At 46.9% G+C, this 72,089-nt stretch overlaps 2 long non-coding RNA genes across 2 annotated transcripts; one reads left to right on the top strand and one right to left on the bottom strand.

The window, feature by feature from the left end:
• Positions 1 to 17,078: 17,078 nt before the first annotated feature.
• LOC139357459 (uncharacterized) lies at positions 17,079 to 39,609 on the top strand. The gene is made up of 3 exons (XR_011610609.1): positions 17,079 to 17,199; positions 20,170 to 20,472; positions 38,549 to 39,609. It is a non-coding gene; the product is annotated as an uncharacterized lncRNA (long non-coding RNA).
• Positions 35,335 to 64,540, bottom strand: LOC139357460 (uncharacterized). Its single transcript, XR_011610610.1, has 2 exons — positions 56,589 to 64,540; positions 35,335 to 45,527 (listed from the first exon to the last, which is right to left on the bottom strand). It is a non-coding gene; the product is annotated as an uncharacterized lncRNA (long non-coding RNA).
• Between the last annotated feature and the right edge of the window lie 7,549 nt (positions 64,541 to 72,089).

Here is a 72,089-nt window from a genome sequence, read left to right as displayed (position 1 = left end):
AATGGGGGAAACAGCACCTAGCCCACAATGCCTGAGATAATGTGGGTGGCATGCCCAGCATGGTTTCTGGCATATGATGGGGCTCAGGAAATGGGAAACATTATAAAAAGGAACAAGGGGAACTGAGCATATGTCCTAAACCCAGGACAGCCCCATAGAAGCCGGGACCTGGGAGCTTCTTTCAACCGCAATCAAAGTAATTGGAGTGGGGGCCCTCCCTCTCCCCACCCCCACTCAGAACCCCACAGAAGAGTCCTAGCAGTAAGGATGGAGGATGCAGACCTGGGAATCCGCCCACCCTGGCTTCCACTTCGGCTCCTTTACTTAACAAGCTACAGGTCCTTGGGCAATCACTCCCATCCGTAGCCTCACTTTTCTCATCTGTGCAAAGGGGCAGCCACTGCCACTTCGCAGGTGTGGCGAGGAGCAGATGAGACCATTTAGCTCACATTTATAAAGCCCTTGCCAAGTGCCAGCCACTCTTCTCTACATGTCACACGCATCTAATCCTCCTAACATCCCTGTGGAGTAGGTACTGTCATTGTCCCCTTTTACAGAAGCAGAAACTAAGGCTCACTGAGGTCAAGGGAGCAGGGTGAGGTCACACAGCATCTGAGGGGTAGATAAACACCGTCAGCCCAGGCAGGGCCACACAGCCCATGGCCCATGGCCAAAGTCAATTGCTCCTAGAGGTCCCTCTCCAGCCCCCTGGATTTGAAAGCAGGAAAACATGGGCTGTGTCATGATCCATGCTCTGAGCTGAGATGTCCCTGGCAATTTGTGATGGGCCCCTAACTAGGTGTGGGGCTCCAGAGCACTCCAGAGTGGTCAATGCCATTCCCTGCCTCTTCTTACATTATGGTCATCCCAGGCTGCTCGCACTTCCTGCCTCAGCTTTCTTCCCAGTGTGGAGGTGAACATGATTTCCCCCTGGCCAAGTCCTTTTCCCCAGAGCACCTTCTTTCTGTTGTTCCAGTTTTGTGTCTCTCCTCAAGCTAAGAACAAATCGCCATCTCCGCTCTGCTTACAGGCGGAAGCGGAAACACGCTGCTGCAGGAAACTCTTTTGCCCCCAAGTGGCCCCTTGTTCACATTCCTGTGGCTCCAGAAGAGGGCTGGCCTGGCCTGAAGTCATCTATCAAGGCTGGTCAGGCTGGAGGGGCTGTTGGAATCAGCTTGTCCCACCTCCTCCATTTCACAGACCCAGAAATGGAGGGGCAGACAGGAGCAGGGCTCTGCTCAAATACGCAGGAGCTCAAAGCAGGGGTAGGACAGCTACCACGGAAGAGCCTTACGACATGCAAAGAGTTTGGCTTCCATCCAATACTCAGTCCGGTCCCGCAAGGTAGGTGTTATGGTTCCATTTTATAGATGAGGAAACAGAGCCACAGAGAGGTTCAGTTGCTAACTTAAGGTCACATAGAAAACTATGGTCAGGGACTTTAAGCCAAGGTCTGTCTTGACTACTAAGTCAATGTTATTTTCTTACTCTTACACCATTAGTGACCATATATTGAGGTTGGGGGCCCAGATAGGGCCTACCAACCAAAATGGTTGGATTCCTCTCACCACTGTCATCACCAAGAAAAGCTGGCAGGTAGGGGCCAGGATTTCCTTTTTTTCTTTTTTCAGACAGAGTCTCGTTCTGTCACGAGTACAGAATACAGAACTCTGTAGGAGGCTGGAGTACAGTAGCATGATCTCAGCTCACTGCAAACTCCACCTCCAGGGTTCAAGCGATTCTCCTGCCTCAGCCTCCCTAGTAGTTGAGATTACAGGTGCACACCACCACACCTGGATAATTTTTGTATTTTTAGTACAGACGGGGTTTCACCATGTTGGCCAGGCCGGTCTTGAACTCCTGACCTCAGGTGATCCACCCTCCTTGGCCTCCCAAAGTGCTGGGATTACAGGAGTAAGCCACCGTGCCCAGCCAGGATTTTCTTTTTAACCTGTCAATCTGGGCTTTCTCTCCCAGGCTCCACCCCTCACCTTGTCTTTTTCCAGAAGGGTCCACGAGCATTTCAAGCTGGCAGTGATGCTGAGAGAAAGGCACCCTCCAGTAAGCCCAGATCCCTTCCTCATTTTCTCCCTCTCCTGACTTGCTGTTTCTAATGGGTGCCACATTGGTCCCTTTACCCGCTTGCTGTGTCTCTGAGCCCAGATGCTGCCACTCCTGTTCCCATGTGTCAGAACCCTGCTATTTGCAGGTAGATACAAGTTCAAATTCCTCGACACTCACTATGGACTGTGTGACTTTGAGCAAGTTACCCATGTTTACTCCTTTGCAAATGGAGTGATAATACCAGTTTTGAGGGGATATGTGGAGGATTGGATGAGCTCTTGTAGGACAAACAGTGTAGTGTCTGCCCTGCAGTAGGCCCCAGGGATGGAAGCTGCTGTGTTAAGGTGGTTTGGGTGACATAGGTGGAACAGGGGTTGATTGCTGATAAGACAGAGGGGAGCGTGGGGCCAGAGCAGCACAGAATTAGGAAGGTGTGGCTTAGATGCTAGGGAGAGGCTCCTGTGGTGACCAGGACCACGTCTAAGTGATACCAAACAGCAGAACATTCCAGCCAGTAGTAGGAGTCCCAGAGGAAGTGGCCGGGTGCCACTCTGGGTGTATGGGGCCCATGGCAGGTAGGCAGTGGGCACCACACCGGGCCTGGCCATCAAGCTGAAGTTCGAGGAAAAGACTCAGAACAGCCCTCTGAGGAGCATATCTGTGTCCTCACTTTACAGATGAAGAAAGCAAGGCACAGAAACGGTAAGTCACTTTCCCAAGATCACCCAGAGAGTCAGTAGCCAAGCCAGGACTAGAACCTATACAGCCTGGCTCCAAATTCTGACCTGTTAACCAAATATTCTGTATGCCAGCTCACCATGGGTTTGAGCTGAAATGCTGCCACATCATCATTTGCCCTGCCTTGGACCCCAGCAAAGCCAGAATGTGGACAGATTCCCAAGAGAGGCAGGAAAGCTAGGCCAAGTGCCAAGCCAGGCTTCCTTCACCCCAGGAAGATGAATTCTTCCTCCCTCTTCCCCTGACCCAAAGCTACCAGAAAAAAAGTCCGGGCCCCAAAGACAATTTTTAACAGTTAAAAATTAAATGACAGGAAACCACTAAATGAAAGCAGGCGGAGGCCGTGTGCCCTTGAACTTGCGGAGGTGGGGCTGGCTGCTGGCCCCAGCTGCCTCCGTGCTCAAGCTGCCTTGTGAGAAAATAGACTGTGTTGTGGCAGGCCTTGGGTGGTCTCTAAAGGGATTTGGGGCCAAATCAGCACCATCAGCCAGGAATGTGCTGCAGGAGGTCCCAGAGCACTGCCCAGGACAGTGACTCTGGACACAGTGACCCTCATTGGCTGGTGGGAGCAGCCCTGCCATAGAAGGGAAAAGGAGGGGGCACAGGAACCAAAAGGCCTTCCAGAATCCAGAGACTTCTTCTTGGGAGCTGGCCGGATGCCTTCTCCTCCCCCTCTTTGCACAACAGACCACGGCCTTCCTCTCATGCCACGCTGGTCTTGGTAATTCTGCTCACTCTGCCATCCTCACAAGAGACCTCGAGGCTGCCCATGCCTCCTCCTAGGGTGGCTCCCAAGCCCCTTCCTCTCTGAATTACTCATTAAGCCCCCAGCTCCAGGCTCCTTTCTCAAGAGGAAAAATGCTGCTGCCTCCAAAGTGTGCCTGAGGACCCATGGTGGGAAAATCTCATGGGCATGGCTTCCTCACTACCCTGTGGCATCACGCAGGCCCCGTACCCCTCTCCAGCCCTGCACACATTGTGTGATTCACATTCTGCAGGATAGGAATGATGCCCCCTGCAGTTGTGCAAGGCAGTGGTCCTGTCTCCTGAGAGCTAGAAGCCTGAGTTGTCCAAAAGAGCATGGGAAGAATGGAAAGGTCAACAGGGGCAGGTAGGATGGCTCCAGGTACCACCAGACACACTTAGGCAGCCCTTGGATGAAGGACTTTCATTTTCTTGGGCTGGGGCAGGGTAGTGGGTAGACCACCTTCTCTTCTTCCCCCCACCAGGCATTGACGCCCACGGGTCCTGGGCTTTGTCAAGGGAACCAAGCAGCCCTGCTTCCTGGTAACCCTTTCCCCGTCTGCCTGGCATGGCTGCTTGATTGGACCGAGCCCCTCAGGTGGCAAGCATGAATCCCTCACAGGAAGCCCCAGGGATGCCTGGGGAGGACTTTGCTTCAGAGCTGGGCCCCATCTCCACTTCAGCCCTTACAGGCCTTGTGGCCTAAGGCAAGGTGATTGGATCTCTGGCTCCAGTTTATCTATCTGTAAATGGGGGTGACAGCTGCTATGGAAAACAGTATGGAGGTTCTTCAAAACATTAAAAATAGAACTACCATATGATCCCGCAATCCCGTGTCTGGGTATATATCTGGAAGAATTGAAACCAGGATCTCTAAAAGATACCTGTACCCCATGTTCACGGCAGCACTATTCACAGTAGACAAGATACTGAAACAGCCTCAATGCCTTATGACAGATGAATGGATAAAGATAACGTGCTGGGGCGGGCGCGATGGCTCACGCCTATAATCCCAGCACTTTTGGAGGCCGAGGTGGGTGGATCACTTGAGGTCAGGAGTTCAAGACAAGCCGGGCCAACATGGTGAAACCCCATCTCTACTAAAAGTACAAAAATTAGCCGGGCATGGTGGCAGGCACCTATAATCCCAGCTACTCAGGAGGCTGAGGCAGGAGAATTGCTTGAACCCGGGAGGTAGAGGTTTCAGTGAGCTGATATCACGCCACTGTACTCCAGCCTGGGCAACAAGGTGAGACTCCATCTCAAAAAAAAAAAAAAAAAGATAATGTGACATGTATACACAACAGAATATTATTCAGTCTTAAAAAAGAAGGGAATCCTGCCATATGCAACACATAGATGAGCCCAGGGGACATTATGTTCGATGAAATCAGCCGGTCCCAGAAGGGCAAATACTGCAGGTTCCATTTGTGTGAAGGATGTAGAAGTTAGATTCATAGAGGTGTAGAACGATGGCTGCTAGAAGCTAGGAGAGGGGAATATGGGGGGTTATTCAATGTATAACTTGAGTGTCAGTGATGCAAGATGAACCATTCCTAAAGATCTGTGCTCTAGTGCCTGGAATTAACAGTGTCATAGTGTGTACTTAAAAACCTGTTCAGAGGGTAGACCTCATGTTAAGTGTTCTCACCACAAAAGCAAACCAAAAGCAGGGGACACAAGTAAACTTCTGGACGTGATGGATACGTGTGTTACTTTGATCGTGGTGATTTCTGGCATGTCTGCCTATGTCTAAACTCATCAAATTGTGTACATTAACTATGCTGTTTAGCGGTATATCAATTATCCCTCGATAAAGCTGTAAAAAACAAAAAGAGGTGGGGAGGGTGAGGCTGACTAGAAATTGCGGAGAGGAAAGAGCTTGGTGCTGGCAGGAAGAACAAAAGCTGCATTTAACGGGCACCTGCCTAGCGCCCCCCCTTCTAAGTGCCGCGTATGCATGATCTCATTTCTCATTTCGTTGTCACACACACCTGTAGTGGGGGAGTAATTTTCTCTGCTCCACACATACCTCTGACTCTTGCCTCTCGCTAATCAAGGCTGATGGGCTCTTGCTCTTTCCAGACACTACACTGGCCAATGTGGAGAGAGACAGTTGAACTAACACGGCTTCCACCCCTCCACCCAAACCGTGCCGGCCACCAACAGTCTCCCTCTGTGGCCCAGCCTAACACTTAGGGAACAGGAAGGCATGGCCAGTGGGGTCTGTTGCCCCCAGGGAAGCAAGCCTTTTGTGCGGGGGAGGGAGTGGACAATCCACGTCCTTGGCCTCTCCACCCACTTCTGTGCCTCGCCCCCCAGCCCATCCCTTCAAAGGAAGCTCTGTCTGCTCCATCTGCGTTCCTTTTGGCCCCTTTCTGGCCTCTCCCGCGGAGGATTTATGGTTTTAATAATGCTGTCCTTCTCCACCAGCCTCACTTGCTGTTTAGTCCCCTCTAAAGATCCTTAAAATTAAAACACTAATCAGGAATTTATTTTCTCATCAATTCTGCCCTTCAGGTTATGAGGCCCGGGTGTTTTCACAGCCCACTGGCGGGTCATGGGGAGGGCCCCACAGAGGGAAAATGGGCGCTGGGAATGGAGAATTCTGGCTCCAGTCTCTTGAGAGAGAAAGGAGAGGAGAGCGGGAGAGACTACAAGAGACAGAGACAGTCAGGCCTGAGGTCAGGGAGAAACAGCAACAAGTGGAGACAGTGTAAACAGTAACCAAGGGAGACAGAGAGAGCACAACCTGCTGTTGCAGGGGAGGAGAGAGAGACAGAAAGAGGGCTGGGGACAGAGACCAAGGCAGAGAGACACACAGACGGCAGGAGGTGCAGCCAACGGGGATAGAAACCAGAGAGACGCAGAGACGGAGTGGAGGAAAGGGGCAGGGAGTAGAAAAGAGGTAACAGAGAAATGGCAAGAGAGGCAGGGATGAGCCAAAAGGCCAAGCGCACACACTGGGGTACGGAGGAACTCGCCCCTCTCCTCAGAGGGGCCTGCACTCCTGCAAGTTGACATCTTTAGCGGGGATCGTGTAGCACATCTGCCTCCCCGCTCCAGACCACAAGCTCCAGGAGTGCGGCGCCTCTAGGTTTTTCCCCTTTTGTGTCTGCAGCAATGAACGGGGCAGGCTGATTTCTGCCCCTGGGCTCCTTTTAGCTCTGAGATCCTACAAGGTACCTAGTGAAGCCGCTAGGAGGCCTTCTCTTTCCCCTCCCTCTAAGCCACGGAAAAGCTTGTTGAATCCTAGGCCTGCCTCCCCTGCCACCCCCCACCTCCTTTCAATACAGGCAGCTCTGAGAAGGCATCATCTCTTTCCACCAGCCTCCTGCCTACCCAGAGGAACTGTTTGCAAAGTGCATTTCTCCTGACCCAGCATTTCTGTTCCCTACATGGGAAACTTTTGAGATCCATTAGGTCACTCTGAGCACTGAATGAGGAGTCTAGGCTGTGTGATCACGGGCAGGTCACTGGCCCTCCAACCCCTTCATGTGTAGAATGAGGGGCTGGGTTTCTCTCTGACAGGCCCTTCTGGCCCTGATCATCTAACAGTCTTTGACCTGACCATTTCAGAAGACCCAAACTAAATAGAGGAATGGAAAAATCTATCCCCATGCATGTATTCACTTGACAAAAGATATTAAAGAACTGCTCATACGGAAGACGCTAGGCCAGACACTGGAGAAGTCACTCTCAGGAGCCTGGCCTGACCTTAGTTCATCATAAAGTCATAACCTCCATTTGCTCCTCTGTAAAATAGGAAGGTGTGGTGTTCAGGGCATTATGGTTCAGGAAAGGGCTTTGTAAACAGAAGTCAGGTATTAGAAGGGGTTGTTTAGCAACGGAAGTGTGCAGAAACCTCATCAGAATAACTCATACTGACACCTCCAAAGTCTCCCAGGACCTATACGGGCTTTCACTCCAGTTCAGGTTCTGCTGGTGCCAGGTCAGGCCTTAATCTCATGAATATTCCCATCCTGGAAGGCCTAAAAAAACATCTGAGTTTGAGTCTCAGTTCCAGCACTCACAAGGCCAATAGCCTTGGGTAAGTCACTTCCCCTCTGGTGGCTTCAGTGTCTTTCATAGGAAGAGAAGTAATCCTGTCTCAGCTAAAGGGGGATGTAAAGCTTAAACTGAGGTCGAAATACCAGGCATACAGTAGGTGTCTGAAAAAATGCTTGCTTGAGGCATGATTTAAGCCAAAAAACACCAGTAGGTAAGAGTACCAGTGTGTCATGTTACCCACACAAGGATGTCCTGGGATTGTGGCACAGCCAACCCCAGAGAGGCAGGGAGATCCAGCCTCCCTGCTCAATACGGCATTTGTTGGGCCAGCATTAGCATTTTGCAAGATGATTCAGCATCTTGCAAAACCAGGGGGCTTAGCCGCCCCCCACTTCATGCTGAGAGGCTTGTTCCTGCCACAGCCCAGCTTGTCTACCTGATAGGAAATCAATGTGTTTATGATCCGAGGCCACTTGCACAAAAAGAGGAGGGAAGAATTGCTCTTCCCAGGGCCAAATAGCAGCAGGCCCAACCTGACTGATTTAACTCACTGGGCACCTTTCTAACCTCAAATCTTTTATCTCTTCAAGTCAGAGTATCTAAGAGCTATAGAACCCGGAATCACAATCAAAGGACTTTTCATACCCCTATCCCGAGGGATAGATGAGTCCTCTTGTGGGGTTCCTCTCGTTGGGAATCAGTACCTGTCAAATTATATGAACTGGAAAGGAATTTGGCTGTATCCTCAAGAGGTTTGGAATCCTGGAATAATAGAGTCATGGTCTGTAACTTAGACTCCTATGAGAGAATATATGGCTTATGGGAAAAGGTAGATTTTGTTGAAAGGGACAAAACAATCACAGTATAATTATGTCTTGTTTATGCTGTAACCACAGATCTAGAGTTGCACATGATGCTGCTGGTGGTATACTCCAGGATTCAGAGGCAAATTTAATAGTACAGAAGCTAATAGAATTTATGATGATGCTGATACTTATGATCAAATGTATCGGGAGAGCAAATCAAAACCCCTTTAGAATGTTCTACCTGTGAAGGAGAATTGGCCTGAAGAAGATTTAGATTTGATTCTTCATAGATTGATTATGGTTCTGTCACTCAACAAATGTATACCATTAAGTGCAGATAGCTATAGATCAAGGTAGCAAAAGAATTGTGCAGTTAGTACAAAAATATGAGAAAGTTTGTGCTAGTATTATTGGATGGTCCAGTTGTCTGTTTAAATCAGGACCAAGCTATTATAAAATGCTTGGAATCTGTGTGGGCATTTTAATTACAGACGGTCCCTGACTTAGGATGGTTCAACTTACGATTTTTTGACTCTGTGATGGTGTGAAAGCAATATGCAGTCAGTGGAAACTGTACTTCAAATTTTGAAGTTTGATCTTTCGCCAGGCTGGAGATATGCAGTATGATACTCTCTGCCAACGCGGGGCAGCAGCGGTGAGCCTTTCTGTTTTTCACTTTCAGTACAGTATTCAATAAATTCCATGAGATATTCAACACTTTATTATACAACAGGCTTTGTGTAAGATGACATTATTCAACTATAGGCTACCGCAAGTGTTCTGAGCATGTTTAATGTAGGCTAGGCTAAGCTATGACATTTGGAAGGTTAGGTGTATTAAATGCACTTTCGACGTAAATGCATTTTCAGCTTAGGGAGGGTTTTCGGGATGCAGCTTCGTCGTGAGTTGAGGAGTATCTGTACTGTCCAAGTAAGGATGATGGTTTTGTTATGAAAAAGCCTTGCCCATGGGACACGGGATGTGGATGGTGCCGTGAGCTGCCTTGCTAACATGGCACTGACACGTAGGCATTTCCCTACCCAGCACTGACCCCTGGTCAGGTCAAGAAACATACTGAATCATAGTGTTGCTCTGTAATCAGCGGTCGGAGGAGTTTTGGGGCAGCTTGGACCAGCTTGTCAGCATTGATTTTGGATGACAGTGAGATTGATGGTTTGCACTTGGTCTTGGTGAGATCCTTGAAAGGCATTGTTTAAGCTGGTTATGTAGCAGATATCTGCCCATGTGACCAGCAAAATATGAATATGTTCAAGCTGAGAGTCTACCCTCATTCTGAAGTGTTCCATGTAATGATAAGCACTTGCACCTGTTGTCTCCAGCCCCCTGACTGCAAGGCGTATCCTTACCCCAACACTGCTGCTACCTGTATCCTTTTCCTGTAATCAATTCCAGATTTGTAAGCATTGTCATTTTGGGTCCAGTGAATTTTCTTTAGTGACTGAGCCTAGCTTAACCACTACTATTAAGGTTAAGCATCTATCTTCCATGTTTTATAGGCGAGCAATGAAAACCCAGAGAGGGGAAATGACTTATCCACAGCCACAAGCATGTTAGTGGTAAAGCCCAGACTGAAACCAAAGGCTCAATTCTCAGCCCAGAGCTATGATTCTGTTTCTTCCTCCTTACCTTGTGGTTTGGAGGTGAGTGGCCACTTCCCAGGATGCCCAGAAGAACCAGGAAGGAGCATCGACCACAAGATAGGCATCAGAGTAACAGGATAATTAACCCAAGATGAGGTGAGTTTGGAAACCAGAAAACGGATGGTAAAACCCAAGGCTCAGTGAGAACAGATTGAGAAAGAGGCTCAGGACTGCATCTGTGAATGGTGAATGTATCTGTCAGGGTAGGATAAGTGCTGTAACAAACAACCCCCAAACCTCAGGCACTGAACACAAGTAAAGTCTTTCTTGTTCATGTCATAAATCCAAGGCAGGTCGGTGGCAGAGGGGAGTGCTGCTCCACACAGTCACTCAGGGACCCAGGCTCCTTCCATCTCATGGTTCTGCTCCCTTCCAGGTCCCTTTAGGCCCTCTCCATCTAGAGAAAATGTGGGGCAAGATAGAACATTGATGTTCCAGCAGGCCAACCCAGGGGGCACCTCTGTTATGAACACTCTTGGTCTGCATGTGAGTGTTAAGGGGTCAGGGAAGAGGAGGTTGACTTCCTTTCTTGCTGTTGGGTGGTGGAGAAGGAGCCTGAACCAGTCCACAGCTTTGTGCTTCTATGTCCCCAGGAGCTCTTTGGACATCTTGACTCCAACACATGAGCTTTGACATGAGCTGTCTCAAATCCCAAACATGCTGTCAACCCAGGGTGGCCAGGCCTCTCTGGGTTCCTCCAGTGTCTGAACCCCACATCCCAAGCTCATCTAATTATACCTGGAGGAGCATTTCACTGGTCTTGCAGATCACTTTTCATCCATCATAGCCTTGGAACAAATCATAGTCGGATATGAATTATGAGTTGTTCTTCCCCAGGATGGGTTGTTCTCCTGCTTCAAAACACATGTATTAATGGAAAAGACCCTGTTGGAAGTTGATTCCCATAGCTTAAAAGCAGCAAGAAATGGGCATTTGTATATAACTCAAGAGAGAACCTTTACTGGAATTTTCCACCGGGGCTATCAGTGGGACTCAGTGGGGCAGAGAGTAAAGGCTCAGAGTCAGCCTGCAAACAGTTCCTGGATGAGACATCTCAGAACACAGTATCTCTGGTATGGGAGGAGCACAGGACTTGGGGCAAGACATCCCTGGTTTCTACTTCATGTGACAATGCTGTGTGACCTTTTGGGCAAGTCAGCCTACCTCTCATCTGTAAAATGGGTCTAATCACAGTACCTTTCTCAGGGATGCTGTGAGTGTTCGTGACATAATGCACTAAGGCACCATGCCTGGCACCCATGAGGCATCAGTAACTGGTCCCTCCCCTGCCCTCCCTCCCCTGCTCTTGAACTCTTTGTGATAAGGGAAGCCCAGAGCCCTAAAATCATTAGAAGGAGTCCTGCAGGAACATGCTACTCTTCTGGGAGCTGAGGTTGTTATCTGTCTGTACGAGAGTGGGAGATGAAGCTTCCACACCTGGTTCTGGAGATCGGAGGCCAGGAAGTGGCAGGGTTTGGAAGCTTGATTTTGCAATGAGCTCCTCCATTTCTTAACTATTTTTTCACCCAGCCTGGGAAAGCCTGGGCTTGTAAAATGCACTTATTAGTCGAAATGATCTAAATCTAATCTAATTCTCCCATGGAAACGATGTAATGATGCTCCTCACTAAAGACTTGATGCTCAACATTTTATAAAATGACCACAAACATCTTTGTTAATCACCTTTAAACGGCATACCTGTGCTTTGGGCAGCAGCAAGCTTTCAGAAGTGCTTCTAAATCAATTAAACAGGGCGACGTTAGTAAGCACTCACATAAAATACTGTTTAATATGAAACAGAGTACAAAAAGGTCCTCATCAAAATTCTTGTTAATTTCCCTTCATTTTCTCCGCAGTGAATAATAACACCTAACGTTTATTGGGTGCTTACCACGTGCCAGGCACTGCTCCAAGCCCCTTACAGACATCATGTCATTAAACCCAGCCCAACCACACAATGAAGACTGGGGCCCAGAGAGGTAAAAGGTCCTTCCTATAGTCACACAGGTAGGAAGTGACAGAGCCAAGCTTTGAACTCAGATGATAACAGTATAGAGTATATCAGAAGGGTCATCTTTGAGAAAGACTTCTCTGGCCAGATTTGGCAGATGGCTTGAGGAGCTATTTGGAGACAAGGGCTCCAGCTGGTTGGCTTTGAAAAATATCATTCAATCATATTTGCTTAATGCTTTTCTGTTCATTTCTACATTTGATCAGCCCCATCCTAGGTACCAAGGGCATTTGAGAGCTGGTGCCTTTCCTGTAGGGGAGATAAATGAATGATCCATTCCAAACAAGGAGAAAAAGCGCAGTAGAAATACACCCCATGTTTGACATGGTATGGGGAGGAAATGATTGGTCTAGGGAAATCTGAGGAAAAGAAAGTAATTTCTGGGAATGATTTTGGAAAATCTAAGAGGAATTTTCCAGGCAAGGAGAAAAATGCATCCTAGCCAGAGGTATTCATTGAGGCACAAGAACTAGGTGGAATGAGTGTAGGCCCAGAAGAGTTTTGGTGTGGCTGAAGCACAAAGCATGAATTGTCAGGGGTGGAGAAGGGGTATACCAAGAAGTTGTCCTGAAACCCGCAGAGCTTTGCAGACCATTTAAAGACACTGGGACTCTGTCTCCCAGGGAAGGATATTGTATCCGTCAGGACTCATAGTTACCAATAACAGAAATCCAATTCAAAGGGTCTTGGTCTTGAAAAGTTTTGACTCATGTAACTAAAACCATCTATGTTAACTGCATTCAGGCATGGCTGGCTCCAGGTGCTCAAATGATGTCATCCAAAGTCTATCTCCCTTTATCCCTTAACTATGGGTCCTCTGGCTTAATCCTCAGGCAGGCTCTTTCAAGCGGTGACAAAAATGAGCTCCAGCAGCTCTAGGATTACATCCAACCAACTGGGCAATCCCAGAGAAAGAAAGTGCATTGTTCCTGGCAGTTCCAACTAAAGTCCTGGGGCAGATGTCACTTAGCTCTAACTGCCTACCTAAGTGTCTTATACTGCACTGAGGAACAAGCTCCCGATGTCCAGAGACCCTAGGGTCCAGGTCTACCCCTGACACAACTGAGTGGTCTTGGGTGAGTTCCTCTACTCTGTGGGTCTCGCTCTCCTCATGTGGGGACAGGTAGACTTGAGGATCTCTAAGACTTTTTCTGGGTCTAACCTTCCATTCTGCCCAGAGCCTGCCAGCTCCAACTGCTACCTGTGGGGCACGATGGTGTCTGCATAAGCATCAGAAACCTAGTCACTGAAAACCCACAGCTGTCCCCAGGGGAGGTGGTGGGCTTACCTGGCACCCTCCACACCTCCTTGCTCTTTCTCTTTGTGACCCAGTAACACAGGATGATTGCAGGGTGGCTTGACTGGTTGGGGGAGGGGAAACAGGTATAGCCACTCCTTTCCCAAGGCCCTCAGAGAATGGGCTTTAAGTCCAAAGGCACCATGTATCAGCCCACTATGCTGCCAGCTGCCAGCTGCCAGCTTGGGGGTTGCAGGTGAGACAGCCTGCCCCAGTGCAGGGCAATTTAATAATTACAGGAAGATGGTTTCACCAGGAAGTATGACTGTTTAATCCTTAAATTGAATTTTATGTGATTTTTTTTTCTCCTTAAATTCCCATGGTACTTAATTCTAGTGCTAATCTCCAACCCTGACTCTAATTTATGATCCGGGTCACAGTCGCATTTTATCAGGCAGCGGAAAGGCTGCTCACACGTGACTTCACGGTCGTAGGCAGCCATTCTCCGCCCCAACAGGCATGTCCTTCCTGGAGGCGGCTCTGTCCCTGGCTCACTAGGCCTCCTCTCTTCCCTGACTCTCATCTTTCTTGTTCTCCATTCCGCCTCTGGTCAGGACAGTGTCTGATGCTCATTTGTATTATCTGGCCCTTCCCAGTGCCCTTTACCTCCAGGGGGTACCTGTCCTCATTTGTCACCCTTGTTCTCAGGGTGGGGAGCGGAGAGAGATTCTCAGTTGGAGAACAACTGCTAATGTTGGGCCTCACCTAGATGCTGCATTTGGAGAAAAAAGAAAGACATCTATCCCTCACAGTCCTCCTCCTCTCCTCTCATACACACCTTGTGCTAGGGACAAGACGCTTGCCTGTTGTCAAGGGCGGTCTGGCACCATCAAGACCTTTCCTGTGCCAAGAACTGGGCACTCTCTTATTTTTCCTTTCTTCCCTCCCTCTCCTCCCTTCCTTCCTTCCTCCCTCCTTCCTTTCATTCCTCCCTCCCCTCCTCTCTCTTCCTTCCTCCCTTCTTCTTTTCCTCTCTTCCTCTCTTCCTTCATTCCTTCCTTTCTCTGGCTCTCTTTTCCTACCCCACTTCCTTGTATTTACCCAAATATTTATTGAGCATCTACTTTGTTCTGGGCCTTGTGTCAGGTGCTGGGGAATCCCACAAGCAAGACTGGTAAGGCCTCTGCCCTCCTATGACTGGAATGCAGGAGAGATGGGCAACAAACTTGTGAACCAGCCCTCACCTCCATGAAGGTGCCAACGGGGGATTTGTTACCCCTGAAATAGTGACATTTGAGCCATAACCTGAAGGATAGAAAGGCTCAAGAGCAGTGGGAGGGATGCTAGGCAGAGGAGTGGCCAGTGCAGGAGACCTGAGGCAGGACAGGACTTGACTTGTGTGAGGAGTAGAGGGAAGTCGGTGCAGCTCAGGCAGAGTGGGCAAGGGGGAAGGTGGCCTGAGCAGAAGTCAGAGGAGTGGGCAGGAGACAGAGAAGGAGGTCAGAGTTCACAACAAGTCAAATGACATATGTGCTGCCCTCCTTGTCCCTTCTCCTTTCTCCCAATGTCATCATCTGGGACCCTATGAAGTGCCCCCACCCTGGCACTTTGAGAAACCGGAAACCATGTCCTGGCTAAGGCTGGATTTCTCTCTGGAAAGCCCAGGTGAGGGCTCCACACCTCGCCTGGTGAGCAGAGAAACCTTCTGCCCAGTGAGACTCTTGAGCTTCCTCTAGAAGGACAGGACAGAGTTCCGGAGTGAGGATGGGCTGTGGGAGGCTTTATGCACAGACACAGGGAACAGCACATGTGAAGGCCTCAAGGCGTGGGGCCTGTAAGGAGAAATTCCAGTCACTCATTCTACTTTGGGGTGGTGCCACCAAGGAAAAGCTGTTTTCTGGGTCTTTCCATTAGAAGACAGCGGCAGCAGAGGGAGGGGGAGTGAGACAGAGGTGGGGAGAAAGGGGGAAGTGTTGCTGGTGGGGCTGGAGCTAGGGAGTAGGCAATGAGCCCAAGCTACTGAGAACCAAGGAGGAAACTGCCCCAGAAGCTGCCACCTGGCCCTGACCCTAAGAACACCCTTGGGGCTCATTGGACCGGGGTGCAGAGCCCTGGATCACTCCTGCTCTGAGCCTGTCAGCATCACAGGTGGGCCCTGGGACTCCAGATCCAAGCTGGGTCCTGACATGGCTGCCTACAGGCTGAGTGACCTTGGCATGCCACTGGACCATGCCGTGCCTCAGTTCCTCCATATGAACACATAGGGGCATCTCTCTGCTTCAGGGGACTATTGAATCCATGAGCAAATCCAGGCAAAGGGCTTAGCAAATTCTATTATCATTAGGCCCACAGGTGAAAAAGGCAACTATGGGCACTCAGGCAAGAACACAAAGCAGTATGTGCCTGGATAGGGGGATGAACAGAGTGGTGAGGGAGAGGAGCTGCCCTTAGCTGACCTGAAGACCCCAGAGTGGGAGTTGGGAGTTAAAAAGGCTTCTTGGAGGGAGTAATGTGGAGTGGGCCTTGAAGGCTGAGCAGAATTTCATTTGCAAAAGGGAGTGGTATGTGCCAGCCAGAGGAACAGGCACAGCTTTGTGTTTGGGGAAGAGCAAATAGTCCCACAGAATGCACAAGACAGACTGGAAGGCAGGGTAGGACAGAGTGACAGCATGAGTTGGGATAGGTAGGTGGGGGCCACATAGCGCCAGCCCAGAGTGTCATCCTAAGGAGGCTGACTTTACGCTTAGACTAGGAAAAATGTTCTTTCCTCTCAAAGCTGGGAAGTGAGTGACATAATGAGATCAGATATAAATTTGCAAGGCTCCCTTTGGCAAATGAGTTGGGGGCGGGAATGAAGCTGCCGGGAGGAGGCTGGGGCTGTGGGAAGCAGGCTGGGGCTGCCTTGGGACCGCAAAGAAGGGAAACCCGGAAACCCCAGTGTTCAGGCCTTGGTGAGGAGCAGATGCTTCCCTGAGAGTGGACATCCTGGTGCTAGCTCGTAATGTGCAGTTACCTTTCTGGGTGACTTTGGGCAAGTCACTTTCCCTCACTGGGTCTCCACACACACTCATCTGTATCATGAGCACACTGGACTAAGTCCGCGCTGCCAGTTACTGCAGCAGCATGCGGCTCTCAAACTCAGATGCCCCCAGGGAACCAGCAGGAAACATAACTAAGAAAAGAGAGGCATTGGGAAAGGTGGGAGGTGTAGGTCCCTGGAGAAAACTCCAAAGAGGGGGCTATTGCCATGGAGCAGGGTAGGATGAGTGTTAGAGTTGCTGACAATTCTTCAAATAGTTTTAAAGAGAAGCTGAAAATTCAATTTTTTTCCATAAGACATATCTGACTTTTAAACATTAGTTCAATTCTTTCAAAGAAAAAAATCACCACTTGGGTCATCCCAGACTCATCTACTGGCCAGGGGCTACTCACAGCCTACCAGTTTGAGACCCTGTGTTGTAACGTTTCGGGAAAGGTGAGACAGCAGATAAAGAGGAGGGAGCTCTTGCAGGGGAGTCGTGGGCGCCCAAGATTATGGACAGGCTGGTGCCTCCTTGCAGCAAACCGTCTCTGCCTGCTCTCAGTGTCTTCTGAGCTCACTCAGGAACCGGGAGTCTGTTTTCATTAGAAGCAGAGCACTGAACCAGGCCCGAAGGCATGTAAACCAGCTCCCTTGTCCAGGAGGCTTTTAGATATACCTTGTAAACTTGCCTTTCAGACCTGACAAGAGGCAGCCTTGTCAGGAGAGAGGATGGGGAGCAGAAGGCTTCGGTCCTGCCTTTATCAATCAGGTGCGGGCGGCAGGAGGAAGCGGAGGGTAGGAGAAAGATTCCAGGAGGCAGGATTCAGCAGCCCCGAGGTGGTGTCAAGGGCGGAGACCTGAGCTCATAGTCACTTTTCTGGCCGCTGCTGGCTGTGTCACTCTGAGTAAGTCACTTAACCCTCTGAACCTCTGCTGCTTCCACCGAAATGCAAGGATAATAAAACCACCTCGCATGGCTGGTTACACAATCACCTAGGGCTGGGTACTACCATTATTTCCACTTTATACAAGAGGGGGCTGGATTCCGGAACTTGCTCGGGGTCAATAGAGTCAGTAAAGGCAGAGGTGAGACTTGAACCCAGGCGCTCTGACTCCAGGGCCCACACCCTCAACCAATACACTGAGAGGCTAGAGGAGAAATGAGGACCTTTGGACCAGGAACCATGGCTGCCTAGGAACTTGCTGGGTGGCCTTGAACAGCCCTTTCCCCCCTCCAGGCTTCAAAATGGAAGTGGCTGTTCAACCTCTGAAATCCTCCAGCTCTGAGGATCTTACTCAACACATACTCATTTATCACTTTTTCTACATCAAGTCCTTGGAGAGAGAGAGCAGGAAACAGACAGACGAGGTCCCTGAGCTCTTGGAGTTTACATTCTGGGTCTCGATGTAGGGGTGAGGAGAGAAGTGTGAAGATGAGGGATGCTTCCCAGATAGTGATGTGTTTCAAAGCAAACAAAACAGGGTGGTATAGGAGTGATGGAAGGTGGACATGGCAGAGCAGAGCAGACAACTTTAGATTGGGCGGTCATAGGAAGCGTGCTCAGGAGGGGACATTTAAGCCCCTACGTGGATGGTGAGGATGACTCAGCCGCTTACAGACTATCAAGGGAATCATTCTAGGCAGGGGAACAGCAGGGGCAAGCTCAATGTTTTCAAGGACGGGAGAGAAGCTGATGCAACATTAGGAGTCTGTGAAGCCTTACTGTCCTCCCCTATCCCCTGCCCTGGAGGCCAAGGGGCAGGCAGCCGAAGAAAGAGAGAGAATTTGTGCCAGCCTTGAGTTCTCCCATAAACTTGGAGGACTGGCCCTTTAATAATCCCAGGTGGGCACTCAGCGCAATTGCAGTTTGAAGATCCCAGCTTGCTTAGCACAAGTGGAAAATTACCTTAGCATCTATTCTGTATTGCCTTTTGATTCCGATTTCATCATTCAGATGTACAGCAGTGCGTTTTCAACGGGTACAATTTAATTAGGCTCAATTTGTATAACTAAATTATTAAAGACTCATTTAGAAAGAGCTTCATGTCCAAGGTTCACTGGGCTCCACCGTTTGCTTGAAAACACATTTGGAATAGAGCCGCTGACGACCATGGATTCTGGAGTTTTCCCCTCCTCCGCCTCCAGCAGCCTGGGCCTGGCTTGTCATTTAATTTCCATCTCATTTAATAGGATGTCTTTTGCATATCTCTGGGTCCTGGAGCCTCTGACAGGTGTCTCCTGTAATTACATAGAGGTTCTTTGTATACTCCTTCAGTCGGTCATCAAACATTCATAGGAGGCTTGGCGTGGTGGCTCATGCCTGTAATCCCAGCACTTTGGGAGGCCAAAGTGGGCAGATCCCTTGAGGTCAGGAGTTTGAGACCAGCTTGGCCAACATGGTGAAACCCTGTCTGTAATAAAAATACACAAATTGGCTGGGTGTGGTGGCATATGCCAGTAACCTCAGCTACTTGAGAGGCTGAGGCAGGAGAATCACTTGAACCTGGGAGACAGAGGTTGCAGTAAGCCAAGATTGTGCCACTGCACTCTAGCCTGGGTAACAGACTGATGCTCTGTCTCAAAAAAAAAAAAAAAAAAAAAAAAAAAAAAAAAAAAAATTCACAGGGAGCAGTAGGGTAGTAAGGTCCTGTACCAGGAGCTTGGGATGGGAATGAAAAGGTAGCCAAGATGCAGGCCCTGAAGGCACACACCTTATAGCCTAGAAGGGAGTGGAGAGGGAGCAAATTCAGGATCCCATTTTCATCCTCATTAAATCCTGTGAGGTGGACAAGGAGTGGCCTTTAGCCCCATTAGCAGATGAGGACTTCAAGGGTTTGAATTCAGAATTCTGGGCTAGTTCTGCTTCATCAAGACCTTTCTTCCTTTGTGGATGGGATGTGAGCATACTTGCCAAGGCAGAAGTTGAGGCCAGAAAGGACTGGGTAGGGCCAGGGGTTCTGAGAAGAATAGCTGGGAATAGACTGCTTGCAGATATCAGACCTGGAGGCCCAAAGCCTCCAAATGATGAACTGGGGGTGGGGTAGGTATTAGTCAGAGTTCTCCAGAGAAACTGAACCAAGAGCCAACACACATATACACACATTTGGAGAGAGAGAGGAAATTTCATTATAAGGAACCGGCTCACACAATTATAGAGGCTGAGAAGTCCCAAGATTCACTGCAGTCAGCAAGCTGAAGACCTAAGAAATCCGATGGTGTAGTTCAAAGCCAGTAGGCTCAAGACTAAAGAAGAGCTGATGTTTCCGTTCAAGTCCAAAGGCAGGAAAAGACAGATGTCCCCGTTCAAGGCCATCAGGCAGCAAGAGTTCCCTCTTACTCAGCCCTTTTGTTCTATTCAGGTCTTCAATTGATTGGATGAGTCCCATTCGCATTGGGGAGGACAATCTTCTCTATTCAGTCTGCCCATTCAAATGTTAATCTCCTCCTGAACCACCCTCGCACACATACCCAGAATAATGTCTGACCAAATGCCTGGGCACCTCATGGTCCAGTCAAGTTGACACATAAAATTAACCATCACGAGGAGAGAGAGAGGCAGAGGGAAAGGAAGATAAAGAGAAAGAGAAAGGCATTGCTAGCTATAGACAAAATGGTGGTCGAGGAGAGAAGGAAGCTCACATTTCATTTCATTTCAGAGTCATACCATGAAATAGGGATCACTATCCCCATTTTAGATTTGAGAAAACTAAGGCTAAGTGATTTACCCAGGGGGGACCCACAGCTGTGACCCCATGCCATCTTGTGCCTGGGTAAGATTTGCATCCATGGAGAAAGGGTGAGGATGCTGCCCACAGGCCTATCCCCTAGGTTCTAACTCTTATTTTCAGTGGTATCTTATGTACTTCCAGTGCAGATCAGAATCTGACCGAACGGCTGCTAGCCTGCCTGGTACTGCAGTTGTTGAAGGAAGATGACGTTGCTGTCAGCACCATGCATAATGGAGTCTTCAAGGCCTCCCATAATCCTCTGCTTCAAAGCTGCTGAGAGCCCTGGAGTAAGGTGCAGGAAACCAGCTCTGCCTCTGAGTCCCTGTGTGGACTTCAATAACATCCCTTCCCTTCTCTGGACTCAAGTTCCTCATCAATAGAACAGGAAGGGAGGACCAGAAGATGCCTAAGATCCAGCAGAACCTTTGGAGAGGCTCCATGACTCCAAGGTGGGTCTGTTGTTTGCCAGGGCTCCCTGCAGACTCTGGGATCCCCAAGTCTATCAGGGCTGCTCGGGCAAAGCCTCCAACTGGGAGGTTTCACTGGCCTCTCTGAAGGAAATGGACATTGGAGAACCTGGGCCACACCAGGGCCACAACAGAGCCATGGACAAGGAGGTATTGGCTCAGACACTGGTAAGGAGGTGACTCACTCATATCCTGCTCTGCTTCCCACACCACCAACAGCCTGGGGGATGTGCCTGGCTGTGGCAGCACCCATTCAAACATAAGGCTTCTACTCTCTTGCCTCCCCACTGAAGAACATTCCCCAGTGAGCCACATCCAAGTCAGTGCCTTCAGTGCTGAGGGTTGTGGAAGAGAAGTCAGATATATCACTTGTGATCCAAGAAAGAAATTGGGAGAAGCTTGGAATTGGTAGGCCTGATGGAACCAGAGAAAGAGCTAGAAGACAGGGAATGGCCCCCAGGATCAATCTCAGTCCTGTTCCTCATTCTCTATGTGACCTTGAACAAGTCACTGCCCTCAGATTTTTCATCTAGGAAGTAGGGAAGATGGTAGGTCAAGACAATCTTTGAGATCTCCCCAGGTTTGCCTTCCTGCCACTGGGCCTTTGCACAGTCCTTTCAGCCTGGAACCATCACCTCCCCATCTCGCATGCCATCTGGCCAGTTCCTGCTCATATTTCCAATCTCAATGTAAATGTCAGCTCCACCAGGAAGTTTTCTTAAAATGCCCAGACTAAATTAGGTTCTCTTATGATATCCTCCTTCTGCTCCCTAGTTTCTCTTCCCTTGCCCTTGTCTTGAGTGAAGGTAGGATGACACATGTCAGGGTATTCCTTTCATCTCCTCTTCCAACTGTAAACTCAGCGGGAGCAGAAGCCACATCTGATCTCTTCTCCTCTGAGTCCCCAGTGCCTAGCATACGGAAAAGACTGGAAGCACAAATACTTGAATGGCATGGGACGTTGGAGATAAAAAAGAAAAGAATAAATAATGCAGAAACCACCCATGTTCTCTGAGTGTTATAAGTGCCCGGCCATTGTGCAGACTGCATCACAAAAACTTCCAATCCTGATACTGAGAAAAGGGGAGAAAAAGTGGGGCTGTTGCCCAGAACATCGAGACACACACCCTCCCTGCCTCTCTGCCTCCCTCCCACCTGGTTCCCGATGAAGGGGGAGCTGGGGAAGGGCTCAATCTGAGAAGGGCTCCTGTCCTACTAATCTCCCCAGTTCCCTCCCCCATACCATGCCATCCCCCGTGGTTGCTCTGGAAACCATCATGGCATCATTGATGGGGGATGGGAATTTCAGGTGGGCTTTCAACCCTGGAATTGGCTTGCAGAGGTAAAAGCCTCTGTGTCATTCCTGTGTAAATACTCTTAGTGTAAAGAGCGGAAGATAAGACAATTAGTCCAGGCTGTCAGGAAATCCGCATGAGCAGCTTCGCTCCTGAAGAGGGCCTCTTTTTCCCGAGATCTCCTCTGGCTGTGGCGCATCTCACACACTGTGGGAAGCTGTCAGCTCTGTGGAGCAACTGGAAGAATTAAAAATAAAAATTGACTTTCAGAGAACAAAATCAGACCTGACAACTCAAGTCATTCAAACCAGGCACAGTTAGCAGATTGCAAATGTGTTTGTCAAAAGCAGGTGGCAGGGATGGTGGAGGGGACATTATCTCAGAAAGGAGCTTTGGGAAAGCCAGGTCTTCCTCTAAGCCTGAGGTCTGACCTTGCCTCCTTTAGAGATGAGGTTTCCAGCCACAGCCCCACTCCACCCTGTCTATCGCATCTCTCTTTCAACTTCTATGCTGCTCTGGGATCGTGGCCAGCAAATTGCAGATGCCCCATTAAGCAGAGTCGATCCTCATTACAGTAGGTTGAATGTTCCCTATCCAAAATGCTTGGGACCAGATGTGTCTTGGATTTCAGATTTTTTAAGACTTGGGAGTATTTGCATTATATTTACTGTTTGAGCATCCCAAATCCAAAAATCTGAAATCAGAAATGCTCCAATCAGCATTTCCTTCAAGCATCATGTTGGCACTCAAGAAGTTTCCAATTTTGGAGCATTTTGGATTTCAGATGTTTGGATTAGGGATACTCAACCTGTATTAGCAGATTCCATGTTTGTGAATTCATCTACTCACTAAAACTTATTTGTAACCCCTAAATCAATACTCAAATCATTCACAAAAATGTGTAAAAAATTTGAGTTATTCCATGCACACTTTATCAGCTGAGGTTCCACAAGGCGCTCTGTCTTCTTGCTTCTGCCTCATACTGCAAACAAATATCCTTCCATGGTCCAGTTAGTGCCATGGTTTTTCACATTTTTGTGCATTTTGTTGATTTTGCTGCTTAAAATGACCCCCAAGCACAGTGAAGTGCCAACTAGTATCCCTAAGCATAAGAAGAGGCACCCTATGGAGAAAAATAACATGTGTTGGGTAAGTTTCATTCAGACATGAAGTATAATATAGTGCTGTTGGCTGTGAGTTCAGTGTTAGTAAATCAACGATATATGTCAAGTACATTGTCTTTAAACAGAAACACACATAAAACAAGGTTATGTATTGATTGGCTAATGAAAATGCTATGACCAAAGGGCTGCAGGAACCTAACCTTGTATTTTCACTAGGAGCAATGGTTCAATATTGGCTAATTCAGTGTCTGCAGTGACCTTATAGAATATAACTACCTTGAATAATGAAAATCGGCTAACTCTGACCAACTGAGTTGAATTGTTTCTGTATCTGAGTCTCCCCCTCACCTCCTTCCCCTTCCCCTGCAGGGCAGAGATGGAGCTTGACTCATTTGTGCATTTCCAGCACCCCTAGGAATATAGTAAGTTCTTAGTGTTTGCTGAATATATTTCCTCCTATGAAGGACATTGAGACATTCCTTCATTCAGCTAATATTTAGTATCAGTGCCAGGCACTGTTCCAGATGCTGGAGCTACTGAGGGCGAAAAGGGCAAAAACAGACAAAAACCCCTGCCCTCATGTTTCTTTTGCTGTCATTAGAGAAGACATGCAATAAGCAAAACAAATACATAAAATGTATAGTATATTAGATGGTAGTAAATGCTAAGGATAAAAAAATGAATGAGTAAAAGGGGCTAGAAAGTGTCAGGGGTGGGAGAGGGATAGGAATTTTAGGCAGAGTAAGCAGGAAAGCTGCATTGAGAAGATGGCTTTTGAGAAAAGGAAGTGAAGTTGCTAAATATGTAGTTGTCTGGGAGAAAGGTGATCCAGGCAGAGGAACAGCAAGTGCGATGGCTCTGAGGCAGGATCTCACCTGGGGTGTTTGCAGACCAGCAGGAGGCCTTGTGGCTCGAGTAGAGTGAACCAGTGGGGAGTGGTAGGACTTGGGGTCAGAGATGTGATAAGAGAACCTGTGGGCTGTGTAGAATTGACCTTTCTCTAAGTTCAGGTTGATTCTAGGAATGCAAGTTTGGTTTAACATTTGCTCTTTATAATGTGTAACATTAATAGGAAAAGAAGAAAACTACATGATCATTTTAAAGATACATTCCTGGAATAAACCCACATGGTTGTGATATATTATCCATTTTATGTATCGCTGGATTCAATTTTCCATGTTCTTTTGGGTTTGGGTATCAAAGTTATGCTGGCATCATAACACAAGCTGAGAAGTACTCTCTTTTTTTCTATTCCCTGAAAGAGTTTATGAAAGACTGGTGTCACTTCTTTCTTAAATGTTTGGAAGAATTTACCAGTGAAGCCATCTGGGCCTGTAGTTTTCTTGATGAACAGATTTAAAATTATGGATTCAATTTTTAATAGATATGCTACTATTCAGAATTTCTATTTCTTCTTGTGCCCATTTTGTTAAGTTATATTTTTATGGAATTGTTCATTTCTTTGAAGCTTTTACATTTATTGACATAAAATTGCTCATAATATCCTCTTATTGTTTATTTTTAAGTCTGTGAGGTGCGTAGTCCTGTCCCTTTTTCATTTTAGATAGTGCTAATTTGTGCCTTCTTTCTTACCATTATTCAGTGTTGCTAGGGGTTTATCAATTTCAATAACCTTTTCAAAGAACTAACCTTTGTTGGACATTGTATTAGTCACTGCGGATGAAAGTTGAATATAACATTTGGTGTCACTGTTTCCAGGGATTTTACATTTTAGAGGAGGAAGAGAGGCAATAAACCAGCCAATATAATGCTTGATAAGTAATTTCAGCAAGCATTAAGTTCCATGAAGAAAATAGACAGAATGAGTGGGAACCACTTTGAATTGTCTGCTTCCTCTAAAGTGGTAATATTTAAGCAGAGACTTGTAAGGCAAGAGTTAACCACATAGAAATCATGCGAAAGAGATCCCTAGGCAGAGAGAATAGCATGTACAATTGCATGAGGAGGGAGTAGTGTCCAATAGTGTGTCAAGAGCAAAACAGAATACTGCAGTGGCTGAAACATCATGTGTAAGAAGGAGACAGTGGCACGAGTTGATATCAAAGGAGAGATCAGCAGGGTAGAGCCAGATAGGTAGGGTCTTATAGTCCACAGTATAGAGATTTTATTTTAAATACCATAGCAAGTGTATTAGTCAGCTATTGCTGTGATAATGCTCCCTAACAAACAACTCCCAAATCTCAGTGGCTCCCAATAGCAGTTAATTTTCTGTCTCGCCAGTTGCAGGCCAGCTGGGGTGGCTATGAATCACACTAATAGTTGATCTTAAATCTTCTCCATATGTTTCTCATCCTGGAACCAGTGTTTACCAAGGCATGCTCTCCCCATGGAATATGATAGATATGTAAAAGACCAAGCTAAACCACACGAGTTCATTTAATGCCACTGTTTGCATTGAGTCCATTAACATGCCCTTGACCAAAGCAAGACACATGGCCAAGTCCCTGATCAACAAGACTAGAGAATACACTGTCTACACTAATGGGAGGCACTGAAAATTCATATTGCAAAGGGCATATAATTATTACAGGGAGGAAATAAAAGATTAGGAATAATAATCCAATTTACCATAGTTAAGATCACTCTGGCTATTGTGTGGAGGATGAATGGGAGGGAAGAGGTAAGAGTGGAGAAGAGACTGGTTCAGGTCAGAAAGGATGGTGACTTGAATTCAGTTGATAGCACCACAGGTAGAGTGAAATGGACAGATTCTAGGTGTATTTTAGAGGCACACCCAGAGGAACTGATGGTGTATTAGACAGGGCATAACTACTATTACATTCCCTTTACTCACTTCATTCCAGCCACACTGGCCTTGCTACTCCTCAAACATTTGAGGCGTGCTGTGATTTCAGGGTCTTTGCAATTGCTGTTCCCTCTGTCAGAATACTGTTCCCTTAGATACTGGCTTGGTCCACTCCCTTAATAAATTCAGGCCCTGCTCAAATGTCAGTTCCTGAGTGAGACCATGTTGGATTGTCCTATTAACAGCAAGAATAATCCCCCTTATTCTGATCTATTTTTTCCATAGCTGTTATTGCCAACTGACAGATGCAGATTTGCTTATGAATTGTTTTCTCCCACTGCAATGGAAGCTCCATGCATGCAGGGATTTTTGCCTGTTCTACTCACTGCTGTCTACACAGCATCTTGAATGCTCCTGACACACAGTAGGCACTCAGTAAATCTGTGTTGAATTAATAAATGGATTCCCACAGGACAGCCCCATTGGGCAGGCATATGACAACTCCAGAAGACAATTCATCCTTGATCTGGTTTTTAGTACTCAGAGACCTGGCCCACCTGTCATTAAGAAGGCCACCTTCTCTCCAGGCAGCTAACACACAGAGAGGGGTAAGGGGCTGTTTGATGCCTGGGACTGTGGTGAGGCTGGCTTGCCTGTTGTGAGTCATTAGAACGCCCAACTGGAGAAATTCTGGAAAATCGGTTTACATGGTTCCAAAGAGCATCTGCCCAGAAGCTTGCAGTCCTGTGCTTTATCTCTTCACTGCAGCTCATGCAGTGTGGGAATTCCAGGGGCTGGGCTTCCATCCCTCCCAAGCCCCGGGATCTTGAATTCAGGATCAGGGTGAGAGCGAGGGCTCCTGGGGCCTCCCACAGCCCCAAGATTAAGCCCCAGGAACAGAAGCTGACGTCTGTGGGCGGATATGAGAAAAGGGGAGAGAAAGGGACTCCTAGAACATTTGTTCAAGTGCAAGCCAAGGCGCTGTTTCCTTTTTCAAAAGAATAAATAGCCTCTGATTGAAATGGGAAACTAATTGATTGTACACACTGGCTTTTCAAAAGACAATGTCCGCCATGAAGGGAATTTGTAGGGAAAACTATAGCCTATGTATGTCCATGGGGAGGTGGATGTATGTAATAGGATGAATGCTCTGGTGAACATGTGGGGGAAGGGGGCTAGGGTACATGTCTAGGAATGTTGCTGTGTACACAGAGGGATGGATTGTAGCTGAGTGCTGTGCTGGAGGACCCTATAAGAGACACTTGCAGGGGAGGGCTCTGTAGAGTTCATACAATGCTGTATATTTGCCAGAAATACTGTAACCTTACCTTCATGTGCACTAGGAAAGACCGCTTGCGATGAGAACAGCTGAAGAGCAACCCAGGGGCTCAACTAACCCACACCTCAGGGGATGGATAGCAGCTGGGTATATGTAGATGGAGGGCAATGGAAACGCGCTTTCACCAATGAATGATGCTTGCCCAGATAATGCCACCTGGGGTTAAGGCAGGCATGCCTCATAGCTGTGCACTGCAGGGGGACATTTGGCAGAGAGGTTATGAATGGGGGCAAAATCTGCTCCCCAAGCTGTGCATTCTGGCACCTTTTACTGATTGGCTCACACACAGGGGACCTCTTTTCCAGCTGGTCAACTCAGAGGAGATGACTTTTTCTAGTCTACACGAAGGTGCCTGAAGTGCTTACAGCATCCAGTGTCTTGGACCCCTCTCTCCTCCCCATGGGACCTACCTGGTCTCCCAGTCCCCTTCACATCTCACCCCCCAGTGCCACAGCTACACAGACCCCCTTGTTGTCCTCCCTACATGCCGGCGTCCCTGACACTCTTCCTGCCCTATTCATATCCCTGGCTACTTTCACCTCCTCCAAAATCAGGGTGTCAGACTATATAACTTCCAAGATCTCTGCCAGAGTCATCATTATGGGATTTTTCAAAATCAGTTTTGTTGAGATATAGTGAGAAAATAATGAAATTCATCAATGTTGTGTCCAATTCAATGAATTTTCACAAATGTAGAGAGTCACATAACTATTAGCACCACAGTGGAGATATAGAACATTTCTATCATCTCCAGTGTCACCTTTTACTCCTCTGCAGGTTATTCCCTATCCCCGCTTCAACCATGGCAATCGCTGATCTAGCTCAACAGTTTTGCCTTTTTCTGAATATCATATAAATGGAATCACACAGTCTATACCCTTTTGTGATGGCTTATTTCATTTAGCATAATGCTTTTGAGATCTGTTTATGTTGTGTGTATCAATAATTCATTCCTTTTTATTGCTGGGTAGTATCTCATTTTATGGATATATCACAATTTATTTATTAATTAACAACTATTGATGGATATCTGGATTGTTCCCAGTTTAGGGACAATATGCAAATGCTGTTAACATTTGCATACAAGTGTTTTTAAGAATATATGTTTTCATTTTTCTCTGGTAAACACCTAGGAGTGAGATAGCTGGATCATATGGTAAGTATCTATTTAACTTTATGAAAAATACTGCCACCCTATTCTAAAGTGGCTGTACCATTTTTTATTCCCACCAGGAATGAATGCGTACTCTCGTTCTGCATCTTTCCAACATTAGGTGTCATCATTATTTTTTTCAAAACTTTTTTTTAAATTAAATTTTTTATTTTGTGATAATTATAGATGTACATGCAGTTGTAAGACATAATACAGGAGACCCTATGTACCCTCTACCTAGTTTCTCCCAGTGATAACATCTATAGTACAATGTCACAACCAGGATATTAGCATTGATACATTCAAGATACACAACATTTTTATCACCATGGAGATCCCTCATGTTGTCCATTTATAGCCATATCTATATCCCTCCCATTCTCACTCTCTCCTTAATCCCTGGCAACCAGTAAGCTATTTTCCAATTATATGATTTTTTTATTTCAAGAATGTTATATAAATGGAATCATGCAATATGCAATTTTTGGAGATCGTTGGGGTTTCTTAATGATATATTATCTTTTTAATGTATTTCTGGCCACAGTATGATAGAATTACATATTACATATTTTTGCATCTAATTTCGTGAGACATATTAGTTTGTACTTTTCATTTTTTGTAACATCTTCATCTGATTTTGGCATCAGGATAATGTTGGCTTCATAAAATGACTGGCAAGGCTTCTCTCTTACTTAATTTTCTTTTTTTTTTTTTTTTTTTTGAGACGGAGTCGCGCTCTGCCGCCCAGGCTGGAGTGCAGTGGCCGGATCTCAGCTCACTGCAAGCTCCGCCTCCCGGGTTCACGCCATTCTCCTGCCTCAGCCTCCCGAGTAGTTGGGACTACAGGCGCCCGCCACCGCGCCCGGCTAGTTTTTTTGTATTTTTTAGTAGAGACGGGGTTTCACCGTGTTAGCCAGGATGGTCTCGATCTCCTGACCTCGTGATCCGCCCGTCTCGGCCTCCCAAAGTGCTGGGATTACAGGCTTGAGCCACCGCGCCCGGCCTCTTACTTAATTTTCTGGGAGAGTTTGTATAAAACTGATATTATCTCTTCCTTAAATGTGTGGTACAATTTACCAATGAAGGCATCTAAGCCTGGATTTCTTTGTGAGAAAGTCTTTAACCACAAATTCACTTTCTCTAATAGATTTAGGATATTCCAGTTATTTACTTGTTCTTGAGTGAACTTTGGTAGTTTATGCCTTTCAAGGAATTTGTCCATTTCATCTAGGTTGTCAAATATTATTCATAATATCCTTTATTATCTTTCTCATGTTTATACGACCTATAGTAATACCTTTTAAAAAATTCCTAATATTGGTACATTTTTTTCTTGGTCTGGCTAGCTAAAAGTTTGTTAATTTTATTGATCATCCAGCCTCAATGATTTTCTCTGTTGTCTTCTTCAATCTCATTGATTTCTGCTCATATCTTCATTACTTTGTAGCATCTACCTACTTGGGCTTAGTTTGCTCTTCTTTTTCTATTTTTTCAATTGGAAGCTTATATCTTTAGTTTAAGACCTTCCTTGTTTTGTAATAGAAGCATTCATTACTATAAATTTTACTCTAAGCACTGCTTTAGCCAGATTCCACAATTATTGCCATAATGTTTTCATTTTCTTTCAATTTTAAATATGTTTAACCTTTGCTTCTGATTTATTCTTTGATCCATGAAGTATTTAGAAGTATGCTTTATAAATTCCTAAACATTTGAGGATTTTTTCTTATATCTTTCTGTTATTGATTTCTAATTTAAATCTGTTGTAGTACTTTGTACAATCTAAATACTCTTAATTTTATTGAGGCTTGTTTTATGGCTCAAAATAAAGTCAGTTTTGGTGAATTTCACTTGAAAGAAATGTGTATTCTGCCGTTGTTGGGTAGAGTATTCTAGGAATGTCAATTAATTCAAGTTGGTTAATAAGTGTGATTCACGTCTTCTATATCCTTACTATTTACTTGTTCTATCAATTACTGAGAGACAAGTATTGAAATTTCCAAGTGTAAGTGAAGATTTTATTTTTTCCTCTTTCAATTCTACAAGTTTTTGCTTCATATATTTTGAGGCTTTCTTATTACATACATATACAGGATCATTATGTCGTCTTAATGAATTGATCTGTTAATGTTCCTTGTTCTGAAGCCTATTTTGTCTAATATTAATATATTTGCCCCAGTTTTTTTGATAAGTATTTGCATAGTATATCTTTTTTCATTATTTTACTTTTAATCTGACTGTTTATGTTCAAAGTGAGATTTTTGTAGACAGCATACAACTAAGTCTTGATTTTTTTAGTCAAAATGATCATCTGTTCACCTAATTGGGGTATTTAGCTCATTTACATTTAATGCAATTGCCAATATGTTTGGATTTAAATCTACTATCTTGCTAGACCACTTGATATTGTCCCATCGGTCACTAATTCATTCATCCTCCCTCTCTCTCTCACTCTCTCTCTTTTTCTCTCGCTGTCCTTTAAAAACCTGTGCTATATTTTTGATGGTTTGTATTGGCTTGTCTTCAAGTTCACTAATCTTTTCTTCTGCAGTCAGTAATCTCCTTTTAATATCCCCAACATATTTTTCAAATTATACACATTTTTGAAAATTAGATTTCAGTCTTTTTGACGTTTTCATTTATCTCCTTATCATAACTGTGTTTTTCTCTACCTCCTTGAACATATGAAGCATATTTGTGATAACTGTTTTAACACCATCATCTACTAGTTTCATTATGTCTGTCTTTTGGGGGTCTTGTTTCAATGGATTGATTTTTCTCTCAGGCTATGGATCATATTGGATGTTGAACACAGTCAATTTTATGTTCTAGTTGCTGAATTTTGTTGTATTCCTTTAAAGAATGTATTGGCATGCAGTTAAGTCATTTGAGATCAATTTGACTCTCTGAATGTTGCTATTTAAGCTTTGTTAGGGCAAATCCAAAGCAGCATTTAGTCTGAAGCTCTTAGCTCTATTACTAAGGACTCTGAAGGACTCTTTCTGATGCCTCATATATTTTGAGGTCTAGCCAATCTGGATAGAGGGAACATAAACCATTCCTAGACCTCTCTGAGCTCTGGGAATTGCTCAGCCTACTGGTTTCCAGTAGTACTTAGGTACTTATCCCAGCCTCATGAAGTTTCACCCCACGCATTCCTAAACCAGTATTCAGCCAAATATTTGAGAGTCTCCCTCTGCAGAAAACTGGCTCTAGTTCTTGCTCTCAATCTCTCTCTCTCTCTCTCTCTTTCTCTCTCTCTCTCTCTCTCTCACACACACACACACACACACGCACCCACATCTCTCTCCTCTCTGTTATGTCCTACAAGTTCCAGCTGCCCTCAGCTTCCACAAATTCCAGCCTCCACCTCCTCAAGTCAATGAAACTGCTGGGCTCTGTTAGATTTCCCCTTTTTGCCAAGTGTCACAGGGCTTACCTCATTTTTTCCCTTCTCGGGCTCACAGTCCTGCATTGCCTGGGAACCACGTTTTGAAATATATGAAACAAAGTTGTTTCATATATTTTATTGTGGCTTTTTGATGTTTTTAGCCTGAGCGTAATTCTGGACTCTCTTACTCTCTCGGCTAGAAGTGAAAGTTCCCCCACCATCCCAGGTATGGTGTTCTGTTATCTATTGATTTTTGTTCATAGTTCCTGGTTTGTAACTCCCATATCCCTTGTGATGGTCTTTTGTTATCATGTTGGGTATGTTAGGCCTCAGAAAACAGAATGTCTCTCCTGCCCTCCATTTGCCTGCCCCAAGGCAGGACTCTAATCTTCCCACACCTTTCTGATGGTGGGTCTGAAGACTCTCTCCAGAGAGGGTCCCATCCTATACACTCGGGGAAGGAATGCTGACATCATGAAGCCTTCATAAAAACCCAAGAGGACAGGGTTTGGGGAGTTTCAGGATAGCTGACCCCTGGAGGTTCCTGGAGGGTGGGGTGCCCAGGGAGGGCATAGAAGTTCTGCCCTCCTTCCCCCATACCTCACCCTACACATCTCTTCACCTGTATCCTTTGCAATATCCTTTATAATAAACCAGTGAGCATAAGCGCTTCCCTAAGTTCTGTGAGCCGCTCCAGCAAATGAATTGAACCCAAAGAGGCCATCATGGGAACCCCAACGTGAAACAGGTCAGTCAGAAGTTCCGAAGTTCACACGATCTGACACTATCTGCAGGTCAGAACTGGATTAGAGCATACCCAGCTAGTGTCTGCTGCTTGGCACCTGGGGAAAAACCTTCACGCATTTGGTCACAGAAGTCTTCTGTGCTGATGACTGTTATTGTGATGTGAGAGTAGAGAAGAAACATGGTTAGAGAGAGTTTCCCTACACGCTAGGATTTTCACATAAGAAACCAAGTCAACCTAAGAGGAGGCTGTTGTCAGCATGAAGGCTATAGTTGTTGGAGATGTAGAGAAGACGGTGTCCCCTGCTTCCCTCTGGCCCTTTCTGGGCCTGACACTGGGAAGCAAAAACAGAGCTGGTTAGACATGTGAAATTAGGGGTGCCCAGAAAGTTTCAGGGACTCTAAGCAGAAGGAGGTTTGAATGTCAGGACCTTTGAACAAGACAGCAGGACCACAGGGTTAACAATGTATTCAACAGCACTCCTGGGCTGTGATTTGCTACGATCTGTCGCCAAGAAAAAAAAAAAAAGCCATCAACAAGACAGGAAGAAAAGAATAAAAGAAAATATATAAACATGGTAACAAAACCCTTTTTCAGCTGGGGCTTATAGAGGTTTTATGGTGGTTTTTTTTCCTAAGCAAGTGGCAGTGAAACCTTTATTGCACCTCACAGCCTCCCACACCGTTTTTTATGCTACATAATGTGTTTGCAAGTTTCTGTCCATCTCTCAGTCTCCCTGTGCTTTGTCCTATGAAACCATTGGTTTCCATGGCAACCAGACTGTCAGATCAGGGAGCCAAATGAAGGGACGGAGGTCTTTAGTGCACCTCTGGGGACCAACAGAAGCCCGGGCCACAGATAGGAAAGGGATATGGGAGTAACCACAAGGGTCCTTCCACCAACCAGGACTTCCCCTGCCAGCTTTGCACCCCTAGGTGGCTGCCTGGTGCATCCACAGGCTGGTACTCCTGGAAGGACTCGCCCACCATTGAGCTCCTTCCATCATTGACATTTATAAAGCCCCTGGAATATACCCCAGTCTCTGGGCAGGTGGCAAGACCCAGAGATGAATAAGACTCGGTCCCTGCCCACAAATGGCAAGCAGTCTGCCTAGAGAAATGATGGTAAAAAGAGTCTAGAAGGAACATTTATTAAGTGCTGACTATAATCCAGGCACTATTCTAGCAACTATATACCTTAAATTTTAGTTTCCACACACACACACAGAAAGACCCGTGATTTAGTTATTTGTACTATTTGCATCATGGAGCTTTACCCATAGCTTATCCAAGGTCACATAACTGGTCAAAGGGAAAGTCAAGATTCACATTCAGGTCTGTATCTGCCTCAGCCTCTACTGACCGGTACAACCCTATCCCACTCAGTCATTCTGTCTCTTTCCTCTAAATCTCTTTTGTCTAGGTGCCTCAGAGTTTAAAGAACTCTCAGAAAGTCTTTCTGTCTCTCCCTTTCTCCCCTGCCTGGATCCCTTACCATCCCTCTGTGGCCCTGTCTTGCCTCTCATTCTTGAAATAAATGTATTATTGAACTAAAGCCCCTGGAACATGAATTAAACATAGGAACAAATCCCAGTGTGGCCTCCGAGCCCCATGCTGTGCTGACGACATTAATGAAGGGTCACACAGCCACATCCCTGCTTAAGTCTCTGAAATCCCCCTCGCTTTGTCCAGACAGCGGGAGGAAACAGCTGACATCAGAAAACTGGGAGACCCTCAGGGAGAAAGAAGCTCTTTAAAAATAGCTCTCATAGCAGGAGGGTTCTGCTGGGCTGGTCTTCCCTGGGCTGAAAGAGAGCCAACATGAGCCACCCCTTCGACCGGCCCCAGCTCTACCCGATGGCTTCACAGGCTGCTCCCAAAGGGGCTCAGTGAAGGGAAACTCAAGCTTGTAAAGCTAACACTGCACTGTCAACAAGGCCGGGGGCTAACAAGGCCAGCTGAGGCGGAATGACACAGAGCACAGCCTGTGCCCAGACTTTGCCCTCCTGACGGGCTGCAGACACTGACCTCCCCTCCCTAAGCCCCTTCCCCCAGGCTGAACAACCTCTGGGACCACAGAGTGTCACAGGTTCATGAGGCCCAACCTCCTTGTTTTATAAACAGGAACACAAGGCTGGGAGGGGGACAGCGATGACCAGTGACCACACAGCATCTCAGAATGGAGCCAGGACTCAAGCTAGGTCTGAGCAACAGATCTGGGTCCCTGGCCTGTGGGACGACCACCGCCTCAGTCTAAGACACAGGTCATCTTACTAAGAGAAGCACCTCAACTCCTTGGTGCCCTGGAGACTCCAGGGGCATGGCCTCTCTGCAGCAAATCTGGGGGTGAGGGTGGACTGCCACCCCAGGGCCTGGAAAAGGGCCCATGGGATCTGACAAGAGTGGCCCAACCCAGACAGAGGCCCAGGGGGATTGGAGGCCCCTGGACACCAGGACTATCTAGGCCCCAGCTCCTGCCATGGGCGGGAAGGGCTGGCAGGAAAGCTACTGAATGAGTCACCCAGTTGCTTGGTTGCCTTTTCTGTGATATGGAGAAGGGCTGGCACCCCCCTTTTGGGGTGGCTGTGAACACAGTACTCAACAAGGTAATTAATGAAAAATTTCTAACTGGGTCCTGGCACCTGGCATGGCCTCGATACATTGCATAAACACACAGCCCCCTGCTCACAAGTCCTGCATCCCTGCGGGCACTGGTTCATATGGAAACTCTGTGGCTCGTGGAGCTCCTAGAAGCACCCAGACAGCTGCTTTCTTTATACCTTTCCTGGCCAGCCGAGTGACTCCTGAGTCTCCCCTGAACCCAGCAACAGATGTGGGGCCCTGACTCCCTCCCTTAGGGCAAGTCACTTGACCTCTCTGTGCCTCGGGGTCTCAATTTCTTCCATTAAAAATGAGAATAGCAACAGTGCCTGCTATATACATCTATATGAGCATGTGCACGTGCACACACAAACACACACACACACAAAATCTTTGTTCAACTTCATTGAGACATAATTTGTACACCAAATGCACCCATTTTTAATAGCTTTATTGAGATACAATTTATATACCGTACAATTCACCCACATAACATGTATAACTCTGTGGTTTTTAGTATACTGACATAGTTGTGCAACTATCACCCAATCTATTTCATTATCCCTCCCTACCAAAAATTCAAATCTATTAGCAGTCTCTCCATATGTCTTCCAACCATCACCCCATCCCCAGCCCTAGTCAGCCACTAATCTACTTTCTAGCCCTATAAGATTTGCTAATTATGGGCAATATGATTTTTTGTGTCTGGCTTCTTTCACTTAACATAACGCTTTCAAAGTTCATTGGTGTTCTAGCTCATATCAGTACTTCATTCCTTTTTACTGCTAGACAATAGTCCATTGTATGAATATAGCACATTTTATTAGCCATTCTTTGAGTTGTTTCCATGTTTTTACTACCATAAACAATGCTACTAGGAACATACATGTGCAAGTTTTTGTATGAACATACATTTTCTTTTATCTTGGTTACAATACCTAGGAGTAGAATTGCTGGGTCACGTGCATATGGGACCTTTTGAGGAACTGTCAGACAGTTTTCCAAAGCAGCTGTATCATTTTCCATTCCCACCAAAAATGTGTGAGAGTTCCAATTTCTCCACATCCTCACCAACACTTGTTATTATCAGTCTTTTTAATTATTATCACCCTAATAGACGTGAAGTGATATTTCGTTGTGGTTTTGATTTGCGTTTCCCTAATGGCTGATGGATGATGTTGAACATCTTGCCATGTGCTTATTGGCCATTTATATATCTTCTTTGGAGAAATGTCTATTGAGATACTTTGCTCATTTTAAAATTGGGTTATTTGTTTTATCATTATTAAGTTTAATGGTTCTTTATATATTCTAGGTACAAGTCCTTTGTCAGGTACATGATTTGCAGATATTTTTCCCCATTTTGTCAGTTGTCCTTTCACTTTCTTGATGACATTCTTTGAAGCTTTTAGTTTCCATAAAATCCAATTTATCTATTTTTTTGTCTTTTGTGTTCTTGGTTTCATACCTAAGATACTGGAGTAGGCAAAGCCTATATTTTACTCCTATATTTTCTAATAAGAGCTTTACAGTTTTAGCTCTTACATTTAGGTATGATTCACTTTGAGTTAATTTTTTTATGTAAAATGTAAGATAGAAATCCAACTTCATTCTTTCAAATGGGGGTATCTAGTTGTCCCAACACTTTTTTTTTTTTTTTTTGAGATGGAGTCTCACTTTGTTGCCAAAGTTGGAATGCAGTGGCACAATCTCAGCTCACTGCAACCTCTGCCACCCAGGTTCAAGTGATTCTTGTGCCTCAGCCTGCCAAGTAGCTGGGACTACAGGCACATGCCACCACGCCTGGCTAATTTTTTTGTATTTTTAGTAGAGATGGAGTTACGTCATTTGATGAGGCTGGTCTCAAACTCCTGACCTCAAGTGATCTGCCTGCCTCAGCCTCCCAAAGTGCTGGGATTACAGGTGTGAGTCACGACACCTGGCCAATTTCGAAGATTACAATTTGATGAGTTTTAACAAATGTCTATACCCACAAAACCACATCTCATTTCGTCATCCCAAAAAGTCTCCTGTGCCAATTTCAGTCCATCCTCCAACCTCAGCCCTGGGCTACCACAGACCTACTTTTGTCCACTATAGATTAGATTTGCCTTTTCTGGAAGTTCATACAAATGGAATCACACAGTTTGTACTCTGTCTGGCATCTGTCATTATATTATTTTTTTTTTAATCATTTAATCCTCCTGTATTAGAGTTCTCTAAAGAAACAGAGCCAGAACCAACAGGGTGTGGGGGTGTGTGTGTGTGTGTGTGTGTGTGTGTGTGTGTGTGTCAGAAGGAGATTTATTTTAAGAAATGGGCTCACACCAGTCCAAAATCTGCAGGGTGGGCTGGCAGATTAGACAGGGAAGACTTGATATTATGGCTCAAGTTCAAAGGCAGTCTGCTAGCCAAATTCCTTCTTCCTTGGGGGAGATCAGTCATTTTTCTATTAAGGACTTCAATTTATTGGATGCAGCCCACTCACATTATAAAGGAGCTTTCCTCAAAGCCTACTGATTTAAGTGTTAATCTGACCTTTAAAAATACCTTTACATCAGCATCCAGGCTAGTGTTTGACCAAATATCTGGGTACCACAGCCTAGCCAGGTTGAAATGTAAAATTAACCATCACACCTCTCATCAGGCCCTTGAGGTGAGCATTATTATTCCTATGTGGCAGATGAGGAAACTGAGGCTCAGAGAGGGTAAGTGATGGGTCCTGTACTCATAAGTGGCAGAGTTGAGACTGAAACCAGTGCTGTTTCCCTATCTTCATGGTTACCTCTCCCTGGTTATCATCCATTAGTAGACCAAGAAGGATTTGTGATGTCCATCTATGACCATACCTTGTTGTGAACCCCCTGGGGTTCACATCCTGAGCTTTCTCCTTCCCTTGTCATGGGACACAAGGAAGGAGGTTACATGGCCCTGTGCCCCTCAGCCCCACAGCCCCCACCACCTGGTCCACTTGTTTGTTTGTTTGTTTGTTTGAGATGGAGTCTCTCTCTGTCGTCCAGGCTGGAGTGCAGTGGCACAATCTTAGCTCACTGCAACCTCCACCTCCCAGGCTGAAGGGATTCTCCTGCCTCAGCCTTCTGAGTAGCTGGGACTACAAGAGCACACCAGCACAACCAGCTAATTTTGGTATTTTTAGTAGAAACAGGGTTTCACCATGTTGGTCAGGCTGGTCTCGAACTCCTGACCTTATGTAATCTGCCCACCTTGGCCCCCAAAAGTACTGGAATTACAGACGTGAGCAAATGTGCCCAGCCTGTGGTCCACTTGGCTTCATACCTAGCTAGCCTCTTCCCTCCTCAGGCCCACCAGACCTGCATTGCCGAGTGTTCCTCACTGCACCTGCCTCCTCTCTCCCAGCCACAAAGAGAAGCAGGAATCTCTCCACTCCTACTGCAGGTGACCAGAGCTCCTCCCCAGACTCTGATGTGCTGTCTCTCTTTATTTCTTTCCCAGTGGAGAGCACCTTCTTCCCTCATTCCTCCCAGTCTCCTGCCTGGCTGCCATCCCATTGTCCTTTCTATAATTCTGCTGAAAAACAAAACCTCTAGATTATTCTTTCTTCAAGCTCAGAGACTGGGGAAGGAACAAGTGTAATTGAAGTTGCTCACTCTTTTTTTTTTCAGATCAAGCCTGAAAAGAAAGCATCCAGAAGGTTCCAAAAGCTACCAGAATTGAATGAAAATTGTCAGACCCTCCAGGAGACTCTTTGAGTGACCAAAGGAAGCAGATCCCTTCTCCCTCATTTAGGAAATAAAACCCACAGCAAGATCAGCCCTCAGATCCTCCAATCTGACCTCTCTTAGTTCAGGTACCAGATCATTTGCAATTCACATTTAATGTAATCTGGATACATGTAATGCCTTGTTCTTTCATCCAAAGAGCCAGCTCTCAAAGTGTTAGAAAAGACTGAGGTGTCTTAGGCTGGGTTTACCCACAGCAGAGCTCAAGGCAGGTAGTTTATTTGAGAAGTGGCTGCTGAAAGTGGAAGAGAGGACAGGGAAAGTGAAATGGGGAGGAAGAGAAATCCAGTACAAGGATGTGTCATGGAGTTGATCATCTGAGGGGCCTTGTCCAGGCAGAGCATTTATGCACCAGCCTGTGACCCTCACTGATCCAGGCTGGCTCCACTGGCATTAACTCCCCAACACTCGTAGTTGATCGTGAGTCAGAGGACTCCCACAAGCATCTCTGAAAGGAGCATCAGAGAGGTCTTGGGCAGGAGGCAAGGGGCATGTACTATGGCTTGAGGGAAGTACTGTCTGATTATACCTGCAGAAAGCTGCTCAAAGCCTGCATGTAGCTGGCCATGCAGCCGTGGCTGCAGTGAGAAGTGTGGACAGGAGGATTTTTAAGTCACGCCCAAGAAGTGACCAATACAGAGAAGGGGTTGGAGGGAGGATGTATCTCAGCAGGAGCAACACAAGTGAAAAAACTGATCCTTGTTACTTCATTCGAGATGTAATGCATTTGTCAACAAAGCACAAACTCAGCACAGCCCACAGAATGAAAGAGGGAATGGCCTCCACCTAGCAGTCACGCCATCCTTGCAATCCTGTGTTCAGTGTCATGCAGACAATATGGACAGTGTTCAAACACATAAACAGACACACATAGGAGACAATAGAGGGAACTGGGGCTGTTCACCAAGAAAAGGAAAGACGTAAGTTTGCAGGGTTATCTTTTCAAAGTTTGAAGGACACTTCTAAATCATCCTCACAAAACTGGTCCCGTCTCCCACCCCCACCCCAAGATGTGGTTTCTGCCTTCTGTGCATCCCCTTCTCTGTGCTACCACTGCCCCCAAATCTCCCACCTAGTTGCTCAAACCAGAAACATGGACACCTCCTTGATTCCTCTCCTAGTCACCAAGTCCTGTCCACTTCTCCTAAATCATTGACTGTCTTGCACTTCTCCCTCCACTACTGCTTCTGTTCTTGTTTGGGGCACTTTCTCTCTATCTCTCTGCACCATTTAAATCTCTCTCTTCAGCTCCTCCTGCCGTCCCTCAACCCATCCTCCAGGGAGCCAGAGTCAGCTATAGCCACTACCATGCCTTGAGCCTCCACAGACTCACCACTGACCCCAAGGTATAGTCTACATCCTTACCATCACCAACAAGATCCGTCCTTTAGGGCACCAAGGACAGATGTGCAGGTGGTTCCCTCTGCAAGGGGCCAGCCAAGGTGAGGGGTTGTGGATCAAACTTTGTTCTACCCAACACTTTCCAAGCAGTGCCTTTCTCCAGTCTGCACAAAGGTGCCTCCACTTGTCAACCTGGGTTGTCTCCACCTGCAGGAAGGACTCCCTTCTTTAATTGTTGAATAGGCACCCATTCATTTGAAAGGAGAAACAAGGTGTGTAGGCTAAGATCATCCATGCAAGTATTAACCCTGCTACTTGCTGGTTGTGTGACCTTTGGCATGTTACTTCAAACCTCTGCGTTTCAGTCCTTGTTTGCAACATGTGGCTAATATTGGCAAGCCTGGGGTGCAGTTGTGAGAAGGAAATGATGTTATATGCAAAGTTCTCTTAGCATCGTGCCTGTCACATAGTAGGTGATTAATACATGGTGCTTATTAGGTGTAATATTGCTGTTGTTTGAAATTCATGTCAGAAACACATGAACCCTGGCATGTCTTCACCCCACTCCACACTGAGCCACTCCATGGCGGTGCCCTCATTGTTCTTAACAACCCCTCCTCCCTGATCCTCTGATCTTACCCTTCCTGCTTGATGGTTCATCCCCTCTTTTGATGTCCATGTGTGGCCAGGTGCTTCCACCACAAAGAAGAGGAATGATAGTAAGAGCTCAGTAAACATTGGCCATCTGGATGAATGAATGAAGGAAGCCCATGAATAGCTCCCAAGGACAACCTGGTTTGTGTCCAGGGTCTTAGGATCTCTGCACTCCCTGGCTCCAGCTCCAGAGAGCAGAACCCTAGACACTCAGAGCCCAGGCAATAGCAGGTAGGGGAAACCACTACACTGGCTATGGGACAATTCAGGTAGTGTACAGTAGTTTATTGGAAAAAGCATGGACTTTGCAGTCAGAGATCTGTGTTCAAGTCCTAGCTCAGCCAGGTGACTTTGGGTGGACCAATTTCCTCTCCAATCTGTCTCTTCATCCGCAAAACGACAGTGATGACAATAACAATGATGGCTACACTCTCTTCATGGAAATTTGTCAGGATTGAGTGAAGTATTTCATGTAATCAGCTTGAAGCATAGAAGATGCAAATGGGGTTCTTTTTTTTTTCTTTTCTGTATCTGTACAGGTAGGCCTGATGATGCTGCAGTAATAAACAACCCCCAAATCTCAGTGGCTTAACAGCACACAGGCTAATTTCTCACTCACACTCCATGTCCATCACAGGTTAGGTGGGAGCTCTCCCTGTGTCATTCTCACTTAGTAACCCAGGCTGATGGAGCGGCCATCATCTCCCATATGGCTGGTTGCAATGGCAGAGGGAAAGAATGTTCTAGAAGGCCTTGTTTCTGCAACTACATGCTGATATACATTACTTCAGCTCCCAACTCATTGGTCAGAATAGCCACATGACCGCATCTAACAATAAGTGAGCCAGGAACCACAATTCTACCACATGCCCCCAAAATGGAGAGTCAGAAATAATTGGTGACTATGCTAATGATCACCAGTTATTCATTTGTCTTGGTTTCTTTATCAGCAGGATGGGCATCACTGCTTCTGCCCTGTACTTAACTGGAAGTTGGGGATGATCACTGAGTCCATGCAGGCTGCAGGAGTTGAACTCTCCCAGGGCTCTGAAGTCAAATCTGCTCTTCTAAAGCTTCCTAGACCTCTGCAGAGCTGAGGCTGCAGGGCTTGGAGACAAAACAGTGAGGTCCCTGGCAGGGGCAGGGAAGTGGTGAAACCATCATTTTCCCGCTTTCAGCCCCACGGAGGTTGAGCTGGAAACTTTAAGACCTCCAGGTTCCGAGGCTCACCAGATATTAAAAATGAAGATGAGAGCAAAGCTGTGTTACAGAACCTTGTGGCCTACATTAAGTGTTTGCTTGTAACTACTTGATGCTGTCACCACCGCCTACGCACAATCCAGTGGCTGATATGAAACCTCATTTGGAAATAACTCTGAAAGTCTAAATGCCATGTCCACCATGAGCATGAGAGCTGTCTCTCGGACAAAGGGAGAATGAGGAGGAGGAAAAGGGAGCCCCAGCCTTCAGACTTTTTGGAAGGGTTCTCCGTGAGCTCCAGCCTTGTCTTGCAGGGATCAGCAGCTCAAGTGTTGTGGTTATAGGGTCAGTTCAGCCTTCAAGGCAGTGCCATTTTGTGTTCAAAGTCTGAGACTGTTCACTCTGGGCAGGACATGCAGCTATGACTGAAGCCCTAAAATCTCCCCACAAGCCTCTTCCCAGGCTTGCCATTTCCCCACCAGCAAGCCTTTGGTATAAGGTCTCTGGGGGACCTGATAACAGAGAGGAATAAGCTGGGATCCACAATGGGCCCCAGAAGTCCTTGAAATTTTAGGTAGAATTTGCTCACCAAAAAAGCTTTGGGTCCTGAGCCAGAGTGAGGGATCCTCCCAGGGACCCGGATATAGCCTCTGTAGGCCCTGCTTTCTTCTTTCACCTTCCACTTCTCCCTCTATCATCGAGTCTAACTGCTCTCCTCTCTTCTGACCCTACCACAGGTATATCTGCTGACTCTCTCCTGACCCTACCACAGGCATATCTGGCCAATTTGAGCCACAAAGAGACATGCCGTTCATTCATTCATTCATTTAACAAACATATATTGAATGCCAACTGTATACCCAGCACTGTGCTGGGCCCCGGAGCCTCATCTGTAACAATGAACAGAGAATATGTCTCTATCCTTACAGAGCTTTTGGTCTAATGATAAAGACCTTACAATCATAAACAACCCAATTTATTTTTATTTATTTCTTTATTTCTTTAGACAGTATCTCATTCTGCTGCCCAGGCTGGAATGCAGTGGTATGATCATGGTTCACTGCAGCCTTGACCTCCTGGGCTTAAGCTATCCTCCCTTCTTGGCATCCCAATGTGCTGGTATTACAGGTGTAATTCAACTGGGCCCAGCCCCAGTTGAAAATAATAATAATGGGTAAAGCATTTGAACCCACACTTCACCAAGAAAACATGAATGGCAAATAGGAAAATGCAAAGGTATTCACCATCAGTAATCATCAGGGAAATGCACATTCAAACCACAGTGAGTTAATGCAGCACATCCATTGTAACGGCTGCAGTTAAAAAGACTGGCCATCCCAAGTGTTGGCAAGGAAGTGGCTGAAGTGGGACTCTCATACATTGCTGGAGGGAGTGTAAAATGGTACAACCACTTTGGAAAACAGTTTATCAGTTTTTTAAAACATCAACATACACCAAACCACATATGACCCAGCCATTTTACTCCGAGGTTATTTACTCAAGAAAAATCAGAACATATAACCATACAAAGATTTATACACAGATAATTATTGCAGCTTTATCTCTAATCACCAAAAGCTGGACTCAACCCAGATATCCATCAACAGTGAACAGATACAAAAATTGTGCTATATCCAGAGAATGAAATACTACTCTGCAATGAAAAGGAACTACTGACACACACAACAGTATGAATGAATCTCAAAATAATTATGTTGAGTGAAAGAAGCCAAAAAGTGCATATATCATACAATATTTTAGTTGTATAAAATTCTAGAAAATGCCAACCAGAAATTAGATCAGTTGACTAGATCTAGGGTGGAGAGGGTTGGCGGGAGGGAGGGAGGGATTACAAGGAGTCATGAGCTAACCTTTTAGGGAAGATAAATATGTTCATTATCTTGACTGTGGTGATGTTTTAATGAGTGAGTATATTTGATTGGTGCAAAAGTAATTGCGGTTTTTGCCATTACTTTTAATATATTTCAAAACTTATCACGTTTTAGGCCCTAAATATGTACAGGTCAATAATGCAATAAAACTGCACAATGAATTGTTTAATTAGAGGTGAGACTAAAGAGCTTCAAAGTGAATGTTCTGGACACTCTGAAAATCTACAACTGGAGAAGCCAATATTGCCTGGGGACTGAGAGCCACACCCCAGAAAGTGATGCTCAAGTTGAGATGGGAAAGATGGGTTGGAAATGGTGGGGCAGAAGGGTGAGGGAGGAGGATGCTGGGGGAGGAAAGAAAAATCCTGGCAAAGGAAATTAAGTGTGTCAGGGTCCTAGGGAGTGGGGAGGCAGCATGGTGAACCAGAGGGGCTTAGAGAAGCCAGAAAGGACAGAGGGAACACTTGGCATATCATGCCTTTGTTTTCTCTTGTCCAGATGCCCAGTGGTCCCAGGTAAAGGCCCAGGCAATGGAGGCTTCCCATGGGGCCCTCTACCTCTTCACTGCTCCAGGTGGGCCCAGGCTTATCAGACCATGAGGCCCCCATAGCCTTCTCAGGGGCTCCTCCATGCTAGCCAGGGAATCAAGGTCAACACAGGCTCCACACTCCCCTGAACCCTGCACCTACCCCAGGCTTGCTGAGGGCCTCTAGAGGACAGCTTCTGTCCCTCCTACCACGGGTCAGATCTGCAGCCTGACCTGGCCATTCCTCCAATGTTTGGAGGATCATTGCCTTGCCTTCATTCAGGAGCCAGATTGCCAGGGCTAGAATCCCAGCTCCACCATTCACCAGCTGTGTAAACTCCCTGGGCCTCAGTTTTCTCACCTGTAAAATGGGATTGATTGGACTGTTGTGGATTAAATGAGTTGACAGTCATAAAGAACTTAGAAGAACACCTTAGAAGAACACCTTATTTCTTTGCTATGTATAAAATGAAATTCCATCCTGCCTAATAAATATCAGGAACAGCTCTGGGTGGAGAGGTGATGTGCCGGGCAGGGGTCGTCTCAAGTCTAAGAGATAGAGGGTGACCCATCTGGTAGCAGACACCAGCGGAAGCTGCTTGTCTGGCCTCTCTGGATTTGAGGAGGGATGTCTCTTCTAGCTTGAACACAGCCTACACTCCAGTTCTGTGACTTCAGGCGGGTTTGGCATCAAAAACCATCAGGACTCCTCCTATGTGATCATGAGCTTCCTGTTGAGATCCTTCCGCCTGGAGCAAGCTTCTTGATCTCCCAGAAGTGCCCAGTACTTTTGTCACCTGTGTCTGTGCCTTTGCTTGGGGATGCTGGGACTACAGAGCAATAGATTTTCTCTCTGTCTCACCTTCTGTTTTCTTCTTTGTTCTTCTCTATCTCAAAAGGGAAGGAGCAAAATGCCTCAGCTCAGGGGTAGCTTTTTCTGTCCAAGCTGAATCAGGTTACCTCCCAATTACTTGTTAATGGGAAACAGCTAGTCCTTCCATCTGGGGAACACACAATGGTGTAATATATGCCATCCCAGTTGATCCTCAATAACCTGTACAGCAGGCAGAGCTTGGCCTGTTCCACAGATGCAGAAACTGAGGCTCAGAGGGCCAAGAGCACTTGTGCTTGGCCAGAAACCCTGTTGTAAAGAATCACCATCAATTCTATGACCTGTTACACATGCACAGTCTTTGTAATTTACGAAGCATCTCCACATCCAGTTTCCTAAGGGAGCATCACAAAACCCCTGCAGAATAAAATAGGGCAGCTATTATTATTTGTGATTTACAGATGGGAAAACAAAGGCTTGGAAGATCAGAGATATTCAAGTTGTTCCATGGCTAACGGGTTCAGTTAAATTCAACAAGCATTTATTGAGCACCTACTGTATGTCAACCCCTGTCCTAGGTCCTGGGGAACTAAAGAGAATAAGAAATGGCCCCCCGCTCTTGAGGAGCTTATTTTTGAGACACCGTGATAGATGCCTTCAGGACGGGTGATAGCAGGGCTCTGAGGCAGCTCACAGAGAAGCAGGCATTAGGGAGGCTTCTTGAAAAAGCTGACATCTGAGCTGAGTCTTAAAGGATGAATAGGAATTGACCAGTCAAGTAAAGGTGAGACAGACATTTGGAGCTAAGAGACAAGGCTGGGGCTAAGCACAGAGTATGGGTCCAGGTCGTGTGTGCAAAAGTCACAGGTAGTTGGTTCTTACAGAATAAACACTTTGAAGCCAGGTCTCCTGCTACTGCTTGATCCACTGTAACAAGGAGGAGAATGACCGCTACGTATGTACATGAGAGTGTGTGTGTGTGTGTGTGTGTGTGTGTGTGTGAAAGAGAGAGTGTGTGTGTGTGTGAGAGAGAGAGAGTGTGTGTGTGTGTGTGAGAGAGAGAGAGAGTGTGTGTGTGTGTGTGTGTGTGAGAGAGAGAGAGAGTGTATGTGTGTGTGTGTGAGAGAGAGAGAGAGAGAGAGAGAGAGTGTGTGTGTGTGTGTGTGTGTGTGTGCAGGCAGGCAGTGGTGGCAGCATCACACATTTAGCAGATCCTGGTAGTCAGAGTATGGTCTATAAACTTTGAAGACCTGGATTTAAATCCTCCATTACTTTTAGCTATTGGACCTTGGGAACATTACAAAATGTCCCTGTGCCTCAGTTTTTCCATCTATAAGTGGGGATGATGAAAAAGCCCACTTCCTGGCATCGCTGGGAGGACTCTATTAGGTAATATCTGAAAAACTCCTTCTAACAGTGCGTGGGAGGCACATAGAGATCTCTCACTGGACATTGGCTGTTATAATTTAGTTAATACAGACACCACTCTCCAAACCCATCCCCAGGGAATTTTTGAGAACCACCACAAATCCACTGGGCTTGGGGTGCTGTTCATCATATTTGTTCTACAAATAAACCAGCAGCAAGATATAACCTCAGACTGGAAAGCGACCTTGAAGGGAGAGGGCACAGAGATGTGAGAAAGAGCAAAGGCTCAGGGGGAGGAAAGTACATTCTGTACATGGGAAGTAGCAAGTCTAGAGGTCTTTATTTAGGGAACACAAAGACCTTTATTTAAGAGTTATGATATGAAAGGGGACAAGGTTACTGCATTTGACTCTGGCTCCAGAAGGCAGAAAAGGGTGAAACGGGCTAATGGGCAGAAGTTTCAGCATCAGTCAGAGCAATAGAATGGGCTGCGTTAAAGGCAGTGAACTCCCCATCACTTGTAATTCCTGTCATTGGAGGTTTCAATCTATCTTACCCTGATGACCGGCTGAGGTATGTGATGTGGTAGAACCAGAAATTCACAAGACGGGGAGAGGGGGAGGAGCAAAAACACATGAGGAGATGAGGCCTTAGAAAGAGGTACAGGACTGCCTGCAGTTGGGTCAGTAAGTTTCATCCCTTTGGATTAGGAATTGTCCATTACAGAAATGTCCATTACAGAAATGTAAAGAATGACTGATAGTGATATCAGTCATTTTCACTTTAGTATAAATTAGACACACAGATCATTTTCTCCCTGACAGCCACCTGATGATAGAGGAGGACAGACAATACCAAATGAGGAGAGAGAAGGACATGGAAAGTAAAGTGGCAAGGGCTCAGAAACAAACTTCATTCATCTCAATTTCGCCAAGGAGTATCCCTGACTGCAACTGAAAGGAGAGGAAAAAAATACTCAGTGGCAAACTTTTGCCATTATTTATTCATTTAGCACCCAACTATTAGGCTTCAGCTATATACCATATTTAGTGCAGGGCACCGGGGACACTAGATGCAACCAGACATAGGTCTGGCCCTCTGGGGTGCCCAGGCTAGTGGAAGACGGGCTTGGAAACCATGATCATAAGCCAGCATGACCCGTGCCATGACAGAAGGATCTGCTCAAGCAGTGGTTGACCTCTCCCATCAGCCACACCCCAGGCTTTTTTCTGAGAGCCACCCCCAACCCAAAAGTAACAGATCGACATGACACCAAAAGAGACAGCAAAAGAGAGGCCCAAAGCGTTTGAGTTACCTGTTTGGGAAGCTGCAGAGCCAGGACTCCAGAGCAGCCCCTGACTCCAGAACGGGGCACATTCTCCCAAATACAAGCACGTTCCTTGGGGCGGGTTTCTGGAACATCCCCCAGCCCACACTGGCCTCCCTCTCAGTGGGCTAGCTCGCCAGCTGCCCTCCTTCTCTCCTCTGCTCCCTTTCCAGGCCAAGGAAGACAGATGATGACTGTCGCAGTAAGGGCCTGTCTGGGGCTCTGGGCAGGTGGATAATTAGACTCTGAGAGAAGCCATCTGCTTTGGGCCCCTTGGGTCTTGGGCAGGCTGGGGCAGCGCAGCTCCTGACCACGCAGTCAGCTCTCACCATGGAGCCCCTACGTGCAAAGGGTTTCAATGTCTCTGGCCATAAGGAGGCCTGGCTGCCTCCCCAGCAGCAGGGCCTTAAGTGAGGAGCTAGGGCTCAGTCAGGTCTTTATTCCTTGTCAGGTTGCTGTACTTCTTGGGGCCCTGGGGTAGAGCTGCACGGATTGGGGCATGTGGAGTAGGGAGGGGTAGGCAAAGGTTACTAGGCACAACCGTGGCACTGCAGAGTTGGGAGAGAACCACGCCAGCACCACGTGGGCCCTTCCTCTTTCCAGAAGGGACAACTGAGGCCCAGAAAAAGGAAGGGACTGGGCCAAGGTCCTACAGTCCTTGTAAACGCACTGTATTTAAAGGTCAATGTCATCCCTTGCTGGGGACAGGAGGGATAGACGGCGGTGGGCAGGCTGAGCAGCCAAGCCCTCAGCTCATAAGGAAAAGCTACCATGTGTTGACTTCCACCCTGCCACACATAGAATTTTACCCTTGACCTTGTCTCACCTTGGCAACCTCTACAGATGTTATTATTATCTCAGTGTAGAGATAAGGAGACTAGAACACGGAGAAGTTAAGTAACTCGCCCAAGGCCACACAGCTATCAAATGGAGTGAGGCTTTGCACTCATGTCTGTCTGAATTCACAGCCCCATTTTTCCCCATGCAAGAGGCAGTGCAGAGTAATGGTAAGCACATGGGTGCCTGGCCTGGACTGCTGTCTGTGTTCAAACCCCAGCTCTGTCATGTACAGGCTGTATGAACTTGGGAAAATTGTTTTTCTGAGTCTTCCCTATCCACTTTTTGAAAATGGGGATTGTAGTACCCAACTCACGGTGCTGTTGTGAAGATTCAGTGAGTTGAACTGTCTAAAGGGCTTGGAGCTGTGCCTGGAACAGGATAAACCCTTGGTAAATGTTGGCTGCTGTTATGACTACCATCTGTTTTCAGCACAACAGCCAAGGGAATCCTTTGAAAACATAGGTCTGGTCACTTCCCTCCACTGTTTCAAATCCCCCAATGGCTTCCCCTCCACCAGAACAAAGGCTCAAATCCTAACCTGGCCTCTGTCACCTCCCTAGTGTTACCTTCCTGACTACCTACAGCCAAGACAAGCCAGGCAAGCTCCTGTCACAGCGCCTATGCACCTGCTCTTCCCTCTGCCTGAAAGGCTCCTTCCCCAGATGTTAACATGGCTCCACCCACCCCCAGCATCTTTTCCAATTTCATCTCCCTGAGACCTACTCTGACACCTTCTTCAAAATTGTCACCATCACCCGCTTCCCTGCTTGATTTTCTAACACTCATTGCCAGCAAACACACTGGATAGTCTGCTTAATTAATATTACAGGGATGGTTTGTCATTTTCTCCTCTCACTAGGAAACAGCCCATGAAGGCAGGGATGTCTGTCCTACTCTCTGCTATGACCCCAGCACTGGAACATTGCCTGGCACAAAGTAGGACCCCAGGAAGCACGAGCTGGAGAAATGCATGAATGCATGACTCTATTCATCTGCTCCTACAAGTGAAACCCCATATCCAACGTCCAGCACATGCTGAGCACCCAAGAAATGCTTGTCAAAACCAGGCCAGCAGGAAGAGGGAGGGGCATTTACAAAACACAGACCAGGCACTAGAAAAAAAGCCAATCCAGACTTTACTCATTCATTCATTCATTCATTCATTCATTCGTTCAAAAACAGACTCGCGCTGGGACATACCCCTGTGCCAGGCTCTGTTTTAGGTCCCAAGGATGTTACACGCTGGAGCATGGAGGGGTGGTGTCTGGCTCATGATCCCTGCCCTCATGGACTTCAAATCTTGTGAGCAAGAGGGACACTGCCCAGCTCTGTGTGTTACACATCGATAACACTCCCATCTCACATACAAGGAAACTGAGGTGTCTTGGCCTCTAAGCAGTAGAGCCAGGTCTAGAACCAGCTGGGTCTAAACTCCTAAGTTCCCCCCTCCTCCCTTGCATGGGAGTCCCTGGTGTGGGTGCTGAGAGGAGGGTGAGGTCTGCATCAGGGAGATGGCGCAGGCCAAGGTGCCGAGGTAGAACATGGAAAGTCATATTAAGATGGAGCAGAAGGAAGTGAAGGCAGAGGGAGGAAGGAGACCAACGGCAGAGCCTGTAGGTGATGGCTCCAGCTTTCTCCACCAGCAAATGTTTGTGAGTGCAGGAAGCCTCAAAGAGCAGCCTGAGGCTTGTGTGGGAAATGAGGAAGAAGCAGAACCCTGCGGGAAGGAGGAGACCTGGCCCCAGGTCATCATATGGTTTAGGAAAGAGGTAGGGAGCAGTGTGAAGAAGAGGTGGGAATGACTCTCGAGCCCACCAAAGCCTGCACATCCCTGCATCCCCGCCTCCATCACCACCAAGCCCAATGGAAGGCTGAAGGAGATGCTGAGGCAGATGAAACCAAGGGGAGGACAAACCACAGAGAAGATCTGCAAGGTTGTCTGCTAAACCTGCTCCTCCAAGCCAGAGCCCAGGCCTAAAAAGGACCCTACCAAGAAGGGAGAGAAGGGACCCAAAGAGAAGATGGGAGAAGCTGATGCCGGCAAGGAGGGGAATTGTCCTGCAGAAAATGCAGCTGCCGAAACAGAGCAGGCACAGAAAGCTGAAGGCGCTGGGGCTGCCAAGTGGAGTATGCGCATTTGGGGTAACTGTGTACCTCTGGTGACTGCACAGTTTGAAATATTATTTTTTATCAAGTTTTATAAAAATGCAGAATTTTGTTTTACCTTTTTTTTAAGCTATGTTGTCAGCACTCAGAACGCTTCCCTGTTGTTCTGGGGGGAACAGAGCCCATGTCACTAATAGAATGTCTCCGAAGCTGGACCAATGAGAAAGCATCTTTCTCTTCTAGTTTTAGGAGACTTCCTCTGGGCTCCCGGGAGGAGGGATTCCCTGACTTTGACGCACATAGCCACCTTGGCACAAAAGCCTTGTTGTGTGGAAAAACTACAATTCGTTTTTATGTCATCTTCTCCATTTCCATCTTTAGCATAGACTTAACTCCCATAAACCCAGACCCCTGTTGGGATCTGACCCCCAGTCACTGGTTACCAGTGGTTCAGGCAACCTGGACTTTCCAGGGATGCCACCAAGATGGCATCCCTTAAAGAAGCAGTGGTTTCATTTCTACATTGAGGATCTTTGGATAAATTCTGCCATTTTCTTTCACTTACCGAAAGTCAGAGTTGGTTCGTGAAATATTGTTAAACAACATGTTAAATGTGAAATGTCAACCCTCACTCTAAATTTTCCCTGTTCACAGTGTCAAATGAAGACCTGATCCAGTCTTATAGTGGCTTTCTGATTTGGGCAGCCCATTGAAGAAGGGAGTTTGAACATTGTCGTATACCATTCATGCTTGTCTGCCCAAGTCTTGTCTGAAATATGACAATTGTTTATGGAAAGTATCTTTAATCAAGCTGGATAGAGTTTGGCTTTGGGAAAACAGGTAGTAAGTGTGGGATGGAGAAGGTTACAAGAAGAGACAGGTGCAGAGGCCTTGGAGAGGCAAGAGTGAGGAGACGGGTGGCAAATGGAGCCTGGAAGGGTGAGGCCTATGGCTTCAAATGGTGTCCCTAAGGCAATGCCTCAGACAAAAGCAGAAATCACAAAGTGTTTTGCCCCAGTCATTGAAACTGTGCTGGGCCGAGGACAGTGGGATTGAGATTGACATTTGTGAAGCACCCAGAATCCACTAAGGACTGAACCAGATGGCCTGGGTGTCATCTCCTTTGAGTCTGGCCATCGCCCTGTGAAGAAGGTGCTTTATTTATTTATTTTTAATGTTTGTTTGCTTGCTTGTTTATTTATTTATTTATTTGAGACAGGGTCTCACTCTGTCGCCCAGCCTGGAGTGCAGTGGCATGATCTCGGCTCACTGAAACCTCTGCCTCCCGGCTTCAAGCAATTCTCCTGCCTCAACCTCCTGAGTAGCTGGGATTACAGGCATGTGCCACCATGCCTGGCTAATTTTTGTATTTTAGTAGAGACAGGGATTTCACCATGTTGGCCAGGCTGGTCTCGAACTCCTGGCCTCAAGTGATCCACCCTCCTCAGCCTCCCAAAGTGCTGGGATTACAGGCATGTGCCACTGTGCCTGGCCAATAAGGTACTTTTTTACAACTTTATAGGGCAATATTTCAATTTCATAAAAATCTACCCACTTCCAGTTTACAATGCAATTATTTTTAGTAAATTTACCAAGTTGTTCAATTATCATCATCAATCAGTTTTAGAATATTTCATCACCCCAATAAGATTCCTTCTTGCCCATTTATGTCAATTCCTGTTCCCACCCCATGCCTGCCCCCAGGAAGCCACTAATCTAATTTTTGCCTCTGTCATATAGAAATTGAATCTATAATATGTGGTCTTTTGTGTCTGGCTTCTTAATGCTTTTGAGGCCCATCTGCGTTCTAGTGCGCATCAGTCATTCATTTCTTTTTATGGCTGAATAGTATCCCATCTCATGGTTATATCACATTTTGTTTATCTATTCACAAGTAGATGTACATTTATGCTGTTTTCAATTTGGGGTTGTTATGAATGATATAGTTTGGATATTTGTCCCCACCCAAATCTCATGTTGAATTGTAATTCCCAGTGCTGGAGGTGAGCCTGGTAGGAGGTTTTGGGTGATGGTGGTGGATCCCTCATGATTTGGTGCTCTTTGTGATAATGAGTGAGACCTAGTCATTTAAAAGTGTGTGGCATCCCCCACCACACTCTTGTGCCTGATTTCACCAGATAAAGTGCCTGCTCCTGTGTCACTTTCCTCCATGAGTAAAAGCTCCCTGAGGCCTCCCCAGAAACAGATGCGGCCATGCTTCCTGTACAGCCTACAGAACCATCATTCAGTGAAACCTCTTTTCTTTATAAATTACCCAGTCTCAGGTATTTCTTTATAGCAATACAAGAATGGCCTAATAAAATGAACAAAGCTGCTACAAAGACTTGTGTGTGCAAATTTTTGTGTGGGTGCATGTTTTCATTTCTTTTTGATAGACGTCTAGGAGTAGAATGCTGGATCATGAGGAAAGTTTATGTTTAACTTTTTAAGAAATGTGCTGAAGGTATTATTATCACCATTTTTCATACAAGAACACTGAAGCTCAGATAGGTCAGGTGACTTGCCCTGTGACATTGGGTCACGGCCAAGTGAGGGAAGTCAATTGACCATAACACAAATCATGGGCTGTATAAGTCCCTGAATAGCCCACGAGTCCCTTGGTAGGCCATGCTTTCACAAGGCATCTTCCTGTGGATCTATCTGCTGTTACGTGCTTGATATTCCAGCATGAGAACATCTTTCTGTTGAGTTACGTATTGCTTCTCTTTGTCCACTGCAGGATGAATCCTCTGGCTGTGGTGACATGTTCATTCCCAAACACCTTTCTGTAAATAATCTCCAGCCAGCAAGCCTGGGGCCTGAGAAGGGAGGGCAAAAGGGAGGCAAACAGGTGGGAAGAGGGCCTGGGAAAGAGGCATAGATGGCCCTGGTCGCTGCCACGTGTGCCCAGGCTGGTCCTACCCTGGCGTGTGTTCAGTGCTCTTCAATTCACATTCACGGGGTGTCCACCCTGGGCCAGGCCCTGTGCTGAGCACGTGAAGGGAGGCAGAGCAAATTAGACCTGGCCCCTGCTCTTAGCTTACGGCTCCCGAGGGCAGGTGGCTTCACCATCACACACCAGAGAGGTGCTATATAGCGGGGACACTGAGTATCCAAGAAGCCAGAGCAGGGAGGGCAAAATTCCTGCCAGGGAGATGGGAAATTCTTCCCGGATGAGGTGGCACTGCATGAAGCCTTGGAGGATACTCACAACTCTACAGGAGGAAGGACTTTCCCGGAAGAGGGTTCTGCATGCGCAAATGTGTGTGAGTTGGGGTCGGAAGAGGAGCTCGAAGTGGACCTTTGGGCACCTCCCTTCGCCTAGAGATTGAAGACCTAGATCAGAGCTTGCAAAATTGAAATGCCAACAGGGAAACAACTTCTAATTATTCACAGGGCAATCCTGCGGCTTGAGCACACGGGTGACCTGCCCTCTGAAAGGCCAACAGATGAGTGAATCAGGCCAGATAGGAGATGTAATGACCTGGGGTACCCGCGTCTTGTCTAAACGGTCAGCCACTATTCGACCAGAGCCAGCTGTTACTCTGTGGGAATGCAGGCGCAATATGTGATTTTTGATTTTTCAAAAGAAACTAGAAAATCCAAATATTTATATGAAATATCCAGATCTTGCAGTGCCATAAATGCATTTCAGTTGTTTTTAACTCATCCATGGGCCAGCCTTTGTCCAAGCGCTTCCAGTGTGCAACCTCTGGCAGATGTGCCTCGGCCAGATCAAAGCCCTGCTCTCCAACCCCTCTCTTGGCCTTTGAAAAAGGGTGCGCCCCAGGGCTGCCCCTCCGGCCCGAATCTTCCTCCTGCTCACAGGGGATTGGCTGGCGGCGAGGGCCAATCAGAACACAGGAGCTAGGAGGGGGCGGGAGCTTATGACCAAGCAAAGGGCAGGTGAGCAAGCAGTCATCCACCCCCATCAACAGCAAGTGTATGGGATTGACGGATTTTAATTACATCTCATTCTAATCCTTAACATTTATCTAAAAAGTGACGGGGGCGGGCATGAGGGCGGGTCACAAGCGTGCTCAGCCCCAGGATTGCCATGTGTCTAATTAGAAGTTTTCTCCCTCTTGATCACCTAAAGTCAAATTCATTTGCTCTGCTCGAATTGAGGGTTTAATTGGATTCTTGTTTTTCCTCCTCCTGCCCTCTCCCCCATCTCCGTGGGCCTCTCTCCGTGAAGGAAGCAGGCCACAGCATCTCATTAGGAGGGAGAGCATCCCTTGTCAGACTCGCATTTATGACTGTTCATGCTAGGCTGCAGCGGCATCCTCGGCCCCAGGTCACTAGGATTATTGAGGCCATCGTGATTTAGGACCTTGTCATGATGTCTGATGGGCACCAAGCGTGGCCCCAGACAAAGGTGGGCCTCTTGGCCCAGGCAGGGCCCTCCCTCCTAGGCTGGCAGGGCCCTTCCTGCCCCTCCCTGCTAGGCCAAGAGGTCCTCAGTCCTTTCAATACGTTGTGCTGCTGAATGGGCTTAATAATCCAATTCTGGGAGAAAAGTGGTGAACAGCAATTAAAGGCCGACCCAGCTACATCTGGGGATATGTGGAGTCACTAAAACCGCTAATTCCGTTGCCACATAATGAGGTTTCTCCCCTTTTCTTGTCACCCTGGTCTCCCCTTGTCAATTAAGGCCAAGCACAGCAGAGGTTGGTTACAGGAGGGTGAACGAGCCTGGAGGCAGCTGATCACCCACAGGAAAAGTTTCCTCCTCTAGATCAGACACTCTGGGGGTTCTGGGGAGGGGACGAGGAGGGGGCACAGACTCCGGTCAGAAAGTCTAGGCTCAAGTCCTGGCCCATGGGCTGGAGACGTGTAATGCAGAAGAGAACTAGCTTGGAATCCAACACAGTTCCATACAAACCCTGTGACCTTGGGACTGTGACCCAACCACTCTGGCCATCAGCTTCCTTATCTGTAACACGGGGTTAACGTAAGGTTGCTATGAAGAGACATACACCTGACATGTGGCAAGAACCCAACACACAACAGATAGCAGAGTGCTGTATTATGTTTAGGTCCCTAGCAAGGCATTTGGCACACAGTAAGGGCTCAGTAAAGGGAAATCTCTGGTATTATTATGTGACCTCAAGCAATTTGAGGCTCTCTTGGCCTCAGACTTTCTTACCTATAAAGTGGGGACAGAGACTGTCCCTGCCTGTCTCTTACAGTTGTTTAAGAAGTGAGTTAATTCACATTTAGAGAACAGCATCTGGCTCAGAGTTAAGGCTCCCTGTAAGTTAGCAATGATTGTTCTGGTAGCTTTCCGAGCTTGAACAAGTTGCTTACCTTCTCTGGACCTCAGTTCTGTCTTCTGAAAAAAAAGGATTTAAAAATAACACCATCTGTTGTGTCTACCACACAGGGTTGTTGTGTGGTATTAATTAATTAAATGAGATAGTGTTGATAAGAACATTTGGTGATCTGTAAGTGCTCTACGTATTAACTGTCAGCATCATGCCATTAAAAGGTAATTAGTTGGTAAATAAAGAGAAAGAATCAAGCATTTTTCCCATCTTTCCTATACAAACTGTACTACTGGGTACCAAAATTGCAGATGAGGGGACGTTTCTCCTTTTAGAAGTATTCCAGCTAATAAATGAGGAAGGGATGATAGAATTGGAACCTCAACATTTTGCAACCCCTAATGGATTAATGGATCTAAGCTGTGAGCATCCACATCTGCTGACATCCCCCAGCTGGAGACAACAAGCATGATGTGCCTCCTGATGGAAACGCACAGCGCTGTGAGGTCATATGACTGAAAAAGCCAACCCTGAATGTGATCAAGCCTCAATAACAAATTGTCGACTTACAGGAAACACAGAAGACAGAGGAGTGAAGCCACCATGGGGATGCAATCAGTAAAGTCCACACTGTGGGAAAACAGGTCAAGCATCCGGTTTCTTCAACAAATAAAATTTTTAAAAGAGAGAAATAGGGATTACAGATTGAAAAAGACACATCAACCAACCTCATTTGGATCCCAATTCAAACAAATTTAAAAAATAAATAAAATTAAGACATTTATAAATTTAAAAAATTTATAAAATAAATAAAATAAAGCAACTGGAAATGCGAACAGTCACTGGACATTTGATCATATTAAGGACTTATTGTTAATTTTTAGTGAGATACTTGTATTATGGTTATGTAAAAACAGTATAAAAGTGTACTGAGATAAACATGGATAGAATATACGGTACACAGGGTATGCTTCAAAAACAATATGGTGTGGTGGGTGAGTATAGAAACGAAACAAGATTGATACTTGTTGAAGCTGGGTAAAAGCTGCAGGGGGTATCATTCTAATACTCTCTATTTTGTATATGTTTGAAATTTTCAACAATAAAACATTAAAAAGAACAATTGAATTAGTCAGGGACAAGCCTTCATCAGGCATCCTGAGATTGCGTGTAATGCAAGTGCTATAGGGGTTATTTTGATAAGGACGAAGGGCCCCAGTGTCAGTCTTTCTGAGATAGTTGGATCTCCCTTTCAGTTCTTGACAATTTGTTCTTTTTGCATGCCTATAGTTACAGCCTCCAAGATAGCATACAGGTTGGCTTTACAGTCATTTCTAAATAACACTTAGAGTTTCTCACTGTATTAGTCCATATTCATACTGCTATGAAGAAATACCTAAGACTGGGTAATTTATAAAGAAAAACAGGTTTAATGGACTCGCAGTTCCACATGGCTGGGGAGGCCTCACAATCATGGTGAAAGGCAAAGGAGGAGCAAAGGCACATTTTACATGGCAGCAGGCAAGAGAGTGTGTGCAGGGGAACTGCCCTTTATAAAACCATCAGATCTCATGAGACTTATTCACTATCACGAGAACAACATGGGAAAAACTTGCCCCCACTTGCCTTCCACCGGGTCCCTCCCAAGATACTTGGAGATTATGAGAGCTACAGTTCAAGATGAGATTTGGGTGGGGACACAACCAAACCATATCACTCACCTTCTGTCTTTTTCTGAAACCACCCTCTGGGGCTTCTGAAGCAATGCTGAGATAGTCAGGGAAGACTACCTGAAGGAAGTGGCCAAAGATGAGAAAAAAGAGATATTCCAAAGCAAAAGCTCAGAGGCAGGCATGCTCACAGCTTTTATGGACTAGTAAGGAGACGGGCCTGGCTGACGCAAGGAAGGTTTGGTGCTGGGGCAACCTCGAGTACTGAAGATTCACTCAGTACTGGAGCCCTGAGTGTCTGATAAGGTCTGGTTTCCTTGTGACACTGCACAGCTCAATAGCTCTCAATGTTCATAAAAGAAACCCAAGTGTGTTTCTGTGACTTAATGAGGTGTTTGTATTATACAAGATGAATTAGCAGAGAAAGAAGATGAAGCAAAGGAGGGTTCGGGAAGAAAGGGGAGCCTCTTACACAGGTAACAACACAGACCAGAATTTCTCAGAGTATTCAGAAGAATCCCAATCCTTCAAGATCCTCCATGATAAAGGAGGACCCCAAACTCCATGGACAAGAGTTTGGGAAGTACTGCATTGGTTCCTCTTAGAGTCACAATTTTCATTAACATATAAAGGTCCTAAGAAGTCCCATAGGAAATAAAACATTTTAATTGTGTTTTACTTGGAGTTTAACCACAAAACACCTCTATTTCTCTGTTTTGGGGAAACCCTGCCTTAGATCATAAGACACAGTTGTACAAAGCCTCCATACCTTATGATTCTAGACCTATTTGTTGATCTGTGATCCTAACTCCATACTTACTCCTGAGGCCCCCAGCCCACACTCCCACCTGACTTTTAGTCCCACAGCTGGGGCCAGAATCTCTGTAGAGCACTGAGGAGTTTCCAGAGCAAGACCCAGAAAAGACTTAGGGTCTCTCTCAGCCTATCATCATGAGTTCCCAATCATAGATTTTTAAATATGAATGAAGTAGTCATATTACATGGGGGGAAATATGGGGGAGTGAGTGCCAAGGCACCTTCCCCTATGCTGTGGTTTCAGTGTTTCCCCCAAAGTTCACGTGTTGGAAACTTAATCCCCAATGCAACGGTTTTGATAGGTGGGACCTTTAACAGGTGAATAGATGAATGCTGTACTAGCCTGTCCTCGCATTGCTAGAAAAAATACCTCAGAATGTAATTTATAAAGAAAATTGGCTTCATTGGCTCACAGTTCTGCAGGCTGTACAGCAAGCATGATTCTGGCATCTCCTCAGCTTCTGGCGAGGCTTCAGAAAACTTACAATCATGGTGGAAGGCAAAAGGGGAGCAAAGTGTCTCACATGGTAGAAGTAGGAGCAGGTGGGGGTGATACACACTTTTAAACAACCAGATCTCACAAGAACTCACTCTTTATCACAAGGACAGTACCAAAGGAATAATGCTAAACCATTTACGAGAAACCATCCCCATGATCCAATCACCTCCCACCAGGCTCCACCTTCAACACTGGGGATTACAATCTGACATGAGATTTGGACAGGGACACAGATACAAACCATATCACATAGCACTGTCACAGATGTGGGCTAGTTATCACGGGAGTGGGCTCCTGATACAAAGGATGGTTTTTGTCCCCTTCCTCTCTCATACAAGCATGCCCTCTTGCCCTTCCACCTTCTGCCTTGGCACAGCAAGAGAAGGTCCTCACCAGATGCAGTCACCTTGAACTTGGACTTCCCAGCCTCTAGAACCATGAGCCAAATAAATTTCCATTTGTTATAAATCACCCAGTCTCAGATATTCCATTATGGCAACATAAAATGGTCTAAGACAACCCCTCACTCTCTGAAGCAGTATAAGAACTGTTGGCCTAGAAGGTCTATGGCCTATAATGCTGGCTCAGACTCTGTGCTTCATGAAAAGCCTTTGTCCTTGATTCTGGGGGCAGGCTGTGTCCCTCTAGCTTGAGCATTGCAGGAGGACTCACCTGGTAGGCTCCATGGCCAATGTACACGGTATTTTTCAGGCTGTGCCATTCCACCCAACTGCCAACATCCAATCTCAGTTACTGTATAGAGCATGAAAAGGATCCTCTCTTGTCCCCTTGCTGGACTGAAGCTGCTGATCTTAGAGTAGGAGGGCTCCATGAGGGGAGATGCTCCCCAACTCCCACCCTCCCTAGGCATGACTCATTCAAAAACTACATCTTGAGCAATTACCATTACCATATGCTGTTGTGGAATCTGGGGAGACAGCAGTGAACTAGCAGTGGGGGCAGGGACAGAAAGTAAACTCTAAACATAATGAGAAAATTGATATAGAATAACAGAAGGGCAAGAAAAACAAGAAAAATGAAACAGGAAAACAAGATGAGTATCTGGGGCAGGGGTGCTTACAGTCCTAACCTTGTGCCTTAGTTTTCTCCATAACACTCACCATCACCTGGCCAACTATATCTTTCACTCATTCATTTGTTTAGTGTTTCTCCTTCCACTCCAGGGGGAGCTCTGTGGGGACAGGGAGTTCGATCTCTCTTGTTCACAGCTGTTCCCATGTAGTAAATCCTCAATAAGTATTTGTTGGACAAATGAAGCAATCTGTGTGTCTGGCATCCCTCCTGACATCCTTTTCCCTCTCCAGGGAGAGAGTTTATCTTAGCAGCTGATGGGAAAGAGCAGTGGAGCGCCCTAGCTGCAGCCTTGACCAGTGAAGGCTCTGGATGTAGCCTTGACCTTATGGCCCAACTTCCCCCCATCACCCCAGATCTCACTCAGCCTCTTCCCCCAGGGAGAGTGTATTAGTCCATTCCCACACTACTATAAAGAACTACCTGAGACTGAGTAACTTATGAAGAAAAGAGGTTTAATTGGCTTGCTTTTCTGCAGGCTATACAGGAAGTATGGCTGGGAGGCCCCAGGAAACTTACAATCCTGGTGGAGGGCAAAGAGGAAACAAGCACATCTTACCATAGCAGAGCAGGAGAGAGAGTGAAGGAGGATGTGCTACACATGTTCAAACAACCAGATCTCATGAGAACTCACTCACTATCACGAGAAGAGTAAGGGGGAAATCCTCACCATGACCCATTCACCTCCCACCAGGTCCCTCCCCCAACATTTGGCATTACAATTCAACATGCGATTTGGGTGAGGACACGGAGCCAAACTACATCAGAGGGTGAGCCCAAGCCTCACAGGTCTCCCAGCCTTCAGGAGATGGACAGCTGGGAGATGACCTGAGGGCTGCAGGCCCATAGGGCAAGTCAGTGTCCAGCTGCCATCATTGATCCCCTGGGGGGGTACAGCAGCTTTCTCCCTGCTCCGCCCAGCCAGGGCTATCTTGCTAAACAGACATCAGGCCTCATCACTCCTCTGCCGAAAGACCTCTGGAGGCTCCCACCTCACTCAGAACAAAAACCAGTGTCTTTGATCTTCTCCCCTCTCCCTCCACACTCGTGTAATCACATTCTGAGCCATGTCTTCTAGCTTCACTGTCTCCCCTGGCTGGTCCTTAGACATCCATCACACTGCTGCCCCAGGACCTCTGCACTTTCTACTCCCTTGACCTGGAACTCTCTGTCCTGGTGTCCACATGGCTGGCACCCTGTCAATGTTCAATTAGCTGCTCAGTACCGCCACTCCTCACAGAAGTCTTCCCTGACCAGCCCACCCCAAATTGTCACCCACTTATCCTTCTCTATCTTTTTTGGCTTTCCTTTTTACTTATGGTTCTTTTTACCACTTGACATTATATTATATATGTATTCAATTGTTCATTGTCTGTATCATAAGAATACAGGCACCACAAGGACAACACTGCTGCTACTTTATTGACTACTGTATTCTCAGCACCTGAAACAGTGGCAAGCACATAGTAGGTGCTCAGGAGATTTTTGTTGAATGAACGAATAAATAAGCCAGGCTGTCAGTGGGCGCCTCAAGGACACAAGTTCCCCGGGGAATGTGGGCAATGATTCTGTTTCCTGGTCCTGGCACATAGAAGCTGGGCTGGGCTGGGGCTCAGCCCCTAGACTGGGAAAATATTCCTGACTGAGACAGGCTGAGGGTTCGGAGTTCCCAGGAAGGGGAATGAACATACCTTTCCTCCACGTATTGTGAGAGTAGCCTCCCTACCTCCCTGGCAGGTGGCCAGCCAGGCGCTCCAAGCCCTGCAGGGACAGAGAGCCCCCTCCCTGTCTTACTGAAAAGCATTAATAACAGAATGGGAGGGTGATCTGATGACAAGAGCCATATGTTTCAGAAACTTGGAAACTCCAGAAAACACAATGCAGAAATAAATCACAACCCATGTATATACCACTTTTTTTTTCTTCTTACAAAACTGAAATCCAATGGCCCACTTTATGTTGTAACCAACTTTATTCTTAACTTTATACTGGCATTATGGTGTAGCTCTGTGTCCCCTCCCAAATCTCATCTTGAATTGTAATAATCCCCATGTATTGCAGGAGGGACCCATTGGGGGGTAACTGAATCATGCGGGCAGGTTTTCCCATGCTGTTCTCATGCTGTTCTTACTATCTCATGATAGTGAATAAGTCTCATGAGATCTGATGGTTTTTCAAAGGGTAGTTCCCCTGCACATGCTCTCTTGCCCGCCACCGTGTAAGAGGTGGCTTTGCTCCTCCTTCACCTTCTGCCATGATTGTGAGGTCTCCCCATCCATGAGGAACTGTGAGTTCGTTACACCTCTTTTTCTTTATAAATTACCCAGTCTCAGGTATGCCTTTATTAGCAGTGTGAGAACAGACAAATACAACTGGGAACACATTCCATATGCCTTTAGCCACTTATTCTATAAAGCCATTCTTAACGGTTGTCTTATATTCTAGAACCCAACAAAACTACAATGGCGTTTTTAACCAATCCCTTTTTGTTGGACATTTAGGTTTCTCCAGACTTTTCATTCTTGGAAACAGTGTTACAGTGAGCACCCTGCATCATACATCCCAGTGCTCACCTCTGACTGTTTCTTCAGGACCACTTCCCTCTCTGGACAAAGCTGGGAGTCAAATCCAGGCTGGTGAAGGAGGCAGCGGTCCTGTTTAGATCCTTCTGCTCTGAGCAGTGCTGAGTGGTCCTCAAAGGTCCCCTGCACATTCCTCTGTCCTCATCACAGCCTTGCCCAAGACCTGCACTTTTCAAAATTAGAGTATCCCATGTGGGCAAGTTTGGACATCTTCAGAAAGTCCTTTTTGTGGATTCACATGTATTTGTCCAAAAGGAACTTGTAGTGTTTCACATTTTATTCATACATATATCAATGTGGTATCTAGGCTGCTTGAGATCTTAAGTTCATTCCCTTCTCTGAGGCTCAGTTTCCTTCTCTGTATGATTAGTGGATGATATGGCCTCAGAGTCCCTTCCTGCCCCATCCTACCAGGGCATCTCCAAAAGTGCTGTGTGCTATAGAAGGGGTCTGGGTGTGGGCTCTGCCAGCCTGGCTTTGAATACCAGCTTGTGAAATACTATGATCTTCAGCAGCTTCTTTGAGCTCTCTGTGCCTCAGTTTCCCCTTCTATGTAATGGGGTAACAATAATGTCCACGTCCCACCTCACAGGCGTGTGGGGAAGAATCAATGAGATTCACCTGAGCCACCTCTTGACACAGTGCCTGGCTCAGGGCACGGTACTCAGCAAATCTACTTTTATTATGACAAGACTTGATCTTTCCAATTCTTTTTTTTTTTTTTTTTTTTTTTTTGAGACGGAGTCTTGCTCTGTCGCCCAGGCTGGAGTGCAGTGGCTGGATCTCAGCTCACTGCAAGCTCCGCCTCCCGGGTTCACACCGTTCTCCTGCCTCAGCCTCCTGAGTAGCTGGGACTACAGGCGCCCGCCACCTCGCCCGGCTAGTTTTTTTGTATTTTTTAGTAGAGACGGGGTTTCACTGTGTTAGCCAGGATGGTCTCGATCTCCTGACCTCGTGATCCGCCCGTCTCGGCCTCCCAAAGTGCTGGGATTACAGACTTGAGCCACCGCGCCCGGCCGATCTTTCCAATTCTTTATCTCATTGACCACACTGATTTTGTCCCTCTTTTGTCAATGAAGAAACAGGCTCGGAGATGGTGGGACTTGTCTCAGGTCACATGGCCAGTTCAGGAGCATAGCCAGGCTTATTCATGCTCTGACTCCCACTCCAGTGCTCTCTGCATCTGGAAGCCTGACCCCCAAACAGTGGCCCAGCCCCGCAGTAGTTCCAGGGACCGTGGGAGACCTAGTGGCTGAGGGTCGAGCTTGTGGTTCTTTCATTCTGCCTCCCATACTTGACCTTCAGGCTCTGCACAGAGGCGCCTTTTTCACTGGGCAAGCATGGACAGCTAAGAGGAGTGTGTGGCAGCTCACGGCATGTCAAGTGGTCAGAAAACAATGCCAGGTGCTGCTGAGCTGGAAGAGCCACAGTGGCCAATATGCTTTTATCAAGATTTTTTAAAAAGTGAAACTCAGAGGAACATTTTCCTCCCCAGAAGAAAAGGTGTGCAGCCCACCTGGTAGGTCCAGGCATGGACCCACCTACCCCACCATGATGTCTTTGGGTGAGCCTCAGCTGGTGGGTAGCAGAGCTGTCCTGGCCCCAGGAGACTCAAGGCTGCCTTAAGACTCTGCTCCAAAACACCATGGAGTCTGTGCTCCACTGGCTCAGGGAATGCTGGGGCCCTTCCCCTGCCCTGAGCTTTACCCTGGGGATGGTGACACAAGTCTTCTCTGTTCCCAGGTCCTCTAGACCTCCTTGAATGAGGGGCAGAGAAGGATCCGGGCAGGCACATGGCCCATCTTCAAAGCCCAACCAGAAATAGCCCAACCCCTCCCCATCACCCTGCCTTCCCCCAGCCCAGGAAATCAACCTGCACCTTCCAGATCTTTGGGTTTTTACCTAATTTTTTCCATCCTCCACCACCCACCACCACCTCCACCCCCTACCCCTACACACACATTCAAGCTTCAGTTTTAACACTCAAAAGGCAAGAACTGACTACTGACTTCCACTGAGTCATCCCTACCCTGCAGCAGTGAATTTCCTGAGTCCAACTGCCCTATAAAGAAAGAGGAAATGCCAGAGAAGGAAGAAAGATTAATATTTCAAAAAAGAAAACCATCTGGCCATATAATTTTACATTTATTCTTATGATCAGTTAAGCTGTATCTCCCTTAGACCATAAATTCCATGAGGGCAGGACCTGCATCTGATTGGCTCACTGTCCCATCTCCAGTGTCTAAGACAGGGGACCTAACACACAAGGAAGAATGAAGACCCGAAGAATGAAGAGCCAGCCACCCTCCTTTCTTGGGCTCCCTAGGTGAGCTCAGAAAGGACCCCTAGAAGCACACAATGAAGAGGTTGAACCAGACCTGTGGTTGCTAAGCCGGGCTCTATGAAGGCAGTTGTGTGAATCCTGTTTTCATGGTTTTAAAAAGTACAACAAAATCAACCCTCCTCTCCTCCCTGGGACCGCTTACACAAGCTCGCCAAGATGGCAGCCTCATTGATTTTTCTCAGCCGTCCAGGGACTCTGGTTAGCAATTGATGACATCACAGACCCCAACCCAACTCCAGCTTATGTGACCAGTACTGCCAGTGTCTACATGACATTAAATGAGCTTGTGACAGCCATTGGCTTCCCCGTGCATGTAGGTTGTGGTAGAAAAAAATGTGGCAGGGAACACAATGCAAATTGTCCCCTGAAGATCCAAGTGAGCTTTGATGGGGAGAAGTTTTGGAACCCCAGCTTAACAGGTACTTGGAGTTCCTCCCAGAACCAAGCACCTCAGGTGGGCACTTTCTTTCCCAGACCACTTTCTTACTCATCAAAAATACCCTGAACCCAGGTGCGGAGCCTCACACCTGTAATCCCAGCACTTTGGGAAGCCCATACGGGAAGATTGCCTGAGCCCAGGAGTTCGAGACCAACCTGGTGAAATAGTGAGACCCCATCTTTACAAAAAAAAAAAAAGAATTGCTTTAATTAGCTTGGTGGCATGCATCTGTAGTCCCAGCTACTTAAGAGGCTGAGATGAGAGGATGGCTTGAGCCCAGGAGTTCAAGGCTGCCATGAGCTAGGATCACGGCACTCCACTCCAGCCTGGGTGATAAAGCAGGACCCTATCTCTTAACAAGATAATAATAATAAAGTCCTCTGAGCCCAGAAGGAGGGAGAGAAGGGAAGTGGAAGGAGCAAAGTCATTCCTTTGGATCCTGGGGAAGACTAGGAGCAGTACTGAAGAGATACAAAGCCCAGATTTCCATCAGGGGCTGTAATAGGGAAGACACTGGACCCCTCCATAGGACCCACCTTCCCTGGCACCTCCCACATCCCCTGAGTGGAAAAGGAGGCCCAAGGCTGGCTCCTAGGGCCCACAGCCCAGAGCCTGCTGCATGAGATTTTAAATTGTCTCTCTCAAAGTCCTTGCTAATAACAATATTAACAACAGCTCACTCTTAACGAACTTACTCTTCTCTGGCTATGAGTCATGGAGTGCATTTTACAGACATGTGCTCATTTCTTTTCAACCCTCACAATAAGGCCTTGAGAAAGTATAAGATTATGCTCATTTTACAGATGAGGAAACTGAGGCCCAGAGAGTTATGATAGATTATTGCAGTAATGGCCCCCAATTGTTCGTGCACTACCCTGGGCAGTGCCCTCCCACCCTGGCTCAGGACTTGACCATGGGACTTACTCTGGCCAATAAGAAAGAAGCAAGCATATTCCAGGTGCGGTGGCTCACACCTGTAATCCCAGCACTTTGGGAGGCCGAGGCAAATGGATCACTTGAGCTCAGGAGTTTGAGGCCAGCCTGGGAAACATAGCAAAATCCTGTCTCTGCCAAAAATACAAAAATTAGCCAGGCATGGTGGTGCTGCCTGTGGTCCCAGCTACCCAGGAGGCTGAGGTGGAAGAGTCGCTGGAGCCTGGGAAGTCAAGGCTGCAGTGAACCATGATCATACCACTACACTCCAACCGGGGTGACAGGCAGAGATCCTGTCTTAAAAAATAAAAAGAAAGGAGCAAACATAATGCCTGCAAAGGCTGGAGAAGTGCTTGCACACCGGGGCTTCTCTCTCACTGCCTCTGACTGAAGTCCTTTTACCGCTCTGTGAACAAGCCCAGGCTCATGGAGAGAGCCCCGTAGTTCATCATCCCAGAGGAAGCCAAATTAATCAGCCAGTTCCAGGGATCCACCAGCTAATGGCAGACACATGAGTGAGGCCAGCCAAGATCATTCAAGCCTTGCCCAGACCAGGACAGCTCAACTGATCCCAGTGGAAATTGCTGATTCCCAAATGGTAAGCTACGTGAATGTTTGTTGCATTAAGCCACTGAGCTGTGAGGTGTTTGCTGCATAGCAAAAGCACCTGACACAGCGGTGAAGTCATTTGTCCAAGGTCACACAACAGGCTGGAATTCAAACCCAACCTTTCTGTGCACTTAAGAGCATGTGCTCTTAACACTAAAGCCTTAGTGTTTACAAAGTCCATTTATTTTCATTGCAGGTCCCTAGTGAGTCTATGAATCCATCATCTCTGTGTGGAAACTCAGAGATGTCAAGGGACCTACGTTAGGTCACACAGCTGCTGAGAGATGGTGGAGGACATCCAGCCCGGTTCCTTTAATTCCACTTTCCTGCTGTTCTTGCCACTCCACGAAGGCTGGAACAGACAGAGCCCAGGGCTCCGGTTTACAAATCAGCCTCTTCCTCAACCTCCGAGGTCCTCCACAATCCTTCTTACATCTCATGAAGGGCCCGAGGTTCTCCCTCCCGCCATGAGTTTCTCAGACAGAACAGATGGCACCCTCACCGGGAAGTCAGGACAGTGGACCTACCCCTTCCCACCCCTCACCCTCCCCTCCCTGCATAGTAGGAGCTGTTGGTTGTCCTGGATACAGCAGGTAATGGAAAGGATGGCAGCTGAGGTCACAGCGTGAACCAGGACGGCTGTGGGCAGGGAGAAATGGCTTCCCAGACACACTTGTGCCCTTTCGCCCAGCCTGGAGTGAGAGAGGAGGGCATGGTTGGCCTGGCCATGCCCACACTAGCTAGCGTAGGAGACCTGAGGTCCCCATGAGATTCCCAGGATGGGCTGAGAGTAGGAGGAGGTGAGTCAACCGCCCAGGCCTCCCACATCTAATTGCAAGGCAGTGGAGAGGGAATGTCACATACCCACGTGGAGTACCATGAGGTGAAAACAGCCACTCGAGGGTCCATCTGAGGCCCTGGCCTGATTGAGTAGCTCCAGAGTAAGGACCTAAGAACAAGGTCTGCTTCCCAGAGGAGGGACTTGAAGTGATGGGGTCCCTCTACCTCCACCAAAACCACAACATAAACAAGGAAGAGGCAGCTGTGGCCCAAGGCAAAGAAAATGTCTTAAAGCCATTCTGACCCGGATTTCACTCCCACATCCCCTCCCTACCACGCTCGACACGTTCCTCAGTGTCTCCGAGCCTCAGCTTCTCATCTGGCAAATGGGGGCAATCATCACATATCTCATGGGTGGTTGCGAGGTCTAAGTGAGAAAATACAGGGAGAGCTTCTTGTAAACCACAAATGCTGCGTACATGGAGGTGATGCAGGGACGCCATGACCCCATTGCCCATCTGGCCCCTCCAGACCCAGTGATCTTCCAGCCCTGGATGAAACCCCATCAACTTCACTTCTTAGAGCTCAGAGGGCCCATTAGAAACCATCTGGTCCAAACTGTCTGATTTTACAGACAGGGAAATTAAGACCCAGAGAGAAAGGCTTTGCCCAGAGTGTAACAGCCAGTGAACATGGTGTTGGCCCTAGAAACGGGTCTCGTAACTTGGGTTCTTTCTACTCCTTCATGCTATCAAAGCTCACCCCTATCCCCTGCACCCCATCTCTCTCCACTGTGGTCTGCCCCTAGGTAGAACTGAATCAGGGAAGCTTCTCTCTGCTCCCTTATTGGCTAACACATCCCCTGTTTTGAGTGAAGCCATGCTGGTGAACCACATTAAGAGGCTGGGCCTCCCCCAGGAGGCTCCTGCACAGTATCTGTGCTCCAAATAATTTAAAGCCCTGGGTGTAGCCCTGTGAGAGACAGCTGAGATTTTAAAGCCTTTGGGGGTCCCGCCAATCATATCAGCAGCTGCCCTTGTCCTCACTGGGGTCAGCAGCGGCTTCACCACAGCCCTGGAAGGAACTCCCTCACCCCATCCCAACCATCAGAGAAAGACTGAATTGTTCCACATCCCCGACATAATCCAAGGTTCACAATGGTTACCAGAGCTGAGTTATGCCTTTTAACTCTCAGAATGCTGAAAAGTGTGTTTCCCCCTTGCGGGGTGTTGCACGTATTCCCTACTTTAGTCATAGTGCCCCCTCCTTCCAAAGCCCACTCAGCCCTCTGCTTACCAATGGAGGAGAGTCTGGCTCAAAGCCCCTCCTTGGAACTGTCCTCCAATCTTACCCTCCCCTGAGGTGTCTGCCACCCTCTCTCCAAACTCTCTCCAAATTAAGAACCAAGCTCCTTGCTCACCTCATCTTTCCCAGGGTCTTCCAGCTCCAGCCAGCCCACCAGATGCCCAACTCGGCACCCAAGCTCCACACTGCCAACAGGCAGGGCAGCCAGCCAGGCTCAGTGGAGACAGGCCAAGCCCAGAATTCAGTCCCAGCCTCATCCTCCAGGCCAGCAAGCAAGGGCAGTTGAGATAATGATGAGGTACTCCAGCCCCATTTCTGAGCCCCACCTCAAGCCTCAGTTTCCTTCTCTGTAAAGCAAGGATAACTGTACCTTCCTCCCAGAGCTGCTCAAGGATGAAGTGAGACAGCACACATAGACACCTTGCCTGAGGAGGCTTCCAAAAGGGTCTGGTCCTCACCTCTTCACAGGGGTGGGCTCGGCAAGCCTCCTCCCTGCCTCCCTTGGGCCTGAAGATCGCCTTGGTTTTGATCTCTCCCTGCAAAGCTGGCGAATGGGGGCAGTCATCACTGATCTCGTGGGTTGTTGTGAGGCCTAAGTGAGAAAATGCAGGAGAGCTTCTTGTAAACCACAAATGCTGTGTACATGGAGGTGATGCGGGGACACCATGACCCCATTGCCTGTGTGGCTCCTGCAGACCCAGTGATCCTCCAGCCCTGGATGAAACCACATAAACTCCACTTCTTACAGCTCAAAGGGCCCATTAGAAACCATCTGGTCCAAATGGTCTGATTTTACAGATAGGGAAATTAAGATCCAGAGAGAAAGGCTGACCAACAAAGTCCCAGCAAAGTCTGACCCTGGCTTTGTTACATCCTTACGTGCTGGTGCCGGCCTGGGGTGGTTTTCTTTCGTTGTGATTTTATTCCTATTCTTTTGAATAGGAAACACTTGGTTCAAAACTCAAAAGACAGAAAGGTGTATACCGGGAAGAGTAAGTCCCCCTCTCTCTTGTCTCCTAGTCACTGAGTTCCCCTCCCCAGAGGCAACCATTGCTCCCAGACCCTAGCAATCTAAGGATTCTCTACACCTTCATAAGAAAAAAAATGCTCATGCATTTATGTGACTTTTCTATCATGCACACTGTTCTGCATCTTGCTCTTTGTCTACCCAAGAGCCTGTTTTGGCAGTCCTCCCATAGGACGTTGCGAGCTTCTTTCTTTTAATGGCTATATAACATTCCATTGCCTTGATACACCATCATTTTTTTTTTCTTTTTTGAGATGGTGTCTCACTCTGTCACCCAGGCTGGAGTGCAGTGGCGTGATCTCGGCTCACTGCAACCTCCACCTCCCGAGTTCAAGTGATTCTCCTGCCTCAGCTTCCTGAGTAGCTGGGACTACAGTGCCCACCACCATGCCCAGCTAATTTTTGTATTTTTAGTAGAGACAGGGTTTTACCATGTTGGCCAGGCTGGTCTCAAACCCCTGACCTCAGGGGATCCGCCCACCTCGGTCTCCCAGAGTGCCACACCATCATTTCTTTGCCAACTGCCTATGCCTGGGCTCGTCTGTTGTTCCCTATCAAACTATTACAAACAGTAACACAATAAACCACCATGTTATCTGTAGGATAAATTCCAAGAAGCTGAATCTCTAGGTCAAAGAATACATGAATTTATAATTTTGATAGATAATGTCAAACTAGCCTTCATAGAAGTAGTAACAGCATTATTTGAGATGCCTATTTTTCCACACGAATTTCAACCCAGTATATTATTATATGTTTGAAACTTGCTCAATCTGATGGATAACAATGAAATGATTGGCTACTCTTCATTTTCATCTCTGATTATGGAAGAGAATGAGGAATTTTGCACAATGCTTAAGAGGCATTTGTACTTCCTTTCCTACAAACTGCCCATTCCTGACCTCTTTTCTAGGTTATTTTTCTTTTTCTTATTGATTTGGAAGAGCTCTTTATATATTAAGGAATTTAGGTTTTGTCTGTGATATGACCTTTAAGTATTTTTCTCAGTACTTCACTTATCTTTTGATTCTGCTTATGGTGTTTATTTCCATGCAGATTTTTCAAATGTCATTATGTTTACTGATGTAAATTTTCTGGAGTATCTGCGGTTTGGGTCATACTTAGAAACCCTCTGAGTTTTAAACCTTGACCCACACTGACTCCTCATGCTGGTGTCTGGCTTGACCTTCCCACTCTAGTTTGACCCACTGTCAATGCCGGCACCTGCTACCTCTACCCAGCCTCTTCTGGACAGCTCAACCTGGCCTTGGCTAGACACCCCACTCCCCTTCTCACTCCATCTTATGGATGTTTCCTCCATCCCCTGACCCCGCAGTTTGGTCTTTGACATCTTGCCACTTCTCCAGCTCCCCTGCTTCTGTGCATGTACAGCGTGTTCCTAGCCTGCCCAAAGCCCTCTGGCCCCTACTCAGGACCCTGCCCCTCCAGAGGAGCAATGCTGTCACCACTCCTTATTCATCCCCTGTCTCTCCAGCTGTGGATCACACTGCTCTAGCACCCCAGCCTCCCTGCTGCTCCCAGAACACATCCACACACTTCGAACCCTGACCTTGAAGCTCTGCTTCATGAGTCCTAGTTGAAAGGGTAGGGGGGTCCAGAGGTGACACAGTGGGTGAACAGCAAGGGGAGAAGGTTCAGTAGGAGGCAGAAATGAGTCTTTCCAAGTCCTCTGCTAGCAAATTCCAACATGGCTTCCTCCTTCACAGCAACTTAGCTGAATTTCTATCTTTATTAATCAAATAACAAATTTAATTAATTACTTTAAATTGCTTTAATTGAATCTAGAACGAGAGCGTGGACAAAATCCCAAGAAGTAATGAACCCAGGCATTTCCAGCATCTGGAGTTGAAATGATCTTTAATTTCAATTTGGGAACAAAAATAATGTGACTGCCGTCAAGCCCTCCCTTCACAGCCTGCTCCCTGCCAGCTTCGTTACTGCCTGCGGCACTGAC

The sequence above is a fragment of the Macaca nemestrina genome, chromosome 12, assembly GCF_043159975.1.
Source record: "Macaca nemestrina isolate mMacNem1 chromosome 12, mMacNem.hap1, whole genome shotgun sequence".
Taxonomy (NCBI): Eukaryota; Metazoa; Chordata; class Mammalia; order Primates; family Cercopithecidae; genus Macaca; species Macaca nemestrina.
This window is presented reverse-complemented; position numbering and strand designations above follow the sequence as displayed.